Source organism: Silene latifolia, chromosome 9 (assembly GCF_048544455.1).
Source record: "Silene latifolia isolate original U9 population chromosome 9, ASM4854445v1, whole genome shotgun sequence".
In the NCBI taxonomy this organism is placed as follows: Eukaryota; Viridiplantae; Streptophyta; class Magnoliopsida; order Caryophyllales; family Caryophyllaceae; genus Silene; species Silene latifolia.
The window spans coordinates 101,873,294-101,945,382 of NC_133534.1; the positions used below are offsets into that span (position 1 = coordinate 101,873,294).

General features: G+C 40.3%; 2 protein-coding genes and 1 non-coding gene across 3 annotated transcripts; 1 reads left to right on the forward strand and 2 right to left on the reverse strand.

Annotated features, from left to right (window-relative positions):
* Positions 1 to 10,508: 10,508 nt before the first annotated feature.
* On the reverse strand, positions 10,509 to 11,489 carry LOC141601418 (uncharacterized). The gene has a single exon (XM_074421699.1). It carries the CDS (start codon positions 11,487 to 11,489, stop codon positions 10,509 to 10,511), a length of 981 nt encoding a protein of 326 aa, XP_074277800.1.
* Positions 11,490 to 31,023: 19,534 nt separating this feature from the next.
* Positions 31,024 to 31,132, reverse strand: LOC141603210 (small nucleolar RNA R71). The gene has a single exon (XR_012525101.1). It is a non-coding gene; the product is annotated as a small nucleolar RNA R71 (small nucleolar RNA).
* Positions 31,133 to 53,885: 22,753 nt separating this feature from the next.
* LOC141601419 (uncharacterized) lies at positions 53,886 to 55,037 on the forward strand. The gene has a single exon (XM_074421700.1). It carries the CDS (start codon positions 53,886 to 53,888, stop codon positions 55,035 to 55,037), a length of 1,152 nt encoding a protein of 383 aa, XP_074277801.1.
* Positions 55,038 to 72,089: the final 17,052 nt, after the last annotated feature.

Genomic DNA, 72,089 nt, shown 5'->3' on the forward strand with positions numbered 1-72,089 from the left:
CATATTGAAGTGTATAATACACGGTTTTTCGGGATTCCAGGGTACCGGAACAAAATTCTCCGAAAATCGCGTAAAACGTTCCTCGGGTCAGATAAAGCGGCCACGCAAAATTTGAGTAGCAACTGAAGACATTTAGGGGAGCCGGTATGCCATAAAACAAAGATTCGTCGAAACCTCGGATAATCGTGAAAAATGTATTAATACTCGTTATCCGAGGCTTAAATCGAATTGGTTAACTCCTGAAATGACCTCGGGCGCGTGATTAAAAAACCGGTAGAAAAAAGAAACATGGTCCGGTACGCCCTCCCGAACGGCTCAAATTGAAGTGTATATAATACACGGTTTTTCGGGATTCCGGGGTACCGGAACAAAATTCTCCGAAAATCGCGTAAAACGTTCCTCAGGTCAGATAAAGCGGCCACGCAAAATTTGAGTAGCAACGAAAGACATTTAGGGGTGCCGGTATGCCATAAAAAAAGACATTCGTCGAAACTCGGATAATCGTGAAAAATGTATTAATACTCGTTATCCGAAGTTGAAATCGAATAGTTTAACTCCTTAAATGAACTCGGACGCGTGATAAAAAAACCGGGAGAAAAAGAAACAGGGTCCGGTACGACCTCCCGAACGACTCATATTGAAGTGTATAATACACGGTTTTTCGTGATTCCTGGGTACCCGAACAAAATTCTCGGAAATAGCGCGAGAAAGTTTCTCAGGTCATATAAAACTGCCACGCAAAATTTAAGTAGCAACGGAAGACATTTGGGGGTGCCGGTATGCCATAAACCAGCATTCGTCGAACCTCGGATAATCGTGAAAAATGTATTAATACTCGTTATCCGAGGCGTAAATCGAGGCGTAAATCGAATAGGTTAACTCTGAAATGACCTCGGCGCGTGATTAAAAAACCGGTAGTGAAAAAAGAAACGGGGTGGGTACGACCTCCCGAACGGCTCATATTGAAGTGTATAATACACGGTTTTTCGGGATTCCAGGGTATCGGAAAAAAATTCTCCGAAAATCGCGTAAAACGTTCTCGGGTCAGATAAAGCGGCCACGCAAAGACATTTAGGGGTGCCGGTATGCCATAAAACAGCATTCGTCGAACCTCGGATAATCGTGAAAAATGTATTAATACTCGTTATCCGAGGCTTAAATCGAATAGGTTAACTCCTGAAATGACCTCGGACGCGTTATAGAAAAACTGGGGGAAAAAGAAACAAGGTCCGGTACGGCCTCCCGAACTGCTCAAATTGAAATGTATAATACACGGTTTTTTTGAATTCCAGGGTACCGGAACAAAAGTCTCCGGAAATCGCGCAGAAAGTTTCTCGGGTTAGATAAAGCGACCACACAATATTTGAGTAGCAACGGAAGACATTTGGGGGTGCCGGTATGCCATAAACCAGCATTCATCGAACCTCGGATAATCGTGAAAATAGTATTAATACTCGTTATCCGAGGCTGAAATCGAATAGGTTAACTCCTGAAATGACCTCGGATGCGTGATAAAAAAAACCGGGAGAAAAAGAAACAGGGTCCAGTACAACCTCCCGAACGGCTCATATTGAAGTGTATAATACACGGTTTTTCGGGATTCTAGGGTACCGGAACAAAATTCTCCGGAAATCGCGCAGAAAGTTTCTCAGGTCAGATAAAACTGCCACGCAAAATTTAAGTAGCAACGGAAGACATTTGGGGGTGCCGGTATGCCATAAACCAGCATTCGTCGAACCTCGGATAATCGTGAAAAATGTATTAATACTCGTTATCCGAGGCAGAAATCGAGGCAGAAATCGAATAGGTTAACTCCTGAAATGACCTCGGGCGCGTGATTAAAAAACCGGTAGAAAAAAGAAACAGGGTGGGTACGACCTCCCGAACGGCTCATATTGAAGTGTATAATACACGGTTTTTCGGGATTCCAGGGTATCGGAAAAAAATTCTCCGAAAATCGCGTAAAACGTTCCTCGGGTCAGATAAAGCGGCCACGCAAAGACATTTAGGGGTGCCGGTATGCCATAAAACAGCATTCGTCGAACCTCGGATAATCGTGAAAAATGTATTAATACTCGTTATCCGAGGCTTAAATCGAATAGGTTAACTCCTGAAATGACCTCGGACGTGTTATAGAAAAACCGGGGGAAAAAGAAACAGGGTCCGATACGACCTCCCGAACGGCTCAAATTGAAATGTATAATACACGGTTTTTTGAAATTCCAGGGTACCGGAACAAAATTCTCCGGAAATCGCTGAGAAAGTTTCTCGGGTTAGATAAAGCGACCACGCAATATTTGAGTAGCAACGGAAGACATTTGGGGTTGCCGGTATGCCATAAACCAGCATTCATCGAACCTCGGATAATCGTGAAAAATGTATTAATACTCGTTATCCGAGGCAGAAATCGATTAAGTTAACTCCTGAAATGACCTCGGGCGCTTTAAAAACCGGTAGAAAAAAGAAACAGGGTCCGGTACGACCTCCCGAACGGCTCATATTGAAGTGTATAATACAGGGTTTTTCGGGATTCAGTGCGGAACAAAATTCTCCGAAAATCGTGTTTAATGTTCCTCAGGTCAGATAAAGCGGCCACGCAAAATTTGAGTACCAACGGAAGACATTTAGGGGTGCCGGTATGCCATAAAACAGCATTAGTTGAACCTCGGATAATCGTGAAAAATATAATAATACTCGTTATCCGAGGCTTAAATCGAATAGGTTAACTCCTGAAATGACCTCGGACGCGTTATAGAAACACTGGGGGAAAAAGAAACAGGGTCCGGTACGACCTCCCGAACGGCTCAAATTGAAATGTATAATACACGGTTTTTTGAATTCGAGTACCGGAACAAAATTATCCGGAAATCGCGTGAAAGTTTCTCGGGTTAGATAAAGCGACCACGCAATATTTGAGTAGCAACGGAAGACATTTGGGGGTGCCGGTATGCCATAAACCAGCATTCGTCGAACCTCGGATAATCGTGAAAAATGTATTAATACTCGTTATCCGAGGATGAAATCGAATAGGTTAACTCCTGAAATGACCTCGGGCGCGTGATAAAAAAAACCGGGAGAAAAAGAAACAGGGTTCGGTACGACCTCCCGAACGGCTCATATTGAAGTGTATAATACACGGTTTTTCGGGATTCCAGGGTACCGGAACAAAATTCTCCAGAAATCGCACAGAAAGTTTCTCAGGTTAGATAAAACTGCCACGCAAAATTTAAAAAGCAACGGAAAACATTTGGGGGTGCCGGTATGCCATAAACCAGCATTCGTCGAACCTCGGATAATCGTGAAAAATGTATTAATACTCGTTATCCGCGAAATCGAGGCGTAAATCGAATAGGTTAACTCTGAAATGACCTCGGGCGCGTGATTAAAAACCGGTAGAAAAAAGAAACAGGGTGGGTACGACCTCCCGAACGGCTCATATTGAAGTGTATAATACACGGTTTTTCGGGATTCCGGGGTATCGGAAAAAATTCTCGAAAATCGCGTAAAACGTTCCTCGGGTCGATAAAGCGGCCACGCAAAGACATTTAGGGGTGCCGGTATGCCATAAAAAAAAGACATTCGTCGAACCTCGGATAATCGTGAAAAATGTATTAATACTCGTTATCCGAGGCTTAAATCGAATAGGTTAACTCTTGAAATGACCTCGGACGCGTTATAGAAAAACTGGGGAAAAAGAAACAAGGTCCGACGGCCTCCCGAATCGCTCAAATTGAAATGTATAATACACGGTTTTTTGAATTCAGTACCGGAACAAAAGTCTCCGGAAATCGCGAAAGTTTCTCGGGTTAGATAAAGCGACCACACAATATTTGAGTAGCAACGGAAGACATTTGGGGGTGCCGGTATGCCATAAACCAGCATTCATCGAACCTCGGATAATCGTGAAAATAGTATTAATACTCGTTATCCGAGGCTGAAATCGAATAGGTTAACTCCTGAAATGACCTCGGATGCGTGATAAAAAAAACCGGGAGAAAAAAAACAGGGTCTGTACAACCTCCCGAACGGCTCATATTGAAGTGTATAATACACGGTTTTTCGGGATTCTAGGGTACCGGAACAAAATTCTCGGAAATCGCGCAGAAAGTTTCTCAGGTCAGATAAAACTGCCACGCAAAATTTAAGTAGCAACGGAAGACATTTGGGGGTGCCGGTATGCCATAAACCAGCATTCGTCGAACCTCGGATAATCGTGAAAAATGTATTAATACTCGTTATCCGAGGCAGAAATCGAGGCAGAAATCGAATAGGTTAACTCCTGAAATGACCTCGGGCGCGTGATTAAAAAACCGGTAGAAAAAAGAAACAGGGTGGGTACGACCTCCCGAACGGCTCATATTGAAGTGTATATTACACGGTTTTTCGGGATTCCAGGGTATCGGAAAAAAATTCTTTGAAAATCGCGTAAAACGTTCCTCGGGTCAGATAAAGCGGCCACGCAAAGACATTTAGGGGTGCCGGTATGCCATAAAACAGCATTCGTCGAACCTCGGATAATCGTGAAAAATGTATTAATACTCGTTATCCGAGGCTGAAATCGAATAGGTTAACTCTTGAAATGACCTCGGACGTGTGATAGAAAAACCGGGAGAAAAAGAAACAGGGTCCGATACGACCTCCCGAACGGCTCAAATTGAAATGTATAATACACGGTTTTTTGAAATTCCAGGGTACCGGAACAAAATTCTCCGGAAATCGCTGAGAAAGTTTCTCGGGTTAGATAAAGCGACCACGCAATATTTGAGTAGCAACGGAAGACATTTGGGGTTGCCGGTATGCCATAAACCAGCATTCATCGAACCTCGGATAATCGTGAAAAATGTATTAATACTCGTTATCCGAGGCGTAAATCGAATAAGTTAACTCTGAAATGACCTCGGGCGCGTGATTTAAAAACCGGTAGAAAAAAAAAAAGGGGTCCGATGTACGACCTCCCGAACGGCTCATATTGAAGTGTATAATACAGGGTTTTTCGGGATTCGTGGTACCGGAACAAAATTCTCCGAAAATCGTGTAAAATGTTCCTCGGTCGATAAAGCGGCCACGCAAAATTTGAGTAGCAACGGAAGACATTTAGGGGTGCCGGTATGCCATAAAACAGCATTCGTTGAACCTCGGATAATCGTGAAAAATATAATAATACTCGTTATCCGAGGCTTAAATCGAATAGGTTAACTCCTGAAATGACCTCGGACGCGTTATAGAAACACTGGGGGAAAAAGAAACAGGTCCAGACGACCTCCCGAACGGCTCAAATTGAAATGTATAATACACGGTTTTTTTGAATTCCAGGGTACCGGAACAAAATTATCCGGAAATCGCGCAGAAAGTTTCTCGGGTTAGATAAAGCGACCACGCAATATTTGAGTAGCAACGGAAGACATTTGGGGGTGCCGGTATGCCATAAACCAGCATTCATCGAACCTCGGATAATCGTGAAAAATGTATTAATACTCGTTATCCGAGGCTGAAAAGGAATAGGTTAACTCCTAAAATGACCTCGGATGGGTGATAAAAGAAACCGGGAGAAAAAGAAACAGGGTCCGGTACAACCTCCCGAACGGCTCATATTGAAGTGTATAATACACGGTTTTTCGGGATTCCAGGGTACTGGAACAAAATTCTCCGGAAATCACGCAGAAAGTTTCTCAGGTCAATTAAAACTGCAACGCAAAATATAAGTAGCAACGGAAGACATTTAGGGGTGCCGGTATGCCATAAAACAGCAATCGGTGAACCTCGAATAATCGTGAAAAATATATTAATACTCGTTATCCAAGGCTTGAATCGAATAGGTTAACTCCTGAAATGATCTCGGACGCGTTATAGAAAAACTGGGGGAAAAAGAAACAGGGTCTGGTACGACCTCCCGAACGGCTCAAATTGAAATGTATAATACACGGTTTTTTTGAATTCCAGGGTACCGGAACAAAATTCTCCGGAAATCGCGCAGAAAGTTTCTCGGGTTAGATAAAGAGACCACGCATTATTTGAGTAGCAACGAAAGACATTTGGAGGTGCCGGTATGCCATAAACCAACATTCATTGAACCTCGGATAATCGTGAAAAATTTATTAATACTCGTTATCCGAGGCTGAAATCGAATAGGTTAACTCCTGAAATGACCTCGGACGCGTGATAAAAAAACCGGGAGAAAAAGAAAAAGGGCCCGGTACGACCACCCGAACGGCTCAAATTGAAGTATATAATACACGGTTTTTCGGGATTCAAGGGTACCGGAACAAAATTCTCCGAAAATCGTGTAAAATGTTCCTCGGGTCAGATAAAGCGGCCACGCAAAATTTGAGTAGCAACGGAAGACATTTGGGGGTGCCGGTATGACATAAACCAGCATTCGTCAAACCTCGGATAATCGTGAAAAATGTATTAATACTCGTTATCCGAGGCTGAAATCGAATAGGTTAACTCCTGAAATGACCTCGGACTCGTGATAAAAAAACCGGGAGAAAAAGAAAAAGGGCCCGGTACGACCACCCGAACGGCTCAAATTGAAGTATAATAATACACGGTTTTTCGGGATTCCAGGGTACCGGAACAAAATTTTCCGAAAATCGCGTAAAACGTTCCTCGGATCAGATAAAGCGGCCACGCAAAATTTGAGTAGCAACGGGAGATATTTGGGGGTGCCGGTATGCCATAAACCAGCATTCGTCAAACCTCGGATAATCGTGAAAAATGTATTAATACTCGTTATCCGAGGCTGAAATCGAATAGGTTAACACCTGAAATAATCTCGGGCGCGTGATTAAAAACCGGTAGAAAAAAGAAACAGGGTCCCGTACGCCCTCCCGAACGGCTCAAATTGAAGTGTATAATACACGGTTTTTCGGGATTCCAGGGTACCGGAACAAAATTCTCCAAAAATCGCGTAAAACGTTCCTCTGGTCAAACAAAGCGGCCACGCAAAATTTGAGTAGCAACGAAAGACATTTGGCGGTGCCGGTATGCCATAAACCAGCATTCATCGAACGTCGGATAATGGTGAAAAATGTATTAACACTTGTTATCCGAGCCTGAAATCGAATAGGTTAACTCTTGAAATGACCTCAGACGCGTGATAAAAAAACCGGGAGAAAAAGAAACACGTTCCTCTACGAGAGGTTGGCGTACTGGCCGGTAGTGGTGAGCATCTTTACTCTTCTTCTTTACTTGATTTTAAAACTACGATGAAAGATCATCGATTAATGAGAAATATTTGACTTTGCAGGATGTTGAGGCGGCGGGCATCGAGCCCCCAGAGTACCCCGAGACCCTCGAGTACACTGATGCGATCGGGAGGACGACGATCATCGTAAGAAGAACGCTGGCTCTTCTTAAGACACATCACCCAGTCCCGCACAACTGGGTAAGCCCACGGCCCAGTCTCCGTCCACTTGGGCGCGAAGCCCGGGAAGGAGGAGTACACCCACGTCTGCAAAGCAAGACAATCAATGATGATCTTTTAAGATTCGATAAAAAGAAGAAGAAATGATCTTTCAGGATACGAAAGGAAGGTTCATACCTCCAACAACAGTCCAGGGCCGACAGTAGTAGGAGAAGTCCCCTTCACCAACAGCTCAGGATGAACCATGGCCCTCATATAGCGTGTGAGGACCGCAAAGCCAGGAGTGACCCAGTCCCAACGACCTAGATCACTCAGGTCAGAGAGGAAGGGAAGAAGCTTCGTCGACAGCCTTTCCCCCTTGTCTCCAAGGTAGAGTGAAGACAAGAACCACCGGAGCCACATACGAGCCCTCTGCTCCGCAGTACAAGGAGGAGGAGCCACCTCCCTCCCATCCATTGTCGCCAACGCCAGGGTCTTACCGGCAAAGTAATCCCTGACGTAAGTGCTTGACACTAACCCGGGAACCATAGCAGCACTCGCTGCTAGGTTCCAACCAATCAGCCTCCTGGCCTCAGCCGAGTCCACCCTCATGGCCGTCGACGGCCACACCACAGTCTCCTCTCCACACGGCAGACCAGAAATATTGTCGTAGTCCTCCAACGTGACCCCGACCTCACCAAAAGGCATGTGAAAGGTCGAGGTCGTGTCCCACTACGGATTAAGGAAGGCTCGAATCAGGAAAAGGTTAGCCCGAAGCTTCCTTCCCTTGATCTCCCTCCACGCTCCCACCAAGGCTCCGAAAGCTCCTAGCTCGATGATGGCCTGCTCCTCCTCCGATAGTCTCCCGTAGGCCTCTATAATCGTCGTGTAGCCAGAAAAGGACCTCATGTTCCCAGCCTCCTGTGTCGATTCGACACAAAGCTATCTTTAGCTCAAAGTGCAGAAGAAATGAAACGGCAAACAAATAAAGGAAAACGATGAGAGAATGACAAGCTTGAGACTTACCAAACTCTTCACCATCCTGTAAGACAGGTGGCTCTCCGCTGCCCAAATGAGATGGTGACCATCCCATTTCTCAGCCCACTCAGGTGCCCTCGCTAGCTGGCGACCGCCTCGTCTGAGGTTAGCCCGCCTCGGGGCCTCCTCCTCAGCAGCCTGCTCAGCAAACGCCTCCTCTATCACCTCCTAAAAAGTCAGAGAAGGGTCGCAGTCAGTGTCCATGTCCATGGGAGCCTTCCCCGACGTAGAAGTGATGTCACCTGCAAAATTAGAGCAAATTAGGCCGCGTCAAGTGACGGCGAGCCTCGGTCAAAGTAAATTCCAAGCCTTTTAAGCTCCGAATAAGGCCTTTTCCCGCCATCCCTGGCCATTTCTTTCGAACCCGGCCGTTTATGTGGTAAATAGGTCAAGTCAAGTTTAAGTTCGAGCCTAGTAATAGGTTTGAGTCGAAATTTCAGCTGTCCTGAAAAAGCCGTCGCAAATCAAAAATCCGAGATGGTAGGAAGTTTACCCATCACACAAGGATCCCAAATATCAAATTTCATCACAAATGGGCAATCCTGAGGGCATTTTCGAAGCAATTTACAAAACGGCTGAGAAACCGTCTCAATTCTACTAGAATGCTCAATACTCAATGAAACTTCAAAAAGAATACATGGTTATGTTCCTTACACTACCAATTATCCATTTCTAATATCAATTTCACAAGGCAAATACATTTGGGGGAAAAGCCCCAAATTTTCGAATTAATTGGGTTGAAACCCCTAATTTTTTCGATCCAAATTAAGCAAAATCCGGATGTTTAAGCAAGAATAAGACACATACCTCGATTATTCATGATTAATGCAAGATTTTTATCAAGTTTTGGCGGAATGTCGTTGAAATTTGAGAGAGTTTTAAGAGAATTTATGGTTTGTTATAATGAATAAACACGGGTTCTGTTGGGTTTTTACTCAGACGGGGACGAACCCAGGAAAGGACACAGCAGGTGCTGCGCCTCTTTCAAGAGTCGCAGCTCTTGCTGCGCCTCTTCCTTAGCTTCCCTCCAATTCAATTTTCAAAAATTTGTTACAAGTTCGTTATTCGTGGGTCCATCTTTGGTGCGCCTCTTCTCCAACACCATATATCGTATATTTGGTCCGTTTGATATTTATTCTTTGTCCGGACCAGCAACTTCGAGCCGACTGTGAATTGTCGCAGTACTTTATCAAGACTTCGCTTGCAACAACGAGCGAATTTTCTTCGATGATGTTTCGACACGCCTCAATCATTCCCGAGCGAGAGTTCATGACAGCCGATTGTACTTCTCAAGATATGGAGTTCGTTTGAGAGCGACGTATGAAGATTCCCCCAGCAGTTTCTACCATCGTCCTGTTGTCTTCAATATTATATTATACTTTGTTCTCATGCCAACTATCTCGTAGGTTCCGAGACTACCCATGTTCTTACACTTAGCCTTCACCAATAGGATCACACTCCTTGAAATCGCCTTTTCTGGGTTCATACGCCCAAAACCACGGTTACCCCTAGGCTGCCTTCTCGCCAATGTTTTCCTTTAGGGTCTCACACCCCTAGCATAACCTCTACATATCCTTTATGTCCTAGCCTTGGCTCATACGATTAACCTTAGCTCCTTAGCACCTCCGGAAGCATCTCGAGAAAGAAGTCTCAGGTATGGTCTCTTCTTATGGCTGGCGAGCTTCCTTACGTAGTCTGATAGAATTTAAACGACCCTCCCCGATAGTCGACAGACTCTAAGTAGGTTATCTACTTCTTGATTTATGACCTGGTTTCTTTCAGAAGCAAATTTTCTTCTTTTCTGCTGCACAGGTTTATGGCTTGGATCCACACTTAGCTTGTGAGTTATCACACTTGGGTCTATCCCTACCATATCATCATGTGACCAAGCAAAGCAATCTATGTTAGCTCTCAACAACCGAACGAGTTCTTCACGAATCTTACCTCTACACTCAGATCCAATGAGAACAGTTCGTTCTGGGTGCAACGAGTCCAGGATGACTTCGTCTAGTTCTGCCTGTTGAGGCTCAATTTACTCGTCCTGGATGCGCTGGCTCTGTAATTGCTATGCGGGCGAACCTGTTGTTGGCTTCAGAGCCACCTTGTAGCAATCCTTAGCTTCTTCCTAATCCCCACATATTTCTTGCACCCCCCAAGGTGTTGGAAACTTCAGGCATTGGTGGTACGTTGAGGCAATTGCTTTCATCTCGTGGATCCAGGGCCTGCCAAGGATTACGTTGTAAGTAGAGGGCCCATCAATAACCATATACCTTACCTGTTTGTTTAAACCCCCGGCGTAAGTTGGGATGATGATTTCTTCTAGGGAGTGCTTTGTTTTGCCGCTGAAACCAACCAAGGGAATTGCCTTCTTTGCTAGATCTTTCTCGGTGAATCCCATTCCTTTGAGTGTTTCCATCATAATCAAGTTGACGGAGCTTCCGGTATTCACCAGGATCTTTTTCACCTTGCAATTTCCTATGGGAAGCGTGATGATTAGAGCATCGTGGTGCTGTTCAGGAGTAGATCCTGCGTCTGTTTCGTCGAAGGTGACTGACGGCAGATTCTGGTGGTTAACCCTGTTGGAGCTCTCTGGTCTGTATCCCTTAGTCTTGGTTGCATGCCTCTTAGCTGCTGAGTAGGTCGGCCCACACAGCTCCGATCCACCTGTAATGACATTCACAGTTCTAGAGCAATGAGGAGGAGGGGAGGGCATAACCTGATCCGCTGAATTTACTCTGGTTGTGTTTCTGGGTAGGAGATGATCCAGGTTTCCTTGGTCATAGTGAAATTTGACTTCCTTTCTGAGGGAGTGGCATTCATCGGTGTTGTGAGTGTTGCTGCCGTGGAACTCACACTTTTTGCCTGTGTCTCTGCTGCTGGGGTTTCCTTCTGGAAGTTTCGGCCATCTGACTCTGCGTCCCATCTCCTTCAAGGCTTTGAATAGTCCTGCAAGATTGGTAGTGAAACCATACTCACTTACTTTCGGAGGCAGATCTGCTTCGGACTTTCCTTCAGAATTTCTAGAAACTTTATTCACGCTCTGTTTGTAGGGTTTGGATCTTTCGCTCTTCTTCTCTCGGAGCCTTTCGGATCGGGTCGAAATCATAAGTGCTTCTTACGGTGCGAGTCTTCTTCCGCCTCATGACAAAGAATCGCCTTCGATTGCACCTCCTCAAAGGTAGTGCATGGATGCATGGTTAGTTCCTTGTATAGCTGAATCCTGGTGCAGCCCTCGGTGGAAGGCTTGTATAGCGGTTGCTATATCACACCTCGGAATTGACACCTTCTCTTTGTTGAACCGGTTCAAGTAATCGCGGGTAGATTCTTCAAACCCTTGCACTATCCGGTAAAGGTCACTGGTCTGCTTCTCCGGCTTTCTGCTGCTGGCGAACTGCTGGTTGAAGGCATTGACTAGGTCGGCGAAGTTGGATATGCTTTTGTTAGGTAGACCGGCGAACCACTGCGCAGTGGTCGCTCCCGACAAGGCGTTGACCGAAACCCTTGCACATACAAGCTTCCTTTAGAGATCCCGTTGCGGTTATCACCATCATTTTCTGCTTGTAGTGGTTGATATGGTCAAGTGGATCTGTGGTTCCGTCGTAGAGTGTCATAGCTGGCGGCACACATCCTTTAGGAACACTGATTAGAGCTATATCATCCACGAAAGGTGAGTCTGCATAGCTATCTTTGGCTGCTTTCTCCAGCGGACGGGCTACGCCTGGTATCCTATACATTAGCTCCCTCGGCTCGGTATTCTTTGCTCCGTGAATTACCCGCTCTGCAAGAGGGTTAGAAACAGGCGGGAAGGAACCAGCAGGTGTACCTCCTAGCCAGGGTGCTCCGGAAAGTTGGCCTGGTGCTGGGTGACTGGTTACTGGTGTTGCACTGATTATGGATCCAGGCTGTCATCCTGGTGTTTGATGTAATCCTCCGATCCAGGCTCCACTGGTGAACTGGTTGCAGGATGGAATTGCTGTATTGGGGACAGGTCCAGATTGCCATCCTGGTGTCTGGTGTGCGGGGGTACCTGAAAAGGGTGGAAGGTCAGATCCAGAAGGGGTGCTAAACAAAGCGTTACCTGTTGTCTGCTGCAGATTGGGTGGATTATCGAATGATAGACATCCCAATCCTCTTGGATCGATTGGTTCGCTGGGTGCTACCCCTGCAAGATCCAGCCTGGTAACTAGTTTTGACGGGATTGGTCGACCCGATCCTCCACTGCTGGTTCTGGCTGGAGCCTCGGTCCGATCTTTGGTTTGGACCGGATCTTTGTCACGATTTGAGCCACCAGGTTCTGGTTGTCCTTCCTCAGATCCTCAACGGCCCGACGCAGAGTGTCCATCCCCTGAATCATCACCTGCATCGGATCGAGTGCTGGAGATCCTCTGCTTCGGAGAGCTTCTACGCCTGAGCTTTCCTGGGTCGGGCTTCTGGATACTGCTTCGCCTCCTCTGCTGGGGCTGCTTTCCCTACTGGATTTGGACTGAGTGGGTGCACCTGTTGCCTTTGGAATCTGCGGTGGTTTCTGAGGCTGGGGCATGGCTCGAGTCGACATCTTGTGAGGATCGTCTGGTGGATCTTTGGGATGCACGACCGGTCCAGTCTGTAGATGCAAAAGTAATTCTGCCGCAGAGGATAGGGTGACATACTGTTCTTGGAAGGATTTCGGTGGTTCCAGACATTGTAACGGCTGGTTCGGTTTGGTGAGGCTTGGCTATAGAAAATGATCACTATGCCCCACGGTGGGCGCCAAACTGTTTTGGTAAAAATTTACCGATTACGTATATTTTATGTGAGTGATAGTGATTAGTCTAGTGCCAATTATGTTTCAAATGCGACGATGAGAATAAAGAAATAAAGACGAATAAAAAGGAATGACACAGAGGATTTTTGGTGACGCGGAAAACCCGGTGTGGGAACAACCGCGGGGGGAGTCGGAATCCCACCAAATTTGCACTATGATCGAGAATGATATACCAAGTAAGGAAATACAAGAAATATTTTAGCTAGTGAATTATTGCCAATAGTAGACGGGAATTTTGAAGGAGTTGTGTTAAGACTGCTCGAGTTCGAATGAATGCCCCTTTAAACGTTGTCCTCCTCTTGCTTTTATAGCTGCCAAACCAAGCAAAGAGTCCAAGAACCTCCTTTCCTATTTTTGCTCCTGTGTTTTGGGTCAATCCCTTTAGAATAGGAATTTGTTATTGACCCAGCCCAATAATCCTTTTTGCACGTGCCATTTGCAATCCCTCAACTTTGTGTTTGTTTATTCTTGATCCGATGGTCCCCTTTTTGCCAGCTCGTCAATCCCCTTCTCTTCTCGCCAACCAACCATCGTGTGCCACGTCACAGGTGATAAAACACAATTTTTATCCCTAACACTTATTATATCAGACGATCGACATATATCAATAAAGGTCGAATTATAACTACGGAAATAAACGTTGGAGAATATATTAGCAACACAATAAGCAAGTATTGAACTGAGATCTACAATAAATAGTAACAAATCTCATAAATTCAACCCGATAATTGCAATAAAATGGCAAAATTACCTAAGTTTTGAGAGAATGCGCGAAAAATCTTCACGAGAGGATAAATAATTGAACTACGCATAATGTTGTACAAATTTTAATACTGCTTCTCCAGTATCCTTTGGTTTTGTACAAATTAATATATATATATATATATATATATATATATATATATATATATATATATATATATATATATATATATATATATATATAAGGGTTCTAGTAAGGCCATGATATATATTGAGTCCCTAAGTCCTCATAAGAGCCTTTAGATGAGGGAAATGGAGGGATGAGATTACATCTCATTTAAGGGCCACAAATCTCCCTCCCTAATCTCCTTCCCTAATTATGTATAACTCCTTCTAATTATGTACAACTTCTTCCACATTCTAATCTTCCTACTCACTTCCTCATTATTCTTCTCTCTCACTTCTCTCATTCCCTCATTATCTCTCTTTTTTTTATCTCACAAAACAAAACAAAAAAAATCAAACAAAAAAAACCAAAAAAAAACCATCAAAAACCTAAACAATAATTGTAAAACTGCCTCCCTTACCACCACCACACCCGACCACACCTGCCACTAACCACAACCGCCACCACCACTGCCGTCTACCAACACTGCCGCCTACCTCCACCCGACCACACTTGCCACGAACCACAACCGCCACAACCCGCCCTAGTCCCCCGTCCTTATTCCCTCATTATTCCGCCACCACCACTGCCGCCTACCTCCACCGCATCAACCGCCACCCTCCCTTACCACCACCACACCCAACACACCACCACCATCCCACGACAAACCCACGACAAAAACCCACGACAAAAACCCCACCACCACATTCCCGCCGCCACCATTCACGCCTCACCCTCATTTTTGTTATTGTTTTTTGTTATTTTTTCAGATCTGCGTTTTTGTTCTTTTTTTTGTTCTTTTTGTTATTTTCGTTTTGGTTATTTTTGTTCTTCATTTTTTGGTTATTTTTGTTATTTTTTTATTTGGTTATTTTTTATTTTTGTTCTTCATTTTTGTTCTTCTTTTTGTTCTTCATTTTTTTGTTCTTTTTGTTATTTTGTTATTTGGTTATTTTTTATTTTTGTTCTTCATTTTTGTTCTTCTTTTTGTTCTTCATTTTTTTGTTATTTTTGTTATTTTTTTATTTGGTTATTTTTCTTATTTTGGTTTTTGTTATTTTTGTTTTTGTTTTCAGATTCAGATCTTTGTTTTTGTTATATTTTTTTATTTTGTTATTTGGTTGTTATTGTTATTTGATTTTTTTTTTTTCAGATTTACCTTTTTTATTTATGTATATAATTTGTTATTGTCATGACTCATTCATACTATTAACCTCTAAAGTTATACATTGTATAAATTGGAGTTACACAAATTTGGGACTAAAGTTATACATATTGTCTATTAAAGTTATACACTGCGTGCATTAAAGTTATACACACGATATATAAATGTTTCATTGTTAATTTTTTTTGATGAATCATGATTTTGTTATTTGGTTTTTTTTTTGTTATTGTTATTTGGTTTTTTTTTTATATTTGGTATTTTTGTTAGATTTACGAGTTTTTTTGTTAGATTAACGGGTTTTTGTTACTATGGGTTTTTTTTGGTTTTTGTTATTATGGGTTTTTTTTTGTTATTATTATTTGGTTATTTTTTTATTATTAGTTTTCAGATCTAGTTTTCTTCTTCTCAACTTTCATCACATTTTTTATTTTGAATTTTCAAAACTATATGTAAATACATCTAAAGTTATACTATCTGCTACTAAAGTTACACTATTTACGACTAAAGTTATACACTTCAAACATTAAAGTTACAGACTATATGACTAAAGTAACTTTAATCTCATCTTCTTATTGTGTTGTTTTCAAATCTGAATTTATATTCCTAAAGTTATACAATTTTGAACTAAAGTTATACAAATTTGGACTAAAGTTATACAAAAAATGAATGAAGTTATACAATGCAACTTCACTGACAAATTTGTGTAAGTTATACAATTTTGGACTAAAATTATACAAATTTGTACTAAAGTTATACAAAAAATGACTGAAGTTATACTATTATGCACTAAAGTTATACAATTTTTGACTATAGTTACACAAATTTAGACTAAAGTTATACTATTATGGACTAAAGTTATACAATTTTTGACTATCATGGCCTTACTAGAACCCTTCTATATATAGAGGCAAGATCCGGTGAGTCCACCTATATTTTTGAGTCCCATGAGTCCACTTATGTATCACACACTGTACACAAGAATATCACAAATTGAATAAACAAGATAAAGTTGTGAAAAAAAAAACACGCGATATAACACGAGAAAGAAGTTGTACCAGACGGGCTTTGTTGGAAAGAGCGCAATAGCTCCCCACCAAAATATTGCTGGCAATAGTTTGTCGTAAAACCTCGACACCAAGGACACCAGCTATTATTTCTTCGGTTTCCGAAAAAGAAAGGTAGAGCACGATCATTCACAAGTTCTGGTCTCAAATGATGAGCAAATGAAAGATAGCTCATGAATAAGATTTACATGAGCTATCCACAACGGTACTTAAAAACCCAAATTGATGAGTCCAGATGTTAGACCATCCTCAAGCAGTGGTCACGCTAACTAGGTCACGACCCGATTTTACTCTTAATTCCACCTTATTAACCTTGACCTATTTTCACCACCCAAGCAGAAAGTCGCGACCTATGTCATCAACCCAATCATTTTCCACTTCACAACATTCCCAATCATATACCCCACTATCATATTATATACTTTTTTTAATTATTTTTTTATTGTTCCACCAATCAAATTTGGACACATAGGAGGTCACATAAGTGGTCAATTTGTGACCAAAGTGACCAAGTTTGGTCACAAATTGACCTTTGGTCACAAATTAACAACTTTGGTCACCAATTAAGTACCTTAATTACCCCATTAACCATGACCAAGCAAGGTCATGACCAAGCAATTGACCTTGCTTGGGGATGGTCTTACTTAAAGACGATTAGAACGGTCCAACATGAGTACGATGTACGTGTCTAAGTGTTATATTCTGGTTATTTAGGGAGAACTTATCATGCTTTAGTTTAAAAACTGAGGAATACAAGAACACACCAATGGCGCAACTCACACTGTCAATTGCGGTCCACACGTACACAAAGTAATACGAACAAAAAAAGGATCAATCATCATAAGGTCTGGATCAGAGTGTAACAATAAACTCAGCTGAAACTTAGTCATAAAAAAAAGGCTGCATTCTAAGAAGCTAAATTGATAAGGTATAGATCACTATCCATTTTTCTTTTTAAAGTACGATGTATTCCGTAATTACCACCAAAACGCGATTTACATCAGTTCTAAATGAGTTTGGTGTCGGCATGGATTATTTTGACAAATTTATTGCTATTAATTGAGGAGAGATTTAATCAGTGTTAAGTATTCAATTTAGACATCTTTTTTTGCCATAAAGATTTGATGACAATTGCGTGGGTTCCATTCTCTTGAATACAATATTCAGTTGATTACTTCATGTAGCTTCTTAGAATGCAGCCTCTTTAGATGACTAAGTTTATGTGAAAATCGATCTTTTTGTGATGTCAATTTAGCTTTGCTTTTTAGTTATTTAGACAATGTATCGCAGGTTCAGTGGTGTGATATTGTATAGTATAACCCGTGATATTATTTAGTACAACCAGTGGTATTGTTTATTGTTAGGTGTGATACTGTTTTTTATAACTTGTGATACTCTTTTACTGGACTCATAGACCCAAATACAATATCACAGGTTATACAAAACAATATCACAGCTTAATTTTTTTTTTTTTTTAAAAAAATTATCCATAATTTTTTTTTTTTTAAAAAAAAAAATCTTTAAAAAAAATCGTGATATTTTTGTGTAGAGCGTGTGATACATAAGTGGACTCACGGGACTCAAAAAAATAGGGTGGACTCATGTGATCCTAATTATATATATATATATATATATATATATATATATATATATATATATATATATATATATATATATATAGAGTCGGGATCCGGTGAGAACTCCTAAATATTTGAGGATTAGTGAATACAATATCACGGGTTCTTCAATACAATATCATGAAAAAAAATTAGACTTGTCCAAAAAAAAAAAAAATTTTTTTTTTGCACAGCTGTTTTTTTTCGTGTGATATTGTTTCGAATAACCTGTGATATTGTATTGAACAACCTGTGATATTGTAATGAAATCCTCAATCCTCAAAAAGATAGTGTTTACTCACATGATCTCATTCCTATATATATATATATATATATATAGAGGAGATCTAATGAGTCTCTTACCTCATTTGAGTCCTTAAGTCCTTATAAGGACCCTTAGATGGACAACATCTATGGTGGAGATTTTTTTACAAAATATAGGCCAAAAAAAAAAGGAAAAGCATGGCTATGAAAGAGGACAGCATTTCCTGCAAATTGTCCTTACCAATGATCATTTCCTGCGGACAAAAGAAGATATCCTTTGTACTATGTTTACACTCCCCACATTCTTCCTTCCTTAACACACTTATTCCAACTTTATTCTTTCTTTCTTCTCTCTAAAACTGGGTTCTTTCATCTGAAAACGAAGCTAAACTTCTCTCTAAATCCTCCAAATCAGCGTAAACATGCAAATAATAGATGGCATCAATGGTATTTCTTCATTTTATTCATTGTTTTCAGTCACGTTTTAATATTTTCAGTTGAATAGGATGGATGAAGGTAATGATAAATTTTGCATGTCATCGAATTTGTTCATTCTTGTTTTTATTATTGTTAGAAGTAAATCTTCATGCTGGGTTTTCATGAATTTGAGTTTTGAGTAGCATGAACGCATTCTGACAACATTTACATTAACACTTTTGCGATAGATTTACATTTACACTTTTTATTGTTATATTTTTTATGTGAGTTAGCAATCTGACAACATTTACACTTTTGTTGACATTTACACTTTTAAAGCATCACATTTACACTGCATTCCTGCTCACATTTACACTTTTGGTATACTTTTACATTTACACTTTTTAATTGTTATAGTCACCTTTGGATTTTTATTGTTATATTTTTTATGTGAGTTAGCATTCTGACAACATTTACACTTTTGTTGACATTTACACTTTTAAAGCATCACATTTACACTGCATTCCTGCTCACATTTACACTTTTGGTGTACTTTTACACTTTTGTTGACATTTACACTTTCAGACAATCACATTTACACTTCGTTTCTGCTACACATTTGGATGTTTACTCTTTTTGCTATAGTTTTACATTTACACTTTTTAATTGTTATAGTCACCTTTTAATTGCTAATATTATAGTTTTAATTTGAGTTAGCATTCTGAAAACATTTACACTTTATTTGTTCACATTTACACTTTTAAAGCATCACATTTACACTGCATTTCTGCTGACATTTACACTTTTGCTGACATTTACACTTTTAGAACAGCATATTTACACTTCGTTTCTGCTGACATTTACACTTACACTTTTGGATGTTTACATTTACACTTACACTTTTGGGACATCATAATTTGCACATTTACACTTTTTGTTGACATTTACACATTTAAAGCATCACATTTAGACTGCATTTCTGCTGACATTTCCACTTTCAGAACAGCACATTTACACTTCGTTTCTGCTGACATTTACACTTACACTTTTGGATGTTTACATTTACACTTACACTTTTGGGACATCATAATTTGCACATTTACACTTTTGGAATATTTACATTTATGGAACATTCACTTTACATTTACACTTACACTCTGTGCACATTTACAGACTTGCTAAAACAGAATAAAGTTCAACCTGACAGGCAGGAGCTGTGTAGGGAGGTCGAGAAGAGGTTTACACCGTACATCGGCCAGGATTTTGGGGGCGTTGAGGATGCGGTGACTTTTTATAAGATATACGCCATTACTTGTGGGTTTGATATACGTAGGTACACAACAAAAAAATGGCGTGGCGGTGAGATCAAGTCAAAGCTCGTCGTCTGCAATCGAGAAGGTTTCGCTCACAAGAAGCCCAGTAAAGATCAGGATGAAGGACTTGTTGGGGAGAAGTCACAGAGGATATTCAGGGTCACTAGAGTGGGGTGTAAAGCGAGGATACGACTATATATGAAGAATGGTCTTTTATTAATTGACCGGTTCCACGAGGGTCACAATCACGAGCTTATCTCACTTAAGGACAGAGAGTTCCAGAAATTGTCGCGTAACATAACAGATTATCACAAGATGATTATCGTTTCGAACTCAAGGGTTTGTAATACATAATCACTCTCTATACTAAATAAATAATTCCATTCATGTTATATTTATATGACGTATTTGTTGATGATTGATTAGCAGCTGAAGATAGGAGCAACAAAAACATACAGAATCTGCAAAGAACAAGTGAATGGATACGAAAACATTGGAGCAAGCTTAAATGATTTTAAGAACTTCCATAGGGATGTTAAATATTTCATTCACGAACGGGATGGTCAGTTGTTTGTTGACCATTTCAAGGAAATGACTGAAACAAGAATAGGTTTCTACTTTGACTATGACCTTGACGATGATGGCAGCCTACGTAAGGCCATATGGGCGGACGGCACCGCCCGAGATAATTACAAAATTTTTGGTGATGCGGTGTCATTCGACCCAACTTACTCCACCAATAAGTATTCTATGGTATTCACACCATTCACAGTGTTGACCACCATAAACGATCCGTGACGTTCGTGGGGCTCTAATTGCAAGGGAAGATTATGAGTCATTTAATTAGGTTTTCAGCCGGTTTTTACAAGCAATGGGGGTAAGGAACCGAATACATAATTACAGATCGGGACCAGGTATTATCAAATCTGTCCCTCTTGTTTTCAAGACAGCGCGCCATCGGTTTTGTATGTGGCATATAATGAACAAAATGCCCAGTAAGTTTGGCGTCTCGAGGAGTGATTATAATGAGTTCATGTGTAAAATTAATGACATTATATGGGACGATGAGCTTGAGGCAGCAGAATTTGATGGTATCTGGGAGCAAATAATTGAAGATCATGGTGTTGGCGTAAATGATTGGTTTGCAGATACATATGCTATAAGGGGACAGTGGGTGATGGCGCATTGCAGAGACTTGAGGATGGCGTCGATTATGAGGACAACTCAAAGATCAGAGAGCGAAAATAGCTTTTTCAAGAGGTTTGAGCACAAGTCAGGAACATTGGTTGAGTTTTGGATGCGTTTTGAGAGCGCTATGGACCAACAAAGACATAGACAGAAGCAGCTTGACAACATGGATAAGCACTCGTCCGCAACGGCGTCAACACATCTGGCATTAGAGATTCATGCTGCAAAGGTGTACACCTTTTCAGCTTTCCACAAATTCAAACGAGAAGCCATCTTCTCAATTGATACATGTAGAACAGGAGGTTTCACTGAGAGAGGCGAGCTAGAGGTAACTTGATACGTGCATATTCTATACACTTTATTTGCGGTTTTGGCACGTATTTCCATGCGTATTTGTTAGCTTTAAGCTATTATTTATCCCGAAACGGTTTACTTTGCATTTTCTATGATTTATTGTAGGAATGAGTGGAAGTAAGCTAAATCAAGCCTGAATCGTCCTCCGGAGGCAACTTCAGGGAAGCTTGGAAGAAGGAAGTTCGGATTCACTCACCTTGGGATGCGTGCATTGGAGTGAAGAGCTGTTTTTGTAATACTCCGTATTTTATAATACTACTTAAGTCGGGTTAATTGTTTAGTCGATAATTACGTCAAGTTGTTTTACTTGACTCGCGTGGTATCGTAAGATCGAGAACGTCAAGTTATTTTAATTGACTCGCGTGGTATCGTAAGATCGAGTTGTTTCGTAAGTTAATTGAGACGGGTTTATATGGAATTCGAGATGTGAGCTAACCCATTTACCCTCGACCCATTTGAGTTTACCCAAATGTTTAATCCAATTAACCCAACACCCAACATCATGTCTTTAACCTAATTTTTACCTTAACACTACACAACCCTCATCTCACCTGCCTCCCTCACTTCGACGGCACGCATTTTCAGATTCACACAAAGAGCCTTTCATTTGATTGAAGATTTCTCATCGATTCCAACCTAATTCGATTTCCCTGTTTGTAAGTCGATTTCATTCCATTGTTTATACTATTTTAAATATTCGTCTTCAAAAAGTTTGAAAAGAGAGTCCTGTTTATTTGATGTCTAGTTTATGCATATAAAAGCTCGTGGTCAAATTCTTTATGGTTTGTCCTAGGTGATTTATTTATGAACATGTCGCTGAAAAGTCCGCGAATCTGATTTGGTTGTGGAAAATGATTTGAAACCCTAATTTTTATGTCGATTCAGTTATGAGGCTTCTTCATACATCATCTTTGTATAGTCTAGATGATAATAGGATTTGGAATTTCTGAAAAATAATGTTTTAAACTCGTTTTATGAATCAATACTTTTTATGCGACGGTTTCTGTCAGTTTTTGGAAATCAGTCTGAAAACCCTTGATAAGTTTGGAATTTGAGAAAAACACGTTAGATATAATTTGTAGCTAAGACTCATGGGGATTCAATCCAATTGGCCTTGTATCAATTTGATTTTTCTGGAATTAGTTATGTATTTTATTCCGAGTCTGTCATGTGCTGGAAAATCAGGAAAAGTCGTGTTTGTTCTTTAAGTTGATATTCCTATTAAGTTATGATGAGTCTAGGTGGTGTGCATGATTATTTGATTGAGTAGGTGGTAATTATACATAATTATGATATGTAGGTGATGGATATGTGAAGGATCGTAATTGGTTGCTTGTGTGTGCTTGGATTGCGAAAAGGTAGGGAAATACACTTGACTTCTTATCGTGTTGTTGAATTGTGTTGACTTGTTTGTGTTTCATATGACCAAATTGTGAACGTGACTTGATTCGTGGTTGTGGATTACGCTATGATATGGTTGACTGAACTGTTCGTGTTGAGTGTGTTATCACAACATTTGGTAGCTGGCATGATTCCATTCATTGATATACATATTGTATTGCATTGTTTACTGTTGGGCATTCATATGCATTGGAGATGGAGGATGTTGAGGTGATGTGGTGTGGTGATGATGATGTTGTGATAAGGCCCAGGCGGGTTCTGCAGGACTTGCCCTGGTGTCCTCAGCTGCGAGCTGGCAGATCGGCTACGGTCGATATATATAGTCTACCGGGGATCGGTATGGCTGGGTTGTCCGGGTTATGAGATATGAGTTATGAGATATGAGTTATGAGATATGAGTAATGAGATATGAGATGAGATGGAGATGGAGGTGACGGAGGAGCATGCATATCATATTTTGTTGTTGCATTGTATTACCCTACTCAACCTCGTGGTTGACCCTGTGTATTCGTGAACACCTGTGATGAACCTTTTAATGGGGAGCAGGTTTGACAGTACCTCGAGACCGATAGGAGCCGGATGGGAAGAGAGCTTGGATTGCCCGACTTAGAGCTAGCCCACTTTTATTTTCGTTTAGTTATCGACTTTATTTTCGTTTGAGACTTGTTTCATTTAGACGTATAATTATATAAATTGCCTTGGAGTTTAATTTGTTATTCACTACCTCGGGAAACCGAGATGGTAACAGTCCGGTTTATTAGGGAATGTCTTGCTAAAGGCTCCTTCATAAACCGGGGTGTTACAAAGTGGTATCAGAGCATACGATCCTCAGGCCTAAGCCAATGAACCCAATGAACGTAGGATGTGTCGAAATAAAATGAACCCCTGGGAATAAAATGTTAGGAGCTCACAGTGCGGTTAAGAAGGCGCCCTTAATGCGTGCTCTTTTGCCCTCTCAGTTTTGAACCAGGTAACCCGAGAGAAATTGAGGTAATGGGGTAGTTAGAAGGAAACCTTGGATATAATCGAGTTGATGTATACCTTGAGACCCATATATTCTAACCATTCTGCAGGACAACGTTACGGTAAGTATTTTGTATGAATGATGACGCGATCATATGATGTTGTGGAGATGAGAAATGAAATTTTCGTGTTCAGGTTGATAATCAATGAAGTGTTGGATTGTGGTAATCGCGAGCGTGAAAATGATTGCGAATTGATGATATTTATCTGGATGGATATTGAATGATGTGTTGATAGTACTATTATGTCTAGTGATATGCGGTAATGTGATCCCGAAGCCATGCTAGTATAGTATCGTGATAGTAATGAGAAACACTATTGAATTGCATGTTTCTAGTCATAGCAATCGTGATTTAGATGTAAGGAGTAGATCGTGATGCGAAGGGATTCTATGGGATAGATGTTTACGTAAGTACAAAGTGTGAGATTTAAGTTGGGATGGGTTAGTATACATAGTATGTTCATAAGAGCTTGTAACATAGTAAAGAATGACCTAGTGCTGAAACTCGTTTTGTCTGATTTTACTGTTTAAATGACCTTACTGCCATTTCTTTTCTGTTTACTGCCTATGGATGAATATTTTATGAGAGATAGCCTCGTGAGTTAGTGTTCATTTGGCATTGGTTTCATGCTTATAGTATATACGGATTAGGAGTAATAAATATTTTAGTGGGCTGTGGTTAGGAAGTTCCTGTGCAGTGATGTTTTGACCAACGATTTTGTAAAAATCCTCATTTAAATTGTATTAATAATTTTTGCATAATTCCAACTCCTTCGATCAGAAGATTCGCGTATGCTTTCAAATTGATAAGCCACGAAAATTCGTGATGTCTCTATATTAAATGGTAAGTTTTGCAAACTGACCCAAGTTTCGGACCAATTGCTGCCACATACTTGCTTGGACCAACTGAGTTGCAAGATCCTTTAAAAATTGAATTCTTGAGCTTTGGACCTCATTCTTTTTCTCACGAGTTATTAACTCTCTGTATGTTATAAAAAGTAATATAACTCAAGTTTTCGTTGAACGGTTATTTATTCGTGACTTTTGAAAGTTACAATGTGAATCATGACTTGTAAAATGTGCGTTCTATGTTAAGTTTTCATATAATTGTTTGGTTATTTCGTGAGCCTTATTAATGTGACCTTATAATGTTTTATATCATGATAGTAGCACGCATGTACAGTAGTTATGTATCTTAACAAGTGATAAAATTAAAATTTAGTTGATAACATTGTTGGCATGATAGTATGAGTGAAATTGAATAGCTTAATTTGATTCTTAATCGAGGGTGAAATATTTTATACGAGTCCAGTTGTTTGCATATTTTATATATGTTTGGCATGTTGTAATATCTCTGGTGTGTTCATCATATTTGCGTAGTAGTCGGATATATGTAAATATAAAACTATATTGTCATATCTTGGTAAAGTTGATGGCGTTTTAATTTGATTGTTCTAATATACTCGCACGAATAATTATAATAATTATGTTTAAATGTTTACACATGGATGGTAGTAATGAGTATGTCTAAATGTTCACACATGTAGGATGTCATCTGAGTTCTCATGTCTTTTATGTGAGTCTGTGTGCCTATAGTTATACTTATTACTTTCATTGCATTAATTTATTTGATTGAACCTAAACTTATGATATAATAATAAAATAGTGTTGTTGTTCCTTATTGGATATGTTCATAGTTGTATTGTCATGAAATGCTAAGGTGATTGTTGCAATTGTCACGATATTTGAAATATAGTTGATATAGTTACGATATAGTTACGATATTTGAAATATATTCTCGAACCGTCGAATTATAATGGGATAACCCTTTGATGATTCACATGATATGCATTGGTTTAAATGATAGTCGTTATAGTTACGTTTAATTGAGCCTACAATTGCCTAATTGTTCAAATCGTGCAAATCGGAAAAGTTGTTGAAGTTGCTAGTAATTTATCATAGATAAGGTTCTACAAAGTATATGATGGCAAATGTGTATGTTTAAGTTGTTTATGCGAGATCTTTTGTTTTTCTTGAAAATGAGTTATACTAAGTTGTTGGACACAATTGAACGATATGGTTGCTAATGAAGTAATGTTGTGGTTGTCATGGATCATATGTTGCTACTTTTATTGGGAAATATGTTTTCAGAATTGATAACGTGCAAACAATTTTGATAATTTAAAATATGAATTTTGAGTATGTTGTTGATTGTTTAAATTCATCGGCCTAATTCGTGACCTAAACCAGTGAGTGAGTAAATGGTTGTATGGACATGTCAATAAGATCCTGTGATTGTGATGGATAGTAGTGGTAGATCTATTTTCTGTGATATGTTTACAAATGTGAGAAGTTTCTTAAATTGTTTTGTTATTTTTACTCTCGCTCGTTCATGGTCTATAATTGATCATCAAATTTGCTTAATTACATACATGCCCTTTGCCCTCGTGCCTACTCTATCCCAACACCAACTTTGATTATGAAGACCATTAGTTAGTGAGCTATTTTCGTCATATGCGAGGACGTGGTTGAGTTTTATTTTCTTTGTCGAGGTAACACGGTATTACCGTCCCTAATACTTTATTATTGTTCGGGGTTGTATGGGTATGTGTCATTATTTGTCATCGTTTTATGATATCAATTTGTACAAGGTAATTGTGAATTTCTGGTGATTGTCATTATTTCGGTTACTTAATTATGAATTTTGAAAGTTGTTGCATGATGTTTGATTGTTGAGATTGTAAGTTATGTGAGTTTCATATAAAAGTTAATCAAACATGAATTATGTGATGTAACCATGTAATACTCGATATGAATTCAGTAACATGAACGGTAGGCTTATGATATGAGTATGAACCTTGTTATATGATAATATAATCTTAATCGTTTCGGTGGGTTTTGTGTAAAGTAGTCTCAATTATAGAAACGCTATTACATTGCTTGAATTTTGCCTAGTGTCTTTCTCTAAACCCGATTTGCAGAAATATGGATTTTACTTCTATGATGTGATTCTTGACATGAAATATTTTAATCCGTCAAGTATGAACTATGAGTTAGTGATTGTCTACATTGATGTAAATGTGTTAATTTGGTATCAAAGCATCCAAGTAATTGTTACCTTGATTTTGTGTAATGCGTAGCATGAAATTGACAAGTGTGTTTTGTTCTTTGGAAAAGTCGGATGTTAGTTGTCAGTATAGAGTAATTAGCTTATCAGATGATTTGTGTCTATTGTTTCAGTAATCTTCTTGAACTTTGGATGTGGAATTTCATAATAGGGTTACGGGGACGTAACCATGTTTTAAGGAGGATAGGATTGTAAAATCGTGGTGGTTTACGATCTGGCTAAGTGGTATGTTATGATTGGTCGATCGAGAATTGACCATGCATGGAGTCTCATTGTTTTAATTTGTTATTACTCGGTCAATGTTGTGGTTCTTTAAGTGCCACATACTTCTGTCGTATGTCCAACTTTGGGGACAAAGTTTCTTAAGGGGGGTAGAATATAACACTTCGCGTTTTAGAGCTTATGTTTATGTACTACTTGTGTTGTCTTATGCTTGGGGATGTTTGGTTATCGTTATGGGGTGGCGAACTTCGGGACGAAGTTCATTTTAAGGGGGAAGACGTAATACTCCGTATTTTATAATACTACTTAAGTCGGTTAATTGTTTAGTCGATAATTACGTCAAGTTGTTTTACTTGACTCGCGTGGTATCGTAAGATCGAGTACGTCAAGTTATTTTACTTGACTCGCGTGGTATCGTAAGATCGAGTTGTTTCGTAAGTTAATTGAGACGGGTTTATATAGAATTCGAGATGTGAGCTAACCCATTTACCCTCGACCCATTTGAGTTTACCCAAATGTTTAATCCAATTAACCCAACACCCAACATCATGTCTTTAACCTAATTTTTACCCTAACACTACACAACCCTCATCTCACCTGCCTCCCTCACTTCGACGGCACGCATTTTCAGATTCACACAAAGAGCCTTTCATTTGATTGAAGATTTCTCATCGATTCCAACCTAATTCGATTTCCCTGTTTGTAAGTCGATTTCATTCCATTGTTTATACTATTTTAAAGTATTCGTCTTCAAAAAGTTTGAAAAGAGAGTCCTGTTTATTTGATGTCTAGTTTATGCATATAAAAGCTCGTAGTCAAATTCTTTATGGTTTGTCCTAGGTGATTTATTTATGAACATGTCGCTGAAAAGTCCGCGAATCTGATTTGGTTGTGGAAAATGATTTGAAACCCTAATTTTTATGTCGATTCAGTTATGAGGCTTCTTCATACATCATCTTTGTATAGTCTAGATGATAATAGGATTTGGAATTTCTGAAAAATAATGTTTTAAACTCGTTTTATGAATCAATACTTTTTATGCGACGGTTTCTGTCAGTTTTTGGAAATCAGTCTGAAAACCCTTGATAAGTTTGGAATTTGAGAAAAACACGTTAGATATAATTTGTAGCTAAGACTCATGGGGATTCAGTCCAATTGGCCTTGTATCAATTTGATTTTTCTGGAATTAGTTATGTATTTTATTCCGAGTCTGTCATGTGCTGGAAAATCAGGAAAAGTCGTGTTTGTTCTTTAAGTTGATATTCCTATTAAGTTATGATGAGTCTAGGTGGTGTGCATGATTATTTGATTGAGTAGGTGGTAATTATACATAATTATGATATGTAGGTGATGGATATGTGAAGGATCGTAATTGGTTGCTTGTGTGTGCTTGGATTGCGAAAAGGTAGGGAAATACACTTGACTTCTTATCGTGTTGTTGAATTGTGTTGACTTGTTTGTGTTTCATATGACCAAATTGTGAACGTGACTTGATTCGTGGTTGTGGATTACGCTATGATATGGTTGACTGAACTGTTCGTGTTGAGTGTGTTATCACAACATTTGGTAGCTGGCATGATTCCATTCATTGATATACATATTGTATTGCATTGTTTACTGTTGGGCATTCATATGCATTGGAGATGGAGGATGTTGAGGTGATGTGGTGTGGTGATGATGATGTTGTGATAAGGCCCAGGCGGGTTCTGCAGGACTTGCCCTGGTGTCCTCAGCTGCGAGCTGGCAGATCGGCTACGGTCGATATATATAGTCTACCGGGGATCGGTATGGCTGGGTTGTCCGGGTTATGAGATATGAGTTATGAGATATGAGTTATGAGATATGAGTAATGAGATATGAGATGAGATGGAGATGGAGGTGACGGAGGAGCATGCATATCATATTTTGTTGTTGCATTGTATTACCCTACTCAACCTCGTGGTTGACCCTGTGTATTCGTGAACACCTGTGATGAACCTTTTAATGGGGAGCAAAGTTGTGGTACCTCGTAGACCGATAGGATTTGGATGGGAAGAGAGCTTGGATTGCACGACTTAGAGCTAGCCCACTTTTATTTTCGTTTAGTTATCAGACTTTATTTTCAGTTTGAGACTTGTTTCATTTCAGACGTATAATTATATAAATTGCCTTGGAGTTTAATTTGTTATTCACTACCTCGGGAAACCGAGATGGTAACAGTCCGGTTTATTAGGGAATGTCTTGCTAAAGGCTCCTTCATAAACCGGGGTGTTACAGTTTTTGAGGAAAAGAAGGTGTTTCTACATAGCCTTGCCAGTCGATCAACCAGCATCCACAGTCGATCGACCAAGGAGTTTCATCAGACGCTACTAGACTGCTATCACCAGTCGATCGACCATGCTGACCGGTCGATCGACCAGTCTGCGAGCTGATATTGAATTTTCGTATTAGACTTTTAAAAGCCCAATTTTGTAATTAACTTTTGGCATCTTTTATCAGTAGAACGCAGCAATTATTAGGTTATGCTTTTCATTATTGAAGAACTCAATTTTTAGATCTAGCTTTGAGAACGGAAAACGACGAATTCGATTACTTTTGTTCATCATTTTATTTAGTAAGTTTTATGCAAATTCTTCCTTCTTTAATTTCTTGTTGTTCCAATTCTTTGTTACCGCTTTAATTTCAGCAATTTCAGTTATGTCAAATTTATTCTTTGCTATCAATTTTGCAATTGTTATAGTTTCAATTATGCATAGCTAATTTCATTGATTGGGAACAAGGTGAGCCATGGCGAAAATTAGGATTGTTTTGTAGTATGAATTCTTCCGTATTGATCTTGTTGTCTTTTGATAAATCTTTTTACTAGATTGAAAGATTAGTAATTAAAATTATCATTAGATTGGAATTTCCTTTGAGCGAAAGCTTTGAGAAATTCTTGGGAATTAGAAGACCGTAAGGTAATTTTGAGCATTGATCGAAGGGCTTGCTCATACTCCCTGAGACCGTATTATAGGACCTCTGCTACTTTACTGACCTGACCTTAGCCATGGTGAACCGAAGTTCCCGATCTTCTTTTTATCTTGTTGAGAAATTTCATATTTAGCAACTAGTCATTAGAATCAACCAATCTCAAACCCCCCATTTACTTGTTACTTTTATAGATTGAAAATAGCAAACAAAATTAATCTTGTCTCTCTGTGGTTCGACCCTTACTATCACTAGCTATAATTTTAGTTTGGAATTATAAATTTAATTTTGATACAAAACGACGGTATCAAATTTTGGCGCCGTTGCCGGGGAGACGGTGTAATTCTGTTTGCTTTATTTTTAGTTTATTTTTCTTGTCTCAAGGAACTTTGGTTCCTTGAGGCCGTTGCTTACCTTTGCTTCTAGTTTTGCTTTTGCACAGTTAGAAGACAGGTTTTTGAAAGGAAGGCTTGAGTACTCTTAGTTCTGCGAATATGGCTACAATATATGATAATCTTCAGCCAAAGGAACACCATCTTCCGAAGGGGCACCAGTTACCTACCCCTACTACCGGTAACTTCGAATTTCGTTCCTCTTATATCGATTTAGTGGAGCGAAATCAGTTTGCTGGCTTACCAGATGAGGACCCCTTGAAGCATATGGAAATTTTCACAGACTATTGCTGTTCCATACCTATACCAGCTGGGGTGACTCAGGACGAAGTAAAGGGGGTGATGTTTTTATACTCCTTAAAGGATTCAGCGCGAGATTGGTACCGCTACCTTGATAGGGTAGCAGCTGGAGTCACAGATTGGACATCTCTAGCATTAGCCTTCTACAAGAAGTACTTCCCACTTTGAAAGACTGATGCCTTGAGAAGTAAAATTACAAATTTCCAGCAAGGAGCTGATGAGGGCTTTTGTGAAGCATGGGGACGTTTCAAAGGTTTGGTCCGAGCTGTCCCTCACCATGGCTTCCAGCAGTGGTATCTTTGCAACTTATTCTATAATGCTTTATATAATGATTACAAGGTCATCCTGGACGCAGCTGCGAATGGTAGGTTCCAAAACAATGCCGGTCAGAATAGAGGTTGGAACACTATTGAGGAGATGGCAGTCCATAGAGCTGAGTTTGGGAGTTCACGTGGAAATTCACGAAAGCAAAGTGATGAAATGAGTACCGTTGTGACACGCATTACTTCTATTACTGCTCGTCTCGAAAGGCTCGAGGTCTCTGAAGCTTCCAAGGAAAGAGTTGAAATTCATGCCCATAATTCAGATGAGACCGCGAAATTGAGAGAAATGGTCCAAACTCTTTTGATTCAAGTGGCGAATATAGAAGCAGCCGGGATCGAGTCCTCAAAGAATTTTGTGAAGCAGTTGGAGAATATAGAGGCTAAGCAAGTCGCCAATTCTTCAAGCAAATGTGAAGGGCCAATTGAAACGATTAATGCCATTAATCTCAGAAGTGGCCTCTCTTATGAAGGTCCCGACAAGCCAAGAGGAGACTCGGGAAATGATGAAGAAGCTAGTTTAATTTCTGGTGCAAAAACGAGCTCAATTGCCAGTACTCCTAGTCGATCGACCACTACTACCAGTTGATCGACTGAAGCATCAGATAAAAAAGTTTCTGATCAGAAACTATTCACACCCAGCATAATCAGTCGATCGACCAACATTGTCAGTCGATCGACTGAGATTCCTGTAGAAGAGGCTTCGTCCAGAACTGCATTCACGCTTGACCAGATCGGGTCGATCGACCACTCCTACTAGTCGATCGACCGGGATTCCAGTGCAGGATGCAAATCCGTCAACTAGTTTGCATGATTCTACACTTATTGATGATTTGACGGAGGTTTTAAACTTACGGCAGCCGAAGGTTACTGATCCTACGGCCAGTGTCGCAGTCCCGTATCCGGAGCGTTTAAAGAATACTAAGCTTGGAGCGCAAGTTTGGTAAGTTTTTGGAGATGGTCCAGAATCTCGATGTAACGATTCCTTTCACTGATTTAATTACCCAGGTACCCTCTTGCGCTAAATTTATGAAAGACATTTTAAATCGTAAGAGAAATTTTCGTGATGATGGCAATGTTGCTTTTATGGAAGAATGCAATGCTCTTTCGCAAGTTAATATACCACCCAAATTAAAGGACCCGGGTAGTTTTTCAATTCCTTGCACTATAGGCAACCACGAAATTGGGAAGGTCCTTTGTGATTTAGGGGCCAGTGTCAGTGTCATGCCGTATTCTGTTTGCGAAAGGTTAAATATTGGTAGACTTAAGGTGACCGATATTACCGTTCAAATGGCAAATAGATCGACTCAGAGACCTATAGGAGTTCTAGAGGATGTACCCGTTCGAGTGGGTAAGTTTTTTATTCCTGTCGATTTCGTTGTTTTGGACATTGCAGAGGACAGTCAGATACCTATTATTTTAGGTAGACCGTTTTTACATACAGCTGGGGCTGTAATAGATGTCAAACGCGGAACCATCACCTTAGAGGTAGGGGATGACACCATTGAGTTCCGTCTCGCCCACAAGGCGACTGCTGACGATGATACGTGTTATTCCATTGATATTGTTGACAGGGCTGTTAGTTACAATTGGAGGGAATCCTTAGCTAAGGATCCCTTAGCTGGTATAACTGGTTCAGATGAGTGTGCAGGAAATACAGCGGAAAATGCTGAGGAGCCAGGTGCATTGGTAGCCTCATTGGAGAGCTATGAGCTCACAGAGGAAGAAGATGAGATGCTCTTGAGCCTAGCCAACGAGAACTTGGTAAACACTTGCTATACCATTGAAGCTGATTCTGTCTATGCTGTAGAGGTAAAGGTGCATGAGCGTAAGCCACTTCCTCCTAATCTTAAGTATGTTTTTCTAGATGATACGGAGCAGTACCCAGCTATTGTTAGCTCTAAGCTTAATGATGGCCAGCTGTCTGCTTTGATGTGTGTGCTTAAGAAAAACAGGAAGGCTTTAGGTTACTCTTTGGATGATATTAAGGGCATCAGCCCTGATGTTTGCATGCACAGGATAGAGCTGGAAGAAGGCCACAAGCCTTACACAGAGGGTCAACGCAAGTTGAACCCGAAGATGCAGGAAGTTGTTATGGCTGAGGTGATGAAACTACTCGATGCAGGTATTATTTATACAGTTGGCAACTCCAAGTTGGTTAGCCCAGTTCAGGTAGTCCCGAAGAAAGAAGGGACTACCGTGGTTAAAAATGAGAAAAATGAATTAATACCGACGCGAGTTGTGACAGGGTGGTGGATGTGCATTGATTATAGACAGTTAAATGCCGCCACCAAGAAAGACCACTTCCCTCTCCCTTTTGTTGACCAAATGACTGAAAGACTTGCTTCTAATAAATTTTTCTGTTTTCTAGACAGATATTCAGGGTTCTTTCATATCCCTATTCATCCAGATGATCAGAGTAAGACCACTTTTACCTGTCCACAGGGTGTTTTTGCGTACCGTAGAATGCCTTTCGGATTGTGTAACGCCCCTGCTACCTTTCAGAGGTGCATGATGGGGATTTTTTCTGATTATATAGAGAACATTATGGAAGTATTCATGGATGATTTCTCAGTTTATGGTAGTGACTTTTATCGTTGTTTAGCTAATCTTGATAAAGTCATGCAGTGTTGTATAGATGTTAATCTTGTTTTAAACTGGGAAAAGTGTCAGTTTATGGTCAATGAGGGAGTTGTGTTAGGGCATCTGATTTCTGATAAGGGTATACATGTTGACAAAGCAAAAGTGCAAGTGATTGAGCAATTGCCTCCTCCCGTGAATGTTAAAAGAGTGAGGAGTTTCCTTGGTCACGCTGGTTTCTATCGGCGTTTCATTAAGGACTTTTCAAAAATTGCTAAACCACTTACATAATTGCTCCTTAAGGATGCTGTCTTTGAGTTTACTGATGAGTGCCTTTTAGCTTTTAACAGGTTGAAGGAGGCTCTAGTTTCTGCACCAATCATTCAGCCGCCTGATTGGGATCTCCCATTTGAGATCATGTGTGATGCCAGTGATTATGCAATTGGTGCAGTTTTGGAACAGTGAAAGAATAAAGCTTTGAATGCCATATACTATGCGAGCCGAACTCTGGATGAGGCTCAACTCAACAATTATACCACTGAGAAAGAGTTTCTAGCTGTAGTTTTTGCCTTAGACATATTTCGGTCTTATTTGTTAGGTTCTAAGGTTACTGTTTACACTGACCATGCAGCATTGAAGACTCTCTTTCTTAAGAAGGATGCGAAGCCGGGGCTTTTGAGGTGGATACTCCTTTTGCAGGAGTTTGATTTGGAGATTAAATATAAGAAAGGAGCTGAGAATGTGGTGGCTGACCACTTATCTCGTCTGCAGCTGACAGAAAGGGAGGATTCGTTACCTATTAATGATTCTTTTCTTGATGAGAGTCTGTTAGCTATTACTACTTCAGGGTCTTATCCACCTCCGTGGTTTGCTGATTTTGATAACTTTGCTGTGACAGGTAGGATACCACCCGAGCCTTCATGGCAGCAGAAGAAGCGGTTTGCTTATGATGCGAGACAATACTTTTGGGATGATCCTTATGTTTTCAAGGAATGCGCAGACGGTCTCATCCGGAGATGCGTCCCTCAATGGGAGGTGAAGGATATCCTAGAAGCTTGCCACTCTTCTGCTTATGGTGGTCACCATGGTCCATCCCGGACTGTGGCTAAGGTACTCCAATCTGGTTTCTATTGGCCAACTTTGCATGCAGATTGTCGCAATTTTGTTGCTGAGTGCGATGCTTGTCAAAGATCGGGGAATATTTCCAAGAGACATGAGATGCCACAGGTAGGCATTCTTGAGGTTGAGATTTTCGATGTCTGGGGCATCGATTATCAAGGACCTTTTCCGAGCAGTCAAGGTAATAAATATATCCTCGTAGCTGTAGATTATGTGTCCAAATGGGTAGAAGCTATTGCTACTCCCCATTGCGATGCAAAAGCCGTGATTAAACTGTTTAAAAAGATTATTTTCCCTCGTTTTGGTGTCCCTAGGGTTGTCATTAGCGATGGTGGAATGCATTTTAAAGAGAAACAACTTGGTGCTTTATTGACTAAATTCGGTGTCCAACATCGTAGAGGTTTGGGGTATCATCCCCAAACTAGTGGTCAGGTTGAGATTTCTAACAGAGAATTGAAAGAAGTCTTAGCTAAAGTTGTTTCTAAATCACGGAAAGATTGGAGTCTTAAGTTAGATGATGTCTTATGGGCTTATAGAACCGCGTTTAAGATGCCAATCGGGATGTCACCATACCGATTGATTTATGGTAAGACATGTCATTTACCTGTTGAGTTAGAGCGTAAGTCTTGGTGGGCTATTTGTGATTTGAATTTGGATCCTAACCTCTCTCGCGAGAAACGTATGACACAGCTGAATGAGCTAGAGGAATTCAGGCTGCTGGCCTATGACAATGCAAGGATCTACAAAGAGAAAACAAAGCGCTGGCACGACAAGAGAATCATCAAGCACGAATTTCATATTGGCGATAAGGTACTTCTTTTTAACGCTCGTATCCGTTTATTTCCTGGTAAGCTGAAATCCAAGTGGACTGGCCCTTACACGGTCACAGCAGTCACAAAGTTCGGATCAGTTGAATTGGAGACCTCTGCTGGAGAAAGGTTCAAAGTTAATGGCCAATATGTGAAGCATTATCACGGATCAGATGCATATGTTGGGAAAGTCGAGGTATTGTACTTCGACCCGTTATCGGATGATGCAAAGTGAGGTAAAAAGGTCGTGCGGGACCTCTTAAACCAGCGCTAACCGGGAGGCAACCCGGGTTGTAACTTTTTGTAATTAGGAAGGTTATTTTGTTATTTCATCTAATTTGCATTTTGAGCTTTATTTATTTCTTTTTAATTAGCATTTCATGGTTTGAAAAATGTGCGCCTTTGAGAATTTGCCCAGGAATTTATTTTATGCAAAGTGCGTCAAGTGGTTTACTGAATATTCATGCGAGAAGTACGGGAAATTGAAGTGGGAAAAATGAATTTTTGACAATTTTGGGTTTAATTCCCAGCGTTTGCAGTCGATCGACTAAGTTACTAGGTCGATCGACTGAGGAGAAACAGAACAGAGGGTACTGTGCAAGGATATTGGTCGATCGATTGGGTCATATAGTCGATCGACCACTACACGAGACTCCAGAAGCTGCTGCAAGTGAAGACTGGTCGATCGACCGGGTAAGGTGGTCGATCGACCACAGCGCGGGTTCAGAAAGCGTTTTAATAAGGGAGTCTTCTTTCCTTTCTCATTCATTCACTCTTATACTCCCTCTAATTCAGAAAATCAAGAGCAAACCCTAATTTCATCCCCCTTTTCGCGATTTTCACCTGCAATCCCCTCTTACACTTGATTTTTCTTGCTTTAATCTTCGAGTTTCTTCAAGGTATGTCTCTAATCCTATTTCCATGCTCTATTTTTTATTTTTACTGCGGTTTCATGCCAAATTTTCGAGCATTGTGCCTTTGAGACGGAAAAATCGATTTGGGATAATCGATTTAGGGGTTGATTTCTTGTAGTTCTTTATGCTTTAATGGCTTCTTATACCCTTTTCCCTTGATTTTCGAGATAATTTAGCAACTAAGAGGTGATAATGCCGTTTTCCCCCAAATTTTGAAACCCTAATTTGATTTTCAACATCTGATTTTGTTTCGGGTTTTCGTAAATTGACACTGTTAGGGGATTCTTGTTGCTAATGGGTTGTTTGCAGGTAACAAAGATGACAAAAGGGAAGGAGCACATGTTTGAAGGGCAGTCGAGCCAGGGCGCTGCCAAGCGGCCGCGCGGTCCGCCACTGATGATTGAGGACACCACGGATAGTCTACCTGACTATCCGCAGGTTATCTTTTCTAATTCTACCCAGCGTGCTAAGTTTTCTCTTTTTACTGCGAAAATGAAAGTTACAGCTACCCGATTTCTTCATAAACCTACTTTGGAGAAATTAGGCTGTTATGAGTCGGTTGTGTCCCTGCTAAACGGGACAGGAATGACGGGTTTAGTGGACATGGCTGAGTTCACGTATTACATTTTGACCCTCGAGCTCTTTTCATCATATGCTTTTAACTCGGCTTCCTTTGCGGAAAATAAGACAAATGCTTGTATTTCCTTTCGGCTATTCAATGTCAACTACTCCCTGACATTAGCTGATTTTGCTGGTTTTCTGAGTCTTTATTTCGAGGGTAGAACCTCGGATACCTCTGATGTTCACCGCGTCATGTGGTCTTGCATCAGTGACTTTTACGGGCCTAAAAGGACGGGCACTTCCGTCCACTTGCACCCTCTTCGTTATTTTCTACGGCTAATGGGTAATACCATTTTCGGCAGTAAGGAGTCGAATAATGTGAATAATATCGAACTGTCTATCTTGGCGGGCTATCTGAACATTGAAAGTCGGATAGCCCGTATCTATAACATCGCTTATTTGACTGCCGCTTACTTTCAGACTGTAAGTGAGGGCACTTTGGCCACTATTGCTTGTGGCAGGTTGGTGACACGTATCGCCAACCGTCTAGTTCTACTTTTCCCTCGAGAAGAGGCCCCCATTGACCCTGACCTACGTTTCATGGACCTTGCATACGCGAGGTCTGTGAAGTGGGTCGATAGACGGAGTCGGTGGAAGATTTATTCTTTCATCTGCGACCCCATCCCTGTGCCTGGCCTCCCTCATATCCTGCCCCTCACCACTGTTTCGGGGGCAGCTCGCCCGCCCTTGCCTAGCTACAGGCTCCCTATTAGGGCGGGCACCACTACTGCTAGCACTTCGAGGAGAGCCTGTGCCTCCTCTTCACAGGCACCCTCTTCCTCCACTCCTGCTCCCACCGGCTTCCCGGTCACTTTCCGTCCCCCTCCACCTACTGTTATCCCTCCGGTCATGGACCAAAGGGGATGTCATGTGTGTTGACTGACTTGTGCAGGAGCTTCGACCAGCACCAACTTGACACAGCCTTGGCCCTGTACCCGATTTACGAGGAGTACGCCCGGGGGGGATGCTCCCACAGGGTGCCTGGACTCACCCTTCCTTCTTTGTCCCTCCGGTGGGCGGTTACCCTCAGCCTGCCAGGCGACCTCCTCCCACGACTACTACTATTGTCGCTGCTGCTGCGGAGGAGGAGAGCGACTCGGGGTCCGGAGAGTCTAGTGGTGAGGAGTACGACGGTGGTGATTAGATGTTGGTGACCTCCCCGTTTTTGACTGGTTTGGGGAGGTCGGTTTTTGTGAGTTTTCGAACTTTCTTGATTAGTTTTCTTTTTATTTTATTATGCTTTTATTCTTCCCTATTTCTGCTGGTGATTTGCTGCTGAGCACAATGAGGGCATTGTGCGTTTTGGTTTGGGGAGGGTATTTGCATATGTCTTTTGCATCTGCATTTGTTTTTTATTGCATTTCAGTCACATGTTTAGTGCATTTTTGTTTAGATTTGTTTTTCAGTCCAGTCCCTAAAAAAAAAAATTCAAAAACAAAGAAAAAATTGAAAAAATTCATAAAAATCAAAAATATCACGTTTACTTTTGGATATAGTTGAGTCGGATTGGAGTTATTAATGATGATTTTGCACTATTAGTCAAATATGCCATTCCTTGCCCTTTCACAGCTGCTTAGCGAGAATTAAAAGTGATTTCTCAAATTTTGTTATGGAATTAATTTCGGATAATTAGACTTGACTCATTACTTTTGGCAAACTACTTATACTTTCTGAGATATAGAGCCCTTAACTGGTGACATTCATGACCGGTTAACTTAGGATTGAGAGTAGTACTCCCTTCATTTCATGTTTTGCACGTGTATGAGTTTTGATTGCTTATTGCCTATACACATTGGTTTGTGGTCGGTATTGCATGTTTTGAGAACTATTGCATCTTCCCCTTTCTCATTTTGCCCCTTTTAACTCCACTATAAGCCATATCTGCCAGTTGCCCTCGACTACATCCCATACTTAGCCTACCATTATGCCAAGCTAGGAAGTAATAGAGGAATTTGTCGAATCGTAGCAGATTTGGTTCGTTTTGTAATGTTGGAGTGAGTACTTATGAGAAGTGAAGGAGTTGCTAATGTTCAGCCTGAAGGAAGAAAGAAATTTAGAAGAAATGAAAAAAAAAAGGAGGATGTTTACCTGGGCAGAGAGCACTGGATTGCATAGGGTGGTCGATCGACTGCCATCACTGGTCGATCGACCACCAGCAAAGAATAATAAGGAATTTGAAAAAATAATAATTTGGCTGAATTAAGAACACACCCCATGTGCCTATTTCATGAAGTGGAGGTGTTTGTTTTGGGATAGTGTGTTGCCTAGACATTGGAGGCATGGTTTTTATTTCGAGTTGGAGGAACGGGATACGGTTTCTGATGGTTTGTTAGGTACTAGCTTGCCTCTTACCTTCACATTTCCATACTTATTTTGCCCTTTCTTTCCCACTTAGCCTCACATATCCAAATTTTGCAATAGTTCGGCATGTAGTAGTCCTTGACGGTGGTTATGCGTGTGTACGGTAGCTAGAATCATTATTCATACTAGTCAAGCATACATGTTTTGTCGGTCGCAGTCTAGGTGAGAGTCTGTATTTTCTTCCCTCTCTTTTACATATATTCTTACCATTTGCTTTGTTGAGGGAAGAGTGACCCGGTAGAGTCCGAATTTATGAGTCTTGCAAGGTCGAACGCCCGATTTAATTCCATGATATGCATAAATTTGTGCACTTGATTTGAGCTTTGCGGTAGTTGACTATGTGCATTAAACGGTTTGGCATTGACTTGTAGCTAGCTCTGAGATATACTCCTTTCCATTAGGTTTTTATATGGGTCATAGTGCTTGCTTGGGGACAAGCAAGGTTTGGTTTGGGGAGATTTGATACGTGCATATTCTATACACTTTATTTGCGGTTTTGGCACGTATTTCCATGCGTATTTGTTAGCTTTAAGCTATTATTTCTCCCGAAACGGTTTACTTTGCATTTTCTATGATTTATTGTAGGAATGAGTGGAAGTAAGCTAAATCAAGCCTGAATCGTCCTCCGGAGGCAACTTCAGGGAAGCTTGGAAGAAGGAAGTTCGGATTCACTCACCTTGGGATGCGTGCATTGGAGTGAAGAGTTGTTTTTGAGGAAAAGAAGGCGTTTCTACACAGCCCAGCCAGTCGATCGACCAGCATCCACAGTCGATCGACCAAGGAGTTTCATCAGACGCTACTGGACTGCTATCACCAGTCGATCGACCATGCTGACCGGTCGATCGACCAGTCTGCGAGCTGATATTGATTTTTCGTATTAGACTTTTAAAAGCCCAATTTTGTAATTAACTTTTGGCATCTTTTATCAATAGAACGCAGCAATTATTAGGTTATGCTTTTCATTATTGAAGAACTCAGTTTTTAGATCTAGCTTTGGGAACGGAAAACGACGAATTCGATTACTTTTGTTCATCATTTTATTTAGTAAGTTTTATGCAAATTCTTCCTTCTTTAATTTCTTGTTGTTCCAATTCTTTGTTACCGCTTTAATTTCAGCAATTTCAGTTATCTCAAATTTATTCTGCTATCAATTTTGCAATTGTTATAGTTTCAATTATGCATAGCTAATTTCATTGATTGGAAACAAGGTGAACCATGGCGAAAATTAGGATTGTTTTGTAGTATGAATTCTTCCGTATTGATCTTGTTGTCTTTTGATAAGTCTTTTTACTAGATTGAAAGATTAGTAATTAAAATTATCATTAGATTGGAATTTCCTTTGAGCGAAAGCTTTGAGAAATTCTTGGGAATTAGAAGACCGTAAGGTAATTTTGAGCATTGATCGAAGGGCTTGCTCATACTCCCTGAGACCGTGTTATAAGACCTCTGCTACTTTACTGACCTGACCTTAGCCATGGTGAACCGAAGTTCCCGATCTTCTTTTTATCTTGTTGAGAAATTTCATATTTAGCAACTAGTCATTAGAATCAACCAATCTCAAACCCCCCATTTAATTGTTACTTTTATAGACTGAAAATAGCAAACAAAATTAATCTTGTCTCTCTGTGGTTCGACCCTTACTATCACTAGCTATAGTTTTAGTTTGGAATTATAAATTTAATTTTGATACAAAACGACGGTATCAAATTTTGGCGCTGTTGCCGGGGAGACGGTGTAATTCTGTTTGCTTTATTTTTAGTTTATTTTTCTTATCTCAAGGAACTTTGGTTCCTTGAGGCCGTTGCTTACCTTTGCTTCTAGTTTTGCTTTTGCACAGTTAGAAGACAGGTTTTTGAGAGGAAGGCTTGAGTACTCTCAGTTCTGCGAATATGGCTACAATATATGATAATCTTCAGCCAAAGGAACACCATCTTCCGAAGGGGCACCAGTTACCTACCCCTACTACCGGTAACTTCGAATTTCGTTCCTCTTTTATCGATTTAGTGGAGCGAAATCAGTTTGCTGGCTTACCAGATGAGGACCCCTTGAAGCATATGGAAATTTTCACAGACTATTGTTGTTCCATACCTATACCAGCTGGGGTGACTCAGGACGAAGCAGCTTGACAACATGGATAAGCACTCGTCCGCAACGGCGTCAACACATCTGGCATTAGAGATTCATGCTGCAAAGGTGTACACCTATTCAGCTTTCCACAAATTCAAACGAGAAGCCATCATCTCAATTGATACATGTAGAACAGGAGGTTTCACTGAGAGAGGCGAGCTAAAGGTAACTACTGTCAAAGATTCATCCAGAAAGAAGAATTTTGAAGTTGCATACAGTCTAGGTAGTTTACATAATCCTATGACATTTACACTTTCTGTTTTTATCTCATTTAAATTCCTATAACTTAACATTTACACTTCTAATAACTTAACATTTACACTTTACAGTTCATGACATTTACACTTCCTATTAGTTTACATTTACACTTCTAATAACTTAACATTTACACTTTACAATTGATGACATTTACACTTTAAATCATATGACATTTACACTTCCTATACCTTAACATTTACACTTTTCCACTTTATAGTTCATGACATTTACACTTCCTATTAGTTTACATTTACACTTCTAATAACTTAACATTTACACTTTACAATTGATGACATTTACACTTTACATCATATGACATTTACACTTCCTATACCTTAACATTTACACTTTTCCACTTAATGACATTTACACTACATATCATGATATTTGCACTTTACATCATATGACATTTACACATTTAAATCCCTATAACTTAACATTTACACTTCTAATACCTTAACATTTACACTTTACAGTTCATATCATTTACACTTCCTATTAGTTTACATTTACACTTCTAATTACTTAGCATTTACACTTTACAATTCATGACATTTACACTTTACATCATATGACATTTACACTTTCTGTTTTTATCTCATTTAAATCCCTATAAGTTAACATTTACACTTCTAATACCTTAACATTTACACTTTACAGTTCATATCATTTACACTTCTAATTAGTTGACATTTACACTTCTAATAACTTAACATTTACACTTTACAATTCTTGACATTTACACTTTACATCAGTGACACTATTTTTAACATTCACACTTACATGATAGCTTTATCTGATGACACAGGTACACGTAAAGCACGCTGCAGTTGTACGATGTTTGAAAGAACCGGAATCCTATGCCGCCATATAATATGGATTTTTTCAGCAAGTGGGATAAAGACTATACCAGAAGATTATGTTGTAAATAGATGGATGAAAGAGTATCTCCGATTAAGGATTTTCAATACTAATAGTGAAGGGACAGAAAACATGCAAGTCATCGATGAAAAACAAATTGCAATGTCAATAATGTGGTCAGAAGTTCATGAAGTTGTAGGGCTCCTTCGAGACAAAGGAGTAGCTGATGTTGTGACTTTTCCATTTGTAAATAGATCATTTAAACACTCCCTGTCACCATTAGGGGAAGTGTTGAATAAAAATCAACAAATGGAGAAATTTCTGAATTGTAAGGCATGTGAGGTAGTGACGATATTGCCACCAAAGAATTCGAAAAACAAGGGGACCGGAAAAAGATTGTTGTCAGCCAAAACAAAAGCAATGGTGTTGGCTAGGAAACCCAAACGTAAGTGTAAGAATTGCAAGAGAATGACAAATCACGACAAGAGAAACTGCCCTAACCCCTTCTCAGCACACACGCCATTATGCGAAGGGTCGTCTGAACCAGAAGAGGATGAAGGAGAGGAGGAGGAAGAGCTGGAGTCAGAACAAGAATAGACGTCAGATCAGTGACAAGTGTTGCTCTATATATTTTGAGTGTGTAATTTAAAACTTTGATGTGCTATAACTGGAGCGGGCGATAAGGAATTGGTCTCATGGCAACGTAACTTTGAACTGCAGTTGGTGTAACTTTTAGTAACACCAACGTTAGAGTTACACTGTCATAAGACCAAAATCTCTCTGTATTATTAGATAGCCAAACATTGTGTTACTTGAACTTATTTTGGATTACTTATGTTATTTCAAGTAACAGTTACACTTATTTTCAAATAACTGGTGTTAACATTTACACTTACCATGTCAGCACATTTACACTTCCAGTATCTTCACATTTACACATACTATATCCTCACATTTATACTTTGAATATCTTCACATTTACACTTCCAATTTAGTCAGTTTTACACTTTATTTGTTCACATTTACACTTCTCCTATATTCACATTTACACTTCCTATTTGTTCACATTTACACTTTTTTTTTGTTCACATTTACACTTGGGTTGTCACCACATTTACACTTCCCATGTCACCACATTTACACTGCATTCAATTTAATTTCAGTGTGTTTACATTCACACTTTCAGTATGATAAAGTTGACACTGACAGTGTTAACATTTACACTTTAAGTGTGTTAACATTTACACTTAAAGTGTAAATGTGACTAAATTACAAGTGTGATAACAGTTACACTTGCAATTTAGTCACATTTACACTTTGAAAAAACTATGATTATAACTGCCAAAAAATAGTCAACCATTACACTTCATTAGTGTAATTTACCATTACAATTCATTACTGTAAAGCTTACACTTGCAAACATTGTCAACCAAAGTACAAAACATTCTTTTCTAAGTTCAAGATTGCCAAACAAAATACATTTAAAAAAAAAATATGTCCACAAATTGTTCACTTTTTCGATAGCACAGCCTTAATTTTGCGCTTCTTTTGTATTTTGGCCCATAAATCTTCTTTTCCAGCGATAAACCCATTCAACTTTGCTTCAAAAATGTCTCTGTTGACATTTATGTCAGCTAGAACAATCGTCGCCACCAACTCGACTACCAAGTACCGTCGATTCCTCTTCCTCTCCAAGTCTGGATGCTCAAAAGGTTGATCCTCGTACATCAAAGATATACATCATACGAGAAAATCTCGATTCTGTTATGTTAGGAAGGGGTGTTTGGCGCCGAACGGGATTTGCCGATGCTCAAAGCTAGTAATCTCATATCCCCTGTCCGTTCTAACATCCAAATAATCGCTAATGGTGATGCCACTTGGCGAGTAACATTGCACATTTGATCGATCCCGGTTGGCATGATGTTGGTAGTCAAGGAGATCAACGATTTGTTGTCCAAAATTTATACACACGCATGCAAAGTGCCCACCAATGTTGACAGATACGAAGATAAACTCGGCATTCAGGTTGAAAGTTTTATCACGACCCTGGATGAAGGTATCCCAAATGTGATACTGACCGATCGGTGATGTCATTAGATCGTGAGCCGCTTCACGTATATCCAAAAGCGCATGATACATTCTGTTCGAGAGAAGTGAGTGAGACTACATAATAAAAGTAAAAACTAATATATAACTTTTAGGCTTTGTGCGGGGGGGGGGGGGGGGGAGGAGTGTACCATATGACGTATCCCAAAGAAGGCCATCCTAGGAAGTAAGTATTCAGCAAACTGCAAATGGTTCAGAAAAACAACCCACGACTCAATGACAACAGGCGACATTACAACCTCAGGAAGCATGGTCATGATGTCGGACCAACGCAGCGCGGCATGCCTACTGTACCAAGAGATTGATTCGCTGCAATAAAACACACGTATAATAGTAAGAAATTTAGAAGTAGTTACAAATTAAATATCGTAACTAATTGGCCCTGTTATAAGAGTCTGGCAGGTACTAACGAATTTTCAAAGTTGTAGTCGTCTAACAAGCAATAGTCCACCGCATGCTTTCGACGTGATCGAACACCCCTGACCAAGCTTTGATTGTTCCGTAAGAAGGTCGAAACAACAAGAGTGTATGTACCAGCAGCCCCACAGTCAATTGAGCAACCCAAGCCATCCCCCCCGCCCCGGGGATGGCTCCTTACGGCTGACAAAGGTTGGCTACCTGACGACTGCGCTGACGCTTGAACAACAACGGGGCTGCTTTCCGCCTGTATGGCTACAGGATTGACCACAGGGCTTCCTTCTACGTGTTTAGGGGGTGGGACTACAACACGGGGACGTTTACTGTACGTAATCTCTTCCTCATCGTCCAGACTCCGCTTCTGTGCAACATTGGAGACCGGGTTCAGACCTTGACCATACTTTTCCCTGAATTGGGTTATCCTTGCGCAAACACTCTCCCTCACTTTGTTATGGTCACTCAGGATAAGAATCGACACCACTTCAGCCCGGATGAGGTTGATAACGTCCATCTCACCTAAGGCGCAGTCAAATAGCTTCCCATTGAAAAGCAGCATGTGTATCATCATGTACACCCCGCAATCAAACGCAGAATAACCCGTACCTTGCCATTTAAATTCGACATTGACAAATTTGAACCCGGCAACCTTTGAACCTCTGACAAACCCTTTAGACTCTAGATACTCACCCATTAAATCACACTATAAAAGGAATTTCAAAAAAAAAGTCAATTTAAAAATAGTGTTTACAATTTCAGAATACATATACACTAAAGAACAAATTAAGGTATGCTATTTATAATTATTACCACAATACGGGAAATTCCAAAATATGGAAGCTTCTCAAAATCATCGTCGTAGCGACGGTTGTCCAAATACTCTATCTGCTCGGAAATGAAGTTTATGCATGCACAGCTGTAATGATCATTATTGCCAGATAAGATCGGGATGAAGACCTGGCGGATGTGACAACAAAGACATAAAAGATACACTCAGTAAAATTTCACATTTACACTTTCAATAATTCGTCACATTTACAGTCCCTGTGTCATGACATTTACACTTTCCATATATTCACATTTACACTGTATATGTCATGACATTTACACTTCATATTTAGTCACCTTTACACCCCCTATGTCATAACATTTACACTTCACTATATCTCACATTTACACTTCCTATGTGATGACATTTACACTTTCCATATATTCACATTTACACTTTATATATATGTCTTTGACATTTACACTTCCTATTTAGTCACCTTTACACTCCCTATGTCATCACATTTACACTTTCTATATAATCACATTTCCACTATACATCATGACATTTACACTTCACTATGTATCACATTTACACTTCATATTTCATTACATTTACACTTCACAATATCTCACGACATTTACAGTTCACTATGTCTCACGTTTACACTTCATATGTCATGACATTTAAACTTTACATATATTCACATTTACACTTTATATGTGCTGACATTTACACTTTCTATTTAGTCACCTTTACACTCGCTATGTCATCACATTTACACTTTCTATATAATCACATTTACACTATACATCATGACATTTACACTTCACTATGTATCACATTTACACTTCATATTTCATGACATTTACACTTTCTTCTTAATCACATCCAGGCATTTACACTTTCTGTGAAAATCACATATACACTTTCGGTGTGATGACATTTACACTTCACAATAGGTCACATTTACACTTACCATATCAGATCCAAGTTGAAATGGAGACAAACAGGATTGAATCCAAGCATCCCACCAAGCCCAGGTTTCGTCCTTTTTGTCAAGAACAATTCCTTTCTTCTTGGCTTTCCAAATATCCAGTGCAGGGCTCTGTTCAAACGAAGGGCAGCGCTATTAAATTTAGACACTTACGTTACAATTAAATTGGAACTATAAAAATTGCATTGAGTGAGGATAGGACAAGTACGGTGTGATTAAGCCCGAAGAAACAACGAGAGGATGCAATCGGTGCGGTTTGGTCATACATCATCTTATTGATTAGTAGGCACCAACAATCGATTACAGAATTCATAACTTCTGTCCCAGGTTCAAGGGTTAACATGTCTTCTCGTGACACGAAGAAAAAGTCCGAAAAAAGCGTCAATTCTTCCCTACAAAAAAAAAAAATTATATAAGGCGAACATGGTTACGACAACATATAAGTATTAATATGTTTGACATAGAAATTAATCGACTCACCCTTTCAACCAAGCTTCTGATTTGTTAAATACGTAGTCCAGGACGTATTTCCTTTCCTTAAAAACACCCCTAAATAATTTCTTATTCAAATTTTGCAGGTCTACTGAGAACAAAGCCCCGCTCGGCATGGGTTCCCCACAATCCATGGTGCAAGTCGATTCTCGGGGACCACTTCCATGCATCGTAAGGGCTCGGGTGACTTAAATAGGAAAGGGTGGAGATCCATATTACTCCGGGGACATAAATTTCCGACCATCCGCGAGAACGGTTGGTTCGAGAAGAACTGCCGCATCGGTCGTTCCAAAATCCTCACCGGAACCCCCTTAAATGCCTCGGCTAGCTCAGAGATATAAACGTACACTAAAATTCCGGCAACTTCAACTCAGAGGAGGGTGCTTCAACAACCACCTTATCTGCTCCCTCTGTAACATCCATGGGCTTGTCATCATTCTGAAATGAACCAGGACAACCGGGTTGTGTAGTAGGGCGCTCACCTTGCTCGTTGACCATGCCACTACCAATCTCTAACCCTTCTTGCGATGCATCTTTACGGACTGTGGTCGAAACAACGCCAGGCTCACCATCCGGTGCTTTCGTACCACTAACTTAGCGTCGGTCAACGGGCTGTTCCACTCCCGGTGCACCGCTAACAATCCACAGCCTCACCAGGCACTAGTCCAACCACGAGTGGTTCGGGCCCACGGAAGGGCCCCTGATCTTGGGGCGGCACCATGTCCATGCCCTGCACAGCCTCATCCTGGTCTGTCGGTGCACCACTAACATCCACATCCACGCCAGGCACTAGTCCAACCACCACTGATTCAGGCCCACGGCGGGTCCCCTGATCTTGAGACGGCTCCATATCCATTCCCTGCACAGCCTCGTCCTGTTCTCTCGGTGCACCACCCCGTGCCACTTCACGTCACCCATTGTCGACAACTTTTTCAGCGCATTATCAATATCAGCTGTCGCTATAAATTTCAACTGAAATGAAGATGAACCATCTTCAATTGACGGGACTACCACATCCGCAGCCACCTTGTTCGCTACTTTTGAAAAAGACGCCTCCCCTTCACCAGAAACAGGCCCCTGTTCTTGAGCCAGCTCCATATCCATACCCTGCACAATCTCATCCTCACCTATCTGTACGCAGCCCTCTGCCGCTTCACCACCACCATGACCAATATGTCTCAAACCTTGCAAAGACGTTCTCAATATCGTGAAATCGAAATAAATTTTAGTTGAATCGAAGATGAACCATCTTGATTGATCGACCTACCACATCCGCTTCAACCTTATTCATTGCTTCTGACTTACACTTCTCAACAACATGTTTAGCTTTCTCAGGGGCACCACTAGTGTCAGGCACTTCCCCTCCCAAACTATCCTGCTCCTCGTTCAATGAGGGCTTTGTGTAAGCTTCTTCAACTTCATCCAGGCTATAAATTCTCTCTAGAATCTCCCGATCAGTTAATTGAGTCAAGTCGTCGGTTAAATCTAGCCCGCATTCCTCTTCCTCTCGTCGACAAGCTTCGTTAAGTTCAGCAGTGTTGTAGAAATCAGCGGTCTCAATTACCTGTGACATCGCGGCATCAACTGCTTTATCACCCAAATCAGAATCTTCTGCAAGTGATACAGGCTCTACAGTAGGTGTAAACTCGAACTTAGGAACCTTGGTCTTTTTTTTCTTGCTTGCCTTTGTTTTTTTCTTGGCCACCTTCCCAACATCTGACAATGAGGGAGCGTTATCATTATACTTCTTCATTTGGAAAGCTAAATTTCCAACTTCTTTAACATATTCCTTCACCTTTGCACTTTCAAAAAAAGCTTGCGTCGCTTGTGACGGAACAAGATCAGTTGAAGAAGTAGCACCTGTTGTTAAATTCTTAAGCATTGCAAATTTGCATCCGTATACCGAGGGAATAGAAGGCCACAGCGTTCCTTTGAATCTTCAAGTACAGCTCGTGTACACCCTACAATTGGTAACAAAAAAAGATTTAAGAGTCTAGATACACAAAATATACCTCAATAATATATATATATATATATATATATATATATATATATATATATATATATATATATATATATATATATATATATATATATATATATATATATATATATATATATATATATATGTATATATATATATGTATATATATATATATATATGTATATATACATATATATATATATATATTAAAAAAAAATATGCGATTAATTAAACATTCATAACATAAATCTTACATCTACAGCCCTAGCTTTCAACTCATCGTCATCTTCAACACCGGGAGGGAGTTTAATCTGAATAAACTTCTTATCGGGTGATGTACCCGACGTTGAAATTAGAAGAGGCGTAGGGCTTGCCAATGGCGCCTTGGGCGCGCCAGCTATAGCCAACATCGTATTACTAGTGTCCTTCTCATCAGGGGTCTTGTTTTGACATCGCGGGTACTTCACCTTCGACAAAGTTAGTCGACCCAGTGGACCCACGTCCAGCTCATCCTTTAACCTCTTCGATAGAGTTTTCAGATCCCAATGCTGAATAAGTGGAAGGCCATCTGGGCAACTCTTGCCACGGTAATCATACCGCTGAAAATAAGTAATCATAAGGAAAGGGATACAACCAAGCGGATGTGATCGCACGCTGCGAGCCTCGGCAAGACATTATCTAAACATTTCGATACATACGAGCACCGGTCATACTCCGGTATGGCACTCACATCTTCAACCACTTTCAAAAGTTTGATTTCAATGCCGTTGTTCAATGTCGGCGCAAGGAATGATGAAATGCTAAGAAGCACAAAAAAGGCAGAATTCATCACCTCCATCTTTGAATTGCTCGACTCAATATAATTGAAGACGTCTCCTAAAGGAATAGAATCGGAATTTGATTTCACTTTGAACTTTTTGCGCCACGGTTGTTTTATGCGCACATATTTTTCATCTTTAGCACCAGGCATATGTCCAAAGAGGGTACTATTTCCATCTCTCTCTCACCAACAGGTAACATGAAACAGTCATAGACATCATACTTAGTAACCATAAACTCCTTCAACTCCGACGCCCTGAAAACATAAGAACCATCGCTGAAAGCCTCAAGAAATTGAGGAACATGTGAAAGCGGGAAAGATCCGAGTTTAAGATGAAGCAGCCCCCCAAATCCAATCCTCTGTACAGCGGCTCGTTAGGCAATGTTAAGCTTACTAATAAGCTTGTGAAGCCTGTTGGGGCGACACTTAACGGAAACAGTAGGGGTAACTTGTGGTTGTTCTTTGCTTTCAGGTACTTCTCCATCAGATACCATCTGAATCAGGAACAAAAAGTACATAAGAAATGCACAATATCAGTCAACCTATAACAGTCTTCTCATTTACATTTACACTTACTCTATCCTCACATTTACACTTCCAGTATCTTCATATTTACACATCCAATTTAGTCAGATTTACACTTTTTTGTTCACATTTACACTTCTCCTATCCTCACATTTACACTTCTAGTATCTTCACATTTACACTTCCAATTTAGTCAGATTTACCCTTTATTTGTTCACATTTACACTTGTCCTACACTCACATTTACACTTCCATTATCTGCACATTTACACTTCCAATTTAGTCAGATTTACCCTTTATTTGTTCACATTTACACTTCTCCTACACTCACATTTACACTTCCATTATCTTCACATTTACACTTCCAATTTAGTCAGATTTACCCTTTATTTGTTCACATTTACACTTCTCATACACTCACATTTACACTTCCATTATCTTCACATTTACACTTCCAATTTAGTCGATTTCGAGTTTCTTTGTTCACATTTACACTTACTCTATCCTCACATTTACACTTCCAGTATCTTCACATTTACACTTCCATTTTAGTCAGATTTACACTTTATTTGTTCACATTTACACTTCTCCTATCCTCATATTTACACTTCCAGTATCTTCACATTTACACTTCCAATTTAGTCAGATTTACCCTTTATTTGTTCACATTTACAATTCTCCTACCCTCACATTTACACTTCCATTATCTTCACATTTTCACTTCCAGTTTAGACAGATTTACACTTTATTTGATCACATTTACACTTCTCCTATCCTCACATTTACACTTCCAGTATCTTCACATTTACCCTTTATTTGTTCACATTTACAATTCTCCTACACTCACATTTACACTTCCATTATCTTCACATCTACAGTTCCATTTTAGTCAGATTTACAGTTTTAGTGTTCACTGTTAGGCCCCAAATCTGGATATGGGCTGACTTGGGGCAGCAGGCCTGGAGGCGTTACGGGATGCAGGATGTCAGGGAGCTAGGGAAGCAGCATCAGCGGGCAACATGGGAAGTGGGCTTTGATCTGCACGGAAGAAGCTTGTGAGAGTCCAATCTGTTGCCAGATCCGAAGAAGGAAAGTCCTACCGAGTGTCAAATTAGGAATATTTTGGAGAGCAAGCAAGAAACCCTAGCCCATCGAGCTCTCCTATATAAAGAGCCTCAATGCAAAGAAGAAAGATCATCGAAAATACAAGAGTCAACCCTAGCACTCATTGCAAACGAACAAACTGTACTTCCTCTCGAATTATAGTGAAAATATTGGTTGGATTCCGTCTCCCCCCGCGGTTGTTTCCCACATTGGGTTTTCCGCGTCACAAAAATTGCTTGTGTTCTTTGTTTACGTCGCTCATACAGGATAACATACAACAATCATTCAAATCGTAACATAGACCTAACGCTAAGACCGCTTTAACCCTAAATTGATAGAAATTTACCAAAACAGTTTGGCGCCCACCGTGGGGCATAGTGGTCGTCTTCGTTAGTCAGTCTACTCAACAGTCAAAACATGTCCGGACACAAGGAAACCACCCCAGGCAGCGTCGGCGGTTTACCAGCAACAGAGGTACCGCCCACCTCAGCAGCGACACAGGTACCATCTCCCTCAGCGGCAGCGGCAGCGCATACAACTTCGGTTCGGACCACCACTGCTGCTCAGATACCAGCAGCCAAGCAAAGTCAGAGTTCCCAGGCAGCAGCAAGCCCATCTTCGGGAAGGGCTCAGACTAGAGATCCAGGAGTCGTCCAGGGACAGCAGGGAGTCATGCAGTCTGAAAGGGGAGCACAACCCAGGCAACAGATTCAGCCTCCTCCAAGTCCCACCAGCATCATGATAAGCGGGTTGGACACATTAGCTACGACCATCAGGACTATGCAAAGCGAAAATAGAAGCATGAAATCCCAGATGGAAGAGGACAACAATCTCCTCTGAGCGCAGATCAACGAGTTAAGGAGCCAGACCGCTAGTTCGGCTCCTTGGGTGCAGGACGATAGATCTGGAAGGCCGCCAGGAGAAAGTGGGGATCGAAGGCAGACACGGGTATTACCATGCGAAGTAGCACTCAGGCTGGACATGGATGGAACATCACAGCCAAGAGGAGGTCTGGTCCCAACAGGACTGGGGGCATTAACACCAGACGAGGAACCAGCACACCAAGAGCCTACACCCACATCAGGCGCGGTGGGACAACAGAGAAGCAGGGCTACAGTTGCGGTCCCAATAACCAGGATGCCAGTTACGAATCAATTTGAATATACCTGGAAAGGCACTCCGGCGGCAGCAACATCGCAGGCACGTCAAACAGAAGTCCTGGAACAGCAAAACTTCGTACGAGGAGCAGAACGTCAGGAGCATCTGCGACCCACCGGGAGAGAAACATACATAGAACAGCAGTACCAGGAACTACGGAGCCTCCTCTGGAGGGTCCCAGGAACGCCTCTGCCTATGGAGATGGCTGCACCATAAAGCAACGCTGACTCACCGTTTACTGACGACATAGCTACAGTGGCCTTACCAAAAGGATTTAGCGTCCCAACGGTAACCCTCTTTGATGGAACCACAGACCCCTGTGATCACATCAGTCAATTCAAACAGAAGATGATGGTTACTACCGCCACGGGAGCCTTAAAGGAGGCATGTATGTGTAAAGGATTCGGTTCAACCCTAACCGGAGCAGCACTACAATGGTTCGTTGGCTTGCCTAACTTAGGACCATAAGCTCATTCCGATCTAGTCAACGCATTTAACCAACAGTTCTCAAAGAAAGGAGAAAACCAGCGACCAAGTGACTGTCTTGGATCGTCCAGGAAATAGGTGAATCAATCAAAGATTATGTCACCAGGTTCAATGCAGAGAAAGTCTCAATACGAGGCTGCGATACGTCCACTGCCATCAACGCCTTCCGGCAGGGCCTAGATAAGGAATCCAGCCTCTACAAAGAATTAACGATGTACCCTTGTGAGAGATTCGATGAAGTCCAGCAGAGAGCTACAGCGGCATTAAGGTTAGAAGAAGACATACAGGCTCGAAAGGGAGTAACAAACTTCGACAAGACAAGCAGGAAATTTGCAGCAGAAAAGAAAGACGAACGAACTAAGCCATACAGCAGACCCAACATCAGCAGAGTAACAGAAAAAACTCAGCAAATTGACGACTCTCCGAATCCCCCTAAACTATCTGAATACGGATTCAACACGGGAATGGAAGGACTGCTGAAAGCACTTAGAAGCCTGGGTGATCAGGTGAGGTGGCCGAAGCCTCCCACTCAGGACCGACCCAATGACGATGGATACAGCAGCAAGAGATGCGAATGGCACCAGGACATAAGTCATAGGACAGAAGACTGCTACAGGTTGCGGAAGGAAGTAAAGTTTCAGGTACGCAAAGGAAACTTGGATCACCTGCTATCACGTGGGGGCAAGCAGGACAGGAGGGAAGCGGCGAATCAGGTGCTCCCTTCTGCTCCACCCATATGCACGAAAATTATTAACGTGATAACAGGCGGATCCGAACTATCAGGTTTGACATATTCCGTCGCTAAGAGGAAAGCTACTGGAAGTAAAGGGGATCATCCGGAAACTTCGTATAGGGTAAGCCAGCGTAACTTACCCCCGGTAACTTTCTATGAGACTGACATAGAAAGCGGTGCAGAGCAACATGACGATGCCATAAATATAACGTTATCCGTTGGCAATTGCACCGTACGAAAAGCATTAGTGGATACAGGGAGCTCTGTGAATCTCATCATGCTCGAAACCCTCAAAACTATGGGTTTCGATAAAGAGAACCTGATAAAGAAATCTGTGCCCCTGGTGGGATTCAGTGGTGAAACCGCGCATTCAGTTGGCAAGATAACCATCCCAACATATATTGAAGGAGTTAACAAACTAGTGAGATACCTAGTCATTGAGGGTCCAACCACCTACAACGTGATACTAGGAAGACCATGGCTACATCAGATGAAGGCGGTACCCTCAACATATCACCAATGTCTCAAGTTCCCAACACCATGGGGCACGGTCACAGTAAAAGGAGATCGAGAGGAATCCAGAAACTGCTACGCTCAAGCCCTCAAGGCTACAACCAAACTCCCCTCATAGAAATTACAGAACCAGGGCACCTCGATAGAATATAAAGAGCCTCCCTCAGAGTAACTGGACCAAATACACCTGGACGAGGCACACCCGGATAGGACAGTATTGATTGGGGCAACTTGGAGTGAAGAGATGCGCAGCCAGCTGATTCAATTTCTCAAGAACAACATGGACTTCTTCGCTTGGTCCCACAGTGATATGGTAGGCATAGACCCATCCGTTATTTCGCATAAATTAAGTGTGAACCCAAGCTGCACCCCGGTACAGCAGAAGAGAAGAAAATTTGCGGCAGAAAGAAATAAGGTCATTAACAAAGAAGTAGACAGTCTCCTGGCAGCAGATAAAATTAGAGAAGTCAGTTATCCTGAGTGGCTCTCTAACGTAGTAGTGGTGCCCAAGAAGAACGGCAAATGGAGGGTGTGCGTAGACTTCACGGATCTAAACAAAGCTTGTCCCAAGGACCCCTTCCCACTGCCACATATCGATGCAATGGTGGACGCTACTGCAGGACACGAGGTACTCACTTTCCTCGATGCCTGGAGCGGTTATAATCAAATCAAGATGCATCCGCAAGATCAAGAGAAAACAGCATTCATGTCAGAAAGAGGCATATATTGTTACAAGGTCATGCCCTTTGGCTTAAAGAACGCCGGGTCCACTTACCAACGGTTGGTAAATAAAATGTTCAAACAGCAAATAGGAAAGACCATGGAAGTATACATAGACGACATGGTGGTGAAGTCCAAAAAAGCAGAAATGCACATGGAGCACTTGACGGACACCTTCCAAACGTTAAGGGAGTTTAAAATGAAACTTAATCCGTCCAAGTGCTCGTTTGGGGTGTCTTCAGGAAAATTCCTAGGGTATATGGTGACCCAGAGGGGAATTGAGGCAAGCAAAGAACAGATAAGAGCAATACTTCAGCTGAAGTCACCCCAGAAGCCAAAGGACGTGCAGAGGTTAGCAGGGAAGGTGGCGGCCCTAAACAGGTTCATATCAAGGGCCTCGGAAAGGTGCAAGCTATTCTATCATATATTGAGGAAGAGCCAGAGATTCGAATGGACTAAGGAGCATGAAAAAGCATCCGCAGAACTCAAAAGCTACCTAAGCACGCCACCATTACTCGCGAAACCGGAGCAAGGTGAACCACTATTCTTGTACCTGTCAGTCACGGAAGCAGCTGTAAGCGCGGTCTTGGTCAAGGAACAGGAGGGAGTGCAACATCCCGTATATTACATTAGCAAGTCTCTGCTTCCTGCAGAGACCAGGTACACTTCTTTCGAAAAACTAGCATTGGCTTTGGTTACTGCTTCTTATAAACTGCGGCCGTACTTTGAATCTCACACCATCCATGTCATAACCAATTACCCGCTAAAGACTATTATGAGGAAGCCTGAACTTTCGGGCAGAATGACTAAGTGGTCGGTACATCTTAGTGCCTATGACCTGCAATTTGAACCCAGAACGGCAATAAAATCCCAAGCCCTAGCAGATTTCGTCTCTGACTTCTGCCCTGCCACCCATGGGGAGGCAGAAGAAGGAATGCTGGCAATAACAGGGAATCAGGATAGTGAAATATGGACCCTATACATTGATGGAGCCTCAAATGCAAGAGGGGCTGGTGTAGGTTTAGTCCTCCAATCTCCTAAAGGAGATATGATAGTACATGCTATTAGATGTGAGTTCAAGGCAACCAACAACGAAGCCGAGTACGAAGCCCTTGTACTTGGGATGCAGATGGCGTCAGGGCTCAAGGTGAGGAACCTGAGGGTATACAGTGACTCCTTACTTGTGGTGAATCACGTAAACAATGAATACGTAGCACGTGATTCAAAGATGATAGCCTACTTGAAGATAGCCACAGAGCAAAAGTTAAAGTTTAAAACGTTCAAGATAACTCAGGTGCCGCGGGAGCAGAACGTGGAGGCAGACGCCCTGGCCACGTTGGGATCCACCTTCCAACCCACAGAGTTATCAAACATACCGATTACCCATGTGTTGACCCCAGCCATCCAGAGGGAGCCTGATCAGAGACCGGTAAAAGAGGATGTACATATGCAGCATGCACAGGGAGCCAGGACCCTGGTTTCCACAGTAGGACAGCAGGATGCAGACTGGAGGGCTCCATACCTAAATTGGCTAAGGGATGGAACACTCCCTGAAGACAGAAAGGAAGCACAAAGTTTCAGAATAAAAGCTTCTAGATATATAATGATTGACAATATTATCTTCAGGAAATCATTGGCAGGACCATGCCTCAGGTGCTTGGGCAAAGAGGAAGCTGAAACAGTACTGAAAGATGTGCACAGCGGGGAATGCGGGAACCACGCTGGAGGACGAAGTCTGTCAAACAAAATCTTAAGACAAGGGTATTTCTGGCCCACCATGCGCGCAGACGCCGTAAATCATGCTAAACGCTGTGAATCATGTCAAAAAGCGGCTCCAGCAATCCACCAGCCAGCAGAACCAATGCATCCGATAATCTCTCCATGGCCGTTCATGATGTGGGGCATGGACATAGTGGATAAGCTGCCCAGGGCTCCAGGAAACAGGGTATATATGCTAGCTATGACCGATTACTTCTCAAAGTGGATTGAAGCAGAGGCAATGACAGAGGTAAAAGAACATCAGGTGATCTCTTTCATCAAGCGCAACATCATAAGCAGATTTGGGATACCATCCGAAATCATATGCGATAACGGGTCCCAGTTCATATCAGATAACACTGAAGGTTTCTGTGCACGATGGAACATAACACTAAGAAAATCAGCCCCCAGATATCCGCAAACCAACGGCCAAACCGAGTCTAGCAACAAAATCATTGTGGAGAACCTCAGAAAGCGTCTGGAAGAGTTGGGGGGAAAATGGGCAGATGAACTACCACTGGTACTCTGGTCAGGCAGAACAACACCGAAAATGGCAACATGCCAAACTCCATTTAGCCTTGTACACGGAGCAGAGGCAGTGATACCCTCAGAAGTTCTGGTACCCACGCACAGATACGGCTGTCAGACGGCAGAGAAAAACAAAGTTGAAATGGCCAGGAGCCTGGATACAGTTGACGAGCTACGAGAGAGTGCCTACATACGTATGGCATCATATAAACAGTCGGTAGCAAGGACATATAACAAGAATGTCAAAATCAGGATCCTTGAAGTAGGGGACCTCGTACTTAGAAGGGTATTCGAAAATACCAAGAACCACAAAGCAGGCAAGTTTGCCTACAAATGGGAAGGGCCATATCAGGTCGAAAGCATTGTCAAGAATGGGGCATACAGGTTGATGACCATGCACGGTCAAATCCTGGATAAACCCTGGAACATCCGTCACTTGAAACGGTACTTTGTCTGACAAAGTGCCAAAACTTTAGTGTATAAAGGACCTTTCAAAAGTCCGTGAAGCAAAAAAAAAAAAAAAAAAAAAAAAAAAAAAAAAAAAAAAAAAAAAAGCGGGGGGGGGGGGTGGTTTAGTATATTCTCTAGGCGTCAGTGTGTTTTAGAAAACTTTTCTTTCTTTTAAAAAAACAAAAATTGTTTTTTAGTCAAGTAGAGTCGTTTTTAAACCAAGTAGTCCAGGCTGTGGCTTCCTGGATCCAGGTGTTGCCCTGGAACACCATGAGATAGCACCAGGTAATTTGCGCTACTTTGGACCTTAAAATGCTTCTACGAGGAAAGGCTTTGATACTAATGTTGGTTACTTGTCAGATGAGGAACACCTTAAGGGTCCAGCCCCTGCCATGTGAGGCTACGAAGACGTTTATCTTAAGTCAAGCCACATGGAGAGCATACGCTGAGGTAGCGCGCAGGGTACGGCATACTAAGACCACCCATACCTTAACGTTAACTCAGTAATCCCATAGCTATGTCGTCGATCAAAGAGTGCACGCACCGATTTCAAACGTCTGGAACCACAAGGAACGCAACATTCCTTGTTAGTCAGAAACATTCAATGGAGGTACGCTCTAATCAGCCAACCCTAGTGATAAGATATTTTACGTCATGGGTAAAATATGTTATCAAGAGTCTGTCACCAGAAACAGGAGTTGTGCACCTGGAGCCAGGTCAGCTTCCTGGGTATATCTATGTGGAATCAAAACTCCAGAAATCCATGGCAAAAGCGCAAGTATAACAAAAGTAGGGCCTGGCAACCTGGGCCCAAAGCTACTTTAAAATAAGGCATCTGCTACCTTTAGCAGGCGCCATCAAAAGTTCAAAACCTGCACACCGGCAGGCACAAAACGGACAAAAAACAAGAAAGAAAATGAAAAAGAGTTTTTTACAAAACTTGCGCCACACAGGGACAGGTCCCCAGATAATTTGAAATAAAATTTAAGAGAGGTCAATCCTCTCGATAACTGCATCCTGACCACTACTCTGCTCCCCGTGCTCTACTTGCTTCTCCATTGCAGGTGCCTGAACAGCCTCAGGAGTTGCAGTGGCGCCATCACCAGTCTCCCCAGCCAGGATCTCCTCGACAGTCCTAGAGATGGCTCCAGAGATATCCATGGCTGTATACTCAGCTCGGGTTAGCGGCTTCACCGGGAGGAAACAGGCGCCTGTGTCCATGCCATTGGGAAATGCACGAGCAAACTCTGCCAGCTCCTCCTCCAGGTTCCAGGACGTGTGCCTTCCCTCGGTGTAGGCACGGATGCAGTCAATCCGCCCCTCGAAAGCAGTATAGGCACCAACATTTTTGGCTACCTCAGCCATCTCTTCAAAGACGGGCCCTCGCCTTTTCGGCCGTGATCGGAAATGCGGATTAGCCTCCCGGGTCCTCGCCACCGGTGGTCTTTAGTCGCCTCCTTCTCTTTTAAGGCCGCATGGAGTGCTCCCTCAACTTAGCGCGGTAGTGTGAGCTCCTTGTTCTTCCCCACAGAGGCCAGACATTCAATCTTGGCCCTCTGCAGCATCTTCGAAGGTAGAGGGAGGATTGGAGAGACTGCAATAAAAAAAACGTTAGTCATGAAAGCACAGGGGCAAAGGAAGAAAAGAAGCAGTGCAAGGAGACTCACCAGGAAGCAGTGTTCCGCAGCCAGATCGGTCATTTCTTGGGGGGCAGTCGAGTCAAACGCCTTAGAGCAAGCCGGGGTCAGAAACCTTACCAGTGCAGGCCAGTAATTGGCATGATCAGCGTCCCCAAACTCAGCAGGGAGGCGCAGCAGCAGCTCGTCAGTATGAACAGGGGACCCAGGTGCACGCGATATCGGGGTCACTTCAATGGGCTCTGGAGCAGGCCTAGAGGAGGATCTCCTTCTTGAGGAAGCAGGGGAGTTAGAGGAATCAGCAGTTCTTTTCCTGGCATGGCGCATCAGGATCTCGGAGGCAGACGGTCTAGCACTTCCTGCAGGGGCACAAGAACGCAGGGGATCAGAATAAAGAACTAGTGGGGGCAATAGATTCCAAGAGATTGAAGGGTGTTTACCAGAAGACATGGTTTCTTTGGTAGCAGAGTCGGCTAAGCCAGAGAGCAGAAGGGGAAACAGCCTGCGGTCTTCGGGGATGGAAAAGAGCTTGGCAACAGAAGTATCCTCGTCCTCGGATTTCTCGGGGTTCGTGAGTTCTGCATCAGATCAAAGAGTAAGAACAGTAAGTGGCAAGAACAGTCAACGATGGATATGCAAAATATACTTACTTTTAGCAAAAATCCAGCGCTCGAACAAGTAATCGGCATGAATTGGGAGAGAATCAAGCTTGACATAGAAAAAATCCTCATACCACCCATCGTCCTTCCCTTTAGCGGCCGGCTGGAGGAAGTTTTCAGTCTTCTCCACAGCCCTAAACGTATATTGGTCGTGCCCCAGTGACCTACACTCAAACCTATGGGCCAGATCTGATAACCCAATCTCAGCGCCCAGGCTGTTGTTCAGAGCAACGGTGGACAAAAGGATTCTCCATGCATAAGGGGCGATTTGGGCCATGGGTAGGGAGTTCAAGCGAATGAACTCTTGAATCATCAGGGGAAAAGGAAATCTAAGGCCAAGGGCGAAGGGATAAGTATACAAGCAGATCCACCCCGCGCGGAAGGCGTCTGCTTTCTGGCCAGGTTTGGGGATTAGGATCACCACCTCATCACCCAACCCAAGCAGAGCTTTGATCCTAGGTATATCCTCTTGGGTTAGGTGGGAGTCGCCGGAATACGGTCTTTTGAGGACTCCCTGTGAAGGGAAGTCATCGTTTTCGAGGTCGATGGCGGTGGAGGAGGATGATGTTAAACGGGTCTTAGTCATATTAAACAAGGAGAGAGAAGCGGAAGTACCTGAGAGGACGGATGAAGGCAGCGCTGGCAGTGAAAGGACGTTGACAGAAAGGGATTTGGGGAGACGGAAATTTGAAGGTATGATGAAAGAGAAAATGGTGGGCGGGTGAGATTAAATAGGAGGGGGTAGTTGGGGTTTTCAGAAATGCAAATTGAAATGGAGTATGCGAGAAGTCACTCAACGATACACTGCAATTTCCCGCTCAAATAATTAGGGTTGCACTTTTCGCAGAAAATTGGGGGCAAACTGTTAGGCCCAAAATCTGGATATGGGCTGACTTGGGGCAGCAGGCCTGGAGGCGTTACGGGATGCAGGATGTCAGGGATCTAGGGTAGCAGCATCAGCGGGCAACATGGGAAGTGGGCTTTGATCTGCACGGAAGAAGCTTGTGAGAGTCCAATCTGTTGCCAGATCCGAAGAAGGAAAGTCCTACCGAGTGTCAAATTAGGAATAACTTGGAGAGAAAGCAAGAAACCCTAGCCCATCAAGCTCTCCTATATAAAGAGCCTCAATGCAAAGAAGAAAGATCATCGAAAAATACAAGAGTCAACCCTAGCACTCATAGCAAACGAACAAACTGTACTTCCTCTCGAATTATAGTGAAAATATTGGTGGGATTCCGTCTCCCCCCGCGGTTGTTTCCCACATTGGGTTTTCCGCGTCACCAAAATTGCTTGTGTTCTTTGTTTACGTCGCTCATACAGGATAACATACAACAATCATTCAAATCGTAACATAGACCTAATGCTAAGACCGCTTTAACCCTAAATTGGTAGAAATTTACCAAAACATTCACATTTACACTTACTCTATCCTCACATTTACACTTTGAATATCTTCACATTTACACTTCCAATTGAGTCAGATTTACACTTTATTTATTCACATTTAAACTTCTCCTATATTCACATTTACACTTTCTATTTGTTCACATTTACACTTTTTTTTTGTTCACATTTACACTTGGGCTGTCCTCACATTCACTGTCCCAATTACATCACATTTACAATCCCCAAAAACAGGCTCGATTAAAACCCTAACAAATACATTGACACTACCCATCAATTCAGATTTACACTATGAATTTAATTAAAAATTCAAAAACGCAATAAAAATCACATAAATTGAAACACGCAATAAAATCATAAACTCATAAATAACAAAATACAAAAATGAAATAACCCCAATATAACAATTACGACTCAAGGATAATTTGCAAAATTAAAAAATTACAACAAAGAAAAGAATAAAGGATGATCAATGAATTACCTTCAAAGTGAGGTAAAGAAACAAAGATAGGAACTACAATGGTTTGAATACGATAAAATATAGAGAAGAAAATGGATTTGTTGTATTTGGTAAGGAAGAAGATATGTAGAAAAGAAATGAAGAAATGAAGACAGGAATAAGGAAGGTCGGTTTTTTTGAAATTATGAGGAGGTTGTATGAGATAGTGGAGGGAAGTTGAATAACGTGCAAGTGACTGATGGAGGAACATACATGCAGAATGTAACAGTAAGTCTAACAGCCTAAGGAGAGAGGTAATTAGTCTACATATTATTATAATATTATAAGTTACTTTTTCGTATAATCTTAGCCATTCATCATCACAATCTAAGGGCTCTAAATGGGACTTATGGACTTAATGACTTAAGGTGTACTCACTTGATCCTTCTTCTATATATATATATATATATATATATATATATATATATATATATATGACAATATACTAAACAACAAACACTTTTTGAACAAATATGGTAAATGCATAGTAGTGTGTGCATGGGTACCCCCAAGAATAGTGATAGGCCTAATTTTCCGGTAACTGTACAGTATGAATGTAATCTATTTGTTTCAACAGGATTTTTTCATAAAATTTAATGTACATTTTACATGTAGTTCAAACATGGATATATAGTGCATGTTTTTAGAATTTAATGTAGTGTAAAAGCTGTTTGTAAACAGAATAGGAAACTAGTGTTTGAACTCCTCTACTTCTGGAATGTCTGGATTGATTTCAAATTTTGTCGCCCCTCCTCTTGTTGTTTAAAGCGGCACGTTTCCTATTGTAAATAAGGAATTTATAAGGCATAAGGCAATAAATTTAAATTTAAATACATGCTGATTGTTTGTTTGGAAATTGGGTGAATTGATACTTACCATACCATTCCTTCCTTTGGACACATTTGAGGACCAAAACTGGTTTATCTTCTAAGGACTTTCATTGTTCTTGTAGCCTAGCAATCTCGGGAAAGTACTGTTCCAAACCGTTAGCTTTAGTCTCCTTTTCCTTTCAAATGTTTGCAAATTAAATAATGAGAAATGATTAAATAATTAAAAAATATAACATAAAAAAAGTGAATTCTGGTAAAAAAACCTTTGATCGTCCATTAGGTCAATGCACATTTTCTTCTATCCCTTAATTTCTTCAAACTCGTGAAATTGAGTCATAACACCGATAACATCTTCACATGAAAATAAACATTTGTTATTCTTGTTAGATTAATTTTTTTGATGGCATAAATTAATAAGTAGTGAGTTTGTTCACCTATGTAGTATTCGTTTTCGACATTCCCATGAATAATATCTTCGATGCTTACGAATGTAAATGCTTGAGATGGTATTTCGTGGCCATCAACTTCTTTCACTTTTGTTGTAAATTGCATTGCAATCCTGCATTTGTGAAATGTTGCTCCATCGTTTCCTAGATTTTGTTCGGTCACAAACTTTGAAATGGTGTAAATTTTTCCTTCGTGCATATGTGGGTTGAAAATCCGCACAAGTGTCTTTGCTACAGTTACTTGAATTAACTCTCCCTACATGGATATAAATATTTTTTTTTTGACTTTTGAGATAGTAGTAAACTTATATTTTGTAAACGAAAATATTGAAAATGTGAACCAAATTTACCTCACTGTCGATACAAATGAACTCCATTCCGTACAGTTTTCTTTTTGTAGCATCTTTTTCATCTGAATCCCGAATCCATTTTCTAAGAACAGGAACCGTGACTTCATAGTTTTTTGCATATGCTTCCATTGTTTTCACTGTTGTTGGTACCATAATTGTTCCCATAGTACTTTCCTATTTTTTGACAATTTTCCACGTTTTGTTGTTTTGGCAGATGAAATGAAGAAACGATGTTGATATCGTTATCTATATTATCTATAATATATTATAATTATAAGTTGGTTGAAAAGAAAGTGGTGGTGAAGAGATAATGGAGGCAGTTTTAGGAGTGGTGGTGTTTCTATAATAAACTGCATATATGGAGGGTTGATTTAGGGTTCATTGGAAATATGATGTGATGGCAGATATTTTATGGATGATTTGTTACCCAAATTTGAGAAGGTTGAGTCATTGGGTCATTGAGTCCATTCTGATTCTAAATTGGACTTAAACTAATTTGCATAATTGGATTTGGGTCTAATTTTTTGTATGACGATACCGGGCCATAAAGTTGTACTTGTAGTAGTAGAGAATACAGGGTAGCATGTCATTGCTACAACCTGATAGCGGGTTGTCGGTTGATAGTAGTTGCCGTATTTTTTGCTGCAGTAGTACCTCGATGATGATTTGCTCTCTATCCAGATCTGAGGGGACATTTATTTAATTATTAAATTATATATTATTTTATATGTTATATTATATTATTATATATATTATATTGAGTTTATTGAAATTTAGTCTAGGTAATTTTATTCATACTTAAATTATATTGCATACTAAAATTAAAAGCTTAGTATGTATTATTTTATAATTTTTTTAATTTATATTATGGTTAACTACATTAATTATTTTGTATGAGTCAATTTATTATAATGTTACACAGTTTTTCAAATTTATAATTATGGATCATACGGTTGAAACGTGCCTTGGATGATACATGCTGAATTTAGAATACGAAAATATGAATTTAGTGTCTATTACATGCCCTGAATTTGTAAATATATTTAATCATGCTGCTGTAATGTGTATTGTAGATTGTAATTTGTATTTAATAGAATATTGAACATTTCATAAAAAGCAATGTAATTAAATCAGGCAGATGTAATTAAATCAGGCAGAGGAAGTGGTCCTTGAAATTAAGGGAGTTAAATTATGCTTTGAAAAGTCAACATTCATTGAAATTAAGGGAGTTAAATTATGCTTTGAAAAGTCAACATTCAATTACAGGCTGACAACTCAACTCGGTGATTGTATTTTTAATGAATAGGGTATGAAGTATTTCTTTTTATCAAGGTGGACAACCATCACCAAAGATACAAGAAAGAAAGAATGAAAAAAAAAATACTCCATTAAACAAGGATACTTCCCTTTTACCTGGCTAGAGTGGTAGGTTTTTAGCAATAAAAAGATAAAACATGACATTGAAATCTTTAATTAAGAATCAACATGCAATTGCTACGTGTAATTGCCAAGAGTCCAAAACCATTCATCAGATTGCAATATACAAGCATCAACATAGTATTGCCCGAACAATGTGTATAAGTTTTAAAATAAAGAGATTAGCAGGGATACCGTACCGATTTCACGGTGAAAGAATTAAGACTAGAGACTCGTGCTGATAACGTGTTATAGAATAAGAATTAGAGAAAAAGATGTAGGGAGAAATTAGAGAGAAAATAAGCAAATAGATTAAGAGATGGAAGAAATTTACAGATTATTTATTACTAATGGGGTATATATAGTACATAGATGATGAGTTTATTAACCCCCTAATCACATATATAATGACCATAATATTGTCCAGTAAAATATCACTTAAGTGGAAAATTTAAGCGAAAGAATTTGGAAGATGTGTTAATCTTTTACTAACGTAGTATATACTGTATAGTGGATTTCTAGGCTGGTATTTTAGAAAGTCATTAATAATTTCTTAAACTTTTGATATTCTTTTTTCGAGAAATGATGATTCTTCCATTTCCAAGCTGATCTGGCAACAGATATGGTCCGTCAATCCGTCAAACTTTTTTTAATCAAATAAACTATCATTTCCGTAAATTCCTATAAGCTTTTCTATATGTGAAAAAAAAGTAATTCCGTATTTATATGGTAATCATTTGAGTAATTAATTACGTGTTAAAACATTTTATTTTTATTTCATAAATATAAACATTTTATTTCAAAATTAGAAAATATATTATTTTTTATTTTTTTATTATTTATATATTTGCATTAAATATAATTTCTTTTCAATAAATTCATCTATTTACGAGCGGGATCGCCGGTTGGGTAGGTATATCTTAAATATTCAGTCATTATCAGGTTAGGTCATTTTCGGGTTGCTGTTGACAAGAGCGGGTTTTCATGTTATTTTCAGACGGGTTTCGATAGATTTTTTTTATGTTGGGTCATCTTTTGACATAAATTTGTATTTGTTAAATGGGTCATAATGGCTCCTCTACTAGTAAACTCTACTCTCAATTACTTTTCATCAGTTTGATTAGGGCTGAGCAAAACCGAATATTCTCTTCCACATTTCAAAACCGGATCAAATATCCAGTTATAAAATTATGAATTTTGGGGATCCAGATCCGATCCGAATAATTCGAATATCTAGAAATCCGGAATCCGAAAATGTGGATATCCAGATTTCGAAAACCGGATCCGATCCGGTTTAATAATGCATAATAGAGTGCACCTCAATTTAGTTTTCACTGTCTCAAAAAGATAATTTAGTCTATTCCTGCCATAATTTACAAGTCTTAAAACCACAAAATTTACATGATAGTACTAATTTACAATAGCTTAACGTTAGATTTTAAAAAAAAAATACATCATATTATTAAAAGCAAATGAAATCATCTCGACTGAAAATCAACTAATTTTTTGGGCGAAAGTATTTATAAAATCGACTGAAAATACATTAAATAAAGATTATAAAATAAGAGAAAGAAATTATCTCATGAAGTGATGAATAATGTTGATTGATGAGCTAGAGAATGACGAGAAGATAATGAAAAAGACGATTAATACATTAGAGAGGCGAGATGAGAATTAGGGTTTAGGTTTGTTAGTTTGTGTAATTGTGTAATTGTGTCTACTGCCTTGCATAATGTATATTATTATTATTATTATTATTATTATTATTATTATTATTATTATTATTATTATTATTATTATTATTATTGTTGTTGTTGTTGTTGTTGTTATTATTATTGTTATTATTATTTTATAATGTGTGTCGTTGTTTGTTTTTAAGTTTTTCCTCTTATTATTTTTTTTAATTCGGATCGGATTCGGATATTCAGATTTCAAAATTTCTCAATCCACATCTGATCCACTTTACTCAGAAAAAACCGGATCAAATATCCAATTAAAATGATATTCATATATTCGGATTTTTTAATTTGGATTTCGGATCGTATTCGGAGCCCTAATTTTGATTGCAGAATCTTCATCGGATGATCAATCTGCTTTCTAATTACTCCTACTATCCTTCAGTAAGATCCACCATACAGGTATATAGGAGGGTAATGCAGTAATTTCACTCTATGATAGTCTTCCCTAGAGCAACACGTTGCATATATAGATACTGCTTTTGTAATACCCCGTATTTTAAGGCTTGGTCAATGGTTAGTCAACGGTGAAAATGTCAAATGTGTTTATAAATTATATTTATTATAATTATAAGATTAGATTGTGAGACGGGAATAAATAATAAAATGTAAAGTGAGTCGGGAATAGCCTATGATAGGCGTGTAAATGAGTATAAGCAAGGGAGTGTTTCCTAGTAGTAGTAGTAGTAGTAGTAGTAGTAGTAGTAGTAGTAGTAGTAGTAGTAGTAGTAGTAGTAGACGACGACGACTACAACGACAACGACAACAACAACAACAACAACAACAACAACAACAACAACAACCCTTATTCATACAAAATTCCAACAAAATCCAGTTAAATCATGAAGGAAGAGAGGAGATGTGGAGATTCCGTCACCCTGCCTCGAGATCGTAAGGTAAGTGATGTATCACTTTTATATACACTTTTATGACTGCTTTCATGTTGATTTTGATGCGGTTTCCGTGCTTATTATGTCATTTATATGCCTTTTATGTTAGAATGTCGATACTGCCGCTACTTGTGTTTAAATGCATAAATGACGCATTACAAGGTGAAACAAGTGAAGATGAGCACTGCGGATATGGCATAGCGGAATACACGAGGCATGGCATGAGAAACTAGAGGAATTGAAGATAATATGTGAATATTAGACGAAGATAGGCTGAGAAGACAGAATCCTCGATCGAGTGAAGTGTCCTCAATCGAGTATGCTAAGGCTCGATCGAGGATCTTTTATATTACGCACTTTTCCAAATTTTTCTAAAACACGTCTTATTTGTATTATATATTCTAAACTCGTGAGAATTATTAGGTTACGCTTTCATTACTTTTAGAACTCGAAAAATACTCTAAGTTTAGTCGGCTAGCATACTTGAAATCTACAATTGTTCCTCATTAATTGTTAAGTTAGTTTAATCATTCTTCATTAATTATTAATCTAGTTCATGTTATTATTCCTTTGTTCTTGTTTAATGTCTTAAATTATGTTTTCATCAATCATTATTGTTGTTAGTCTTATTAATATGAGTAGCTAAACCTTTCATCTAAGGTAAAGGGATATAGGTTGATTAGAAGGGGGATTATGAACTGATTGTTAGTAATATCGTATAACTATCGTTTGATTATTGTTCTTATTCTAGTTATTTGATTTAAGGCCTGAATCGATAATTAGTATAGCGAATTAATACTTTCACCGACTGGGTTAGGATTAATATAGGCTGCGATAATCAAATAGGTTGTGTTTAATTATAGCGATTTCATGTTAAACTTAATCTAAAGGACATAATAGAATTAATCAATCTTGTAACCTTAGATATAGTTTGATTGACCTAATAGTTGATTAAGATACACCCCCGTATAATTGACCTAGTGAACCTATTCCCTAGACTTCTTAATATTATTGTTTATAATCTTTATTTCACTTGCAATTAGTTGTTAGCAAACAAACCAAATAAACCCCCAAGAAAATCGGTTACTTTAAGACGATCTAAATATTAGCAAACTGAATATTACCGCCTCCCTGTGGATTCGATACTTGTCTTACCACTAGCTATTTTGTTAGTACTGAGATAAGATTTCTTTGATTAAGGTTATACGACTTTAGCATTATCAAATTTGGCGCCGTTGCCTGGGAGGCAACAATTTTCTTGTTTGTTTTTGTTTATTTTGTTTTTTGTCTCAGGGAACTTTAGTTCCTTGAGACCGTTCTCACACTTTTCTTGTTAGTTTCGTGTATGCCCGGGTCGACTAGGTCCGAGATTCTACCATTAGATCCCGAGCCAGAGAAGACTTTTCGCTACAGACGAAAGTTTCAAAAAGAAGTGGGTCAAGTAGAAGACTTGAGTATACTTAACGTTGAGACAGAGCATTCAGTTACTTCAGAAAATCCGTCCTTTAAAGAGGACAATACTTCTGAGCTTGACATTCCAGTTCCCAAGATTACCATTATGCCTACTTTAGCAAGTCATTCCGAGCCTACTTTGGCTTCCATCCCTAAAGGATTCAAGCTCCTTACCACTGATGACGGTACTTTTGAAATTCATCCATCTTACATCAATTTGGTGGAACGAAATTTATTTGGAGGGGGAGCTAATGAAGACCCTGCAAATCATATGGAGAAATTTGTCACTTATTATTGTTCCATCCCTTTAACTGCTGGGGTGACTCAAGATCAGGTGAAATAGGTGCTCTTTCCTTTTTCCTTAAGAGATGGTGCTGCGGAGTGGTTGCGAGATTTGGATATGGAGGATCAGGGAGTTACAGACTGGAATACTCTAGCTCTTGCATTCTACAAGAGGTACTTTCCACCACAGAAGACTAATGCATTAAGGAGTCAGATCACCAGCTTCAAACAAGGACCCACCGAGGATTTGAATGAGGCATGAGTTCGCTTCAAAAGATTGGTGCTCTCGGTTCCCCATCATGGCTTTCAAAAGTGGTTTCTTTGCAACCATTTTTACAACGGGTTGTATGACGATCATCGTGCTTTGCTAGATTATTCAGCTAATGGGAGGTTTCAGGACAACACAAATGATGATAATGCATGGAAGATGATTAATCAGATTGATACCCATACTGCTAAGTATGGAAATCCAAGGGGAAGTACACGTGGAAGTGGGGCAGATAGTGGTATTGCGGCGCAGTTGGAGGCTCTAACTGCCCAAATTGCTGAGATAAAGACTACCCAATCTTTGGCTCATAAGGAGGTAGTTCATGCTATGACTCAACAAGAGGAGTCTTGTGCGCGATGTGGTATGGATGGTCATAATGCAGCAGAGTGTTTGAGTACATTGGAGCAGGTTAATGCATATCAGTCTTTCAGGCAAGGTACACCTTTATCTAATTTTTACAATGAAAGAACGAAGAAGCATCCTTTCCTTCAATGGTCTAGTAAGAATGTGCAAAATCCACGGCAGCAACAACCATAGAAAAACACATATATTGTTCCTCAAAATCGTGGTAATCAACCAGAAGGAGGTTATCAAAGGCAGAATCAAGGCGGTCCACAGACAATAATCAATATCAACAACCTCCTCAAGATCCTCAACAAAATCATTAACAAGCTCCAAGTAATGAGATGGCGGAGCTGAAAGCTCTATTGCAACAAACTTTGTCAATGCAACAAAAGCAAACGTCTCAAATTTCTGAGCTCATTGCCCATAATAAGATGTTGGATACGCAAGTTGCTCAGATGGCGGTCCATAACTCTTCAAAACAGCCCGGAAATCTTCCTCCTCAAGATAAGCAAGCTAATGTCATTCAATTGAGGAGTGGCGCCACATATCAAAATCCGAAGTTGTCAAGTAATGGAGATGGATTGCCCATTAACGGAGATGAGGTACCCTATATGCATACTAAGGGATTTGGTAATTTTGAGCTAAGTGATGACGAGAAAGAAGTTGACAAAACTGAAACACGAGATGAGAAGAAAAGCGAGAAAAGCAAAAAAGACGAGGCTTCTAAAAATCCCCGGTCGAGTAGCATCAGGCTCAATCGAGGAACACCCGTGCTCGATCAATTTCAGCTCAGACTCGATCGAGTACCCTCTCCAGTTGATGATGGTGTTTCAAAAATTGTTTCTAAAGCAAAGGAAGTCGAGCCCATTAGTATTGCACTTACCTTTTTTGCATCGACAACAAAAGTCTAAGCTGGACAAGCAGTTTGGACGGTTCATGGAGGTAGTAAAGAACTTGCAAGTGAGTGTTCCTTTTACTGAGTTGATCACTCAAGTGTCGGCTTATGCGAAGTTTATGAAAGAGATATTGACGAGGAAGAGGTCCTTTGATGAAGTGGAGACGGTTGCATTTACTCAAAACTGCAGCGCTGTGTTACAAGCTAATTCACCACCTAAGCTAAAGGATCTAGGGAGTTTTTCTATTCCTTGTCATATCGGTCATCTTGCTATTAGTAAAACTCTTTGTGATTTAGGAGCTAGCGTCAGTGTTATGCCTTATTCTGTTTATAAGAAGTTAAGTATGGGTCCAATGAGTTTTAGTAATATGAGCTTGCATATGGCTGACCGATCTGTTAAACATCCATTGGGTGTTTTGGAGGATGTTCCCGTTAGAGTGGAGAAATTCTTTATTCCCGTTAACTTTGTTGTCTAAGATATGGCTGAGCACACCCAAATTCATATCATCTTGGGTAGACCATTCCTTCACACAGCGGGGGCGGTTATAGATGTTAGGAAAGGGAGACTGACATTAGCTGTGGGGGATGATACTATTGTTTTCAAC

Bases quoted from the DNA above. Each gene is read 5' to 3' on its own strand.
- LOC141601418 (XM_074421699.1), bottom strand. From the start codon at position 11,489: ATGATTTCGACCCGATCCGAAAGGCTCCGAGAGAAGAAGAGCGAAAGA.
- LOC141601419 (XM_074421700.1), top strand. From the start codon at position 53,886: ATGTACCCTTGTGAGAGATTCGATGAAGTCCAGCAGAGAGCTACAGCG.